Below are 65,787 nucleotides of genomic sequence, written 5' to 3' on the forward strand. Positions count from 1 at the left end.
CCAAGGGACCAGAAGGACAGGGTGGTACCTGCTTACCATTACTGAAAATTTTGTTTGTTTTATAGGGATTTATTTACATTGTTCAGAGGTTTAATCTTATATTCCTTGATCATCCATCCAATTGCCTGTCAAAACAAAGATACCTGGTTTATTCACGTAATCGTTACTGACCATTTTGATCAAAAGTTCCATAGAAGAATCCTAATCAAAAGGATTGGGATGCAAAGCAGAATTTAAAATTCTCATAGAATCTAGACTTTCGGGAGCAATAGAGGGCAGGTGAAGCCCTGAAACCATTGCCTGAGACCATCTTTAAAGCTCAATACAAAAATATGCCCTGAAGTCTTCTTCAAACCAAACAATAGTTTAGCTTCACTAGTAAAAATTGTCTGCCTTGACAATGATACTGTTTCAAGACCTGTCTAAGCCCAAACCAAACTCACTGCCAAGGAGTCAATTCTACCTCACAGTCACCTTATAGGACAGAGAACTGCTCCTGTGGGATTTCGAGACTATCCCTCTACAAAATCCTTGACAACGTCAATCCTTTCTCCATTTACCATGATGTTACCTATTGGCTCAGTTGTGAGGATTTGGGTCTTCTTTATATTGAGTTATAATTTATACTGAAGGCTGCAATCCTTGATCTTCATCAGCAAGTGCTTCCAGTCCTCCTCACTTTCAGCAGGCAAGGATGAGTCATCTGCATATCAAAGGCTGCTAACCAGCCTCCTCCAATCTGGAGGACACATTTTTCTTCCTATGAAACAGCTTTTCTGATGATTTGCTGAGCATATAGATTGAATAAGTATGGTGAGAGGATACAACTCTAACACACATCTTTCCTGATTTTAAAACGAAACTGCCTCTTGATCCATGTACAAGTTTCACATAAGCACAGAAAGTGTTCTGGAATTCCCATTCTTCTCCCATCTACCCGGAGTTTGTTATGATCCACACAATCAAATGATAGTGGTGGTGGGGGGCGGCATTTAGGAACTAGAGGAAAGTTGTATGTTTGTTTCTTCGTTGCTACACTGCACCCTGACTGGCTTGTCTCCTCCCCGCGACCCTTCTGTAAGGGGATGTCCAGTTGCCCACAGATGTGTCTTGGGTCCCCACTCTGCACTCCCCCTCATTCACAATGATATGATTTTTTTTTGTTCTGATGATGTCTAATAGCTGATCCCTTCAACACGTGATCACACAGGCTGGTGGGCTTTTTCCATGTGGGCTTTGTCGCTTCTGAGCTAGATGGCTGCTTGTTTACCTTCAAGTCTTTAAGACCCCAGGCACTGGGAGCCTTGGTGGTCTAGTGAGTTCTGAATTGGGCTGTGAACCACAAGGTCGGCAGTTTGAACCCCACAGTCTCTCTGGGAGACCAAGAAGGCTTTCTGTTTCTGAAAGCTCCTGGGGAACACACAGAGGCACTCCCACATGAATCCACAAGTAAGAGGAATTCTATCTGAGTATGGATTCCCATTCTGATGTTAAATAAAAGTATTCCTGCAGACACTATTAAAAAAAGACCCCAGACATTATATCTTTTGATAGCTGGGCACCATCAGCTTTCTTCACATTTGCTTATGCACCCATTTGTCATCAGTGACCATATGGGGAGGTGAGCACACAATGATATGATTTTTTTTGTTCTTTGATGCCTGATAACTGATCCCTTCAGCACCTCATGATCACACAGGCTGGTGTCCTTCTTCCATGTGGGCTTTGTTGCTTCTCAGCTACATGGCCGCTTCTTTACCTTTAAGCCTTTAAGACTCCAGACACTATATCTTTTGATAGCCAGGCTCCATCAGCTTTCTTCACCACATTTGCTTATGCACCCGCTTTGTCTTCAGCAATCATGTCAGGAAGGTGAGCATCATGGAATGCTAGTTTAATCGAACAAAGTGTTCCTGAATTGAGGGAGTACTTGAGTGGAGGCCCAATGTCCATCTGCTACCTTAATAGTTAACCTATATAGATATGTACATAGATCTATTTCCACATCCTCACATATAAATTTATTTACATATGTACATGCCTTTATTTAGACCTCTATTAATGCCCTTTACTTCCTAGCTCTTTCCTCTATTTCCTTTTATTTTCTTCTTGTGCCACTATCATAATCAGCCTTCATGTGGGTTTCAGTATAATTGTAGGTTTTTCACATTGCATTTTTATATTTTACTTTGTCTTCTTGAATTGCCCTTTGAGATTTCCTGTTCAGTTCTTTGACTTCACCATTTTTTCCAGTTGCCTTAAGTACGCTGAGGTTAAAAGAAAGTTTCAGAGTCTCTTCAGACATTCGCTTTGATCTTTTCTTTCTTCCTTGTCTTTTTAAGGCCCATTTGCTTTCATCATGAATAACGTGTTTGATGTCCTCTCACAGCTCATCAGGTCTTCTGGCATTCGTGTTCAGTGCAGCAAATATGTTATTGAGATGTTCTCAAAATTGAAACAGGATAGGTGTAAGAGGAAATTCTGGCTTTCATGAGCTTGTTTTAATTTTCTTCAGCTTTAACCTGAATTTATATTTGAGCAATTGATGGTCTATTCCACAACCATCCCTTGGCATGGTCCCACAAATGTAGTCCATTTGATTTCTGTGTATTCCATCTGAAGAAGTCCATGTGTAGAGTCATCTTTTGTACTGTCAAAAAAAGGTATTTGACGTGAAGAAGTCCTTGGTCTTACAAAATCCTATCATGCGGTCTCCAGCTTCATTTCTGTCACCAAGACCATATTAACAGGGTGGTGTGATCATTACCCCAATGTAAATTTAGGTCCATTCAACAAAATACTAATAAAAGGGAATGAGGTACTGATGCATGCTGTCCATCAAAGAAAACCAAGCCCTATACCATGACGTCCATTTTGACTCAGAGTAACCCACAGAGTAGAACTTCACTAAGCAGCTTTGAGAAATTCAAGGGGTGATTTTGTCCCCTGAGCTCAAAATATACATTAATCACATTCATTTTTGCCATGACAAGCAGGAATAAACAAAGACAACAACTGAAGAAAAGAATCAAAACTTTAACTTCCCATATTCTTTTCTGAAATCAATCCAGTAAACTGTGTGGACATATCTGACCTCAGGCCAGTCACAGAAGAAAAATTACCATGAGGCAGATGTCAAACAAGCGTTCACTTTCCATGTTTATCATTCGTTTCTCCCAAGGTACCATAATGTGTTAGTCTGAGTTGACTAGAGAAACAAATTCATAGACACCCATATGTGTATAAAAAAGCACTCTATATACAAGAGCAATTGAATATTAAGAAAACAGCCCAGTCCAGATCAAGTCCATAAGTCTGATATTAGCCCATAAGTCTGATACCAATCTGTAAATTCCTCTTCAGACTCATGCAAGACATGCAATGTTGCCGAATGCAGGAAGATCACAGGGCAGTGGATGGATCCAATGGTGGTAGAAGAATCTTAGTGCCGGCAGGGGTCTCCATGTGGCTTCTCCAGCTCCAGGGCTCTGGCTGCCTAAGTGTAGCTCCATCACATTCTTCAGTAATGTCTTTCAGGGAGTGAGTGTGTCCTGCCTCCTGCGAGCTATTTATCTTCTTAGCACCTTAAAATGTGGCCATCAAGCTTCATCCTGATTGACAGTCTAGTCTCCATTCCTTCACTCTTACTAGTCTCAGATTGACAACAGATTATGTAGCTACCACAGTGCTTCATACAATTGAATGATGGATTTTTATAAGATTTGTAAGAGCCCCCTAATTAAATGATTTTTTTAAAGTTACAGTCTCCGAAGCCCACAGGAGCAATTCTACCCTGTCCTATAGGGTCACTATGGCTTACTCAATGACAGTGAGATTTGAGAGCATTCCATTGTGTGGATATACCAAGTTTATTGAATCATTCTCTCATTGAAGGACACTTGAGTTGTTTTCAGTGCTTAGTGACTATGTTTGCCCGGGTTGACTAGAGAAACAAATTCATAGACACTTACATGTACATAAGAAAGAGCTTTATATACAAGAGCAATTGTATATTGCGAAAACAGCCCAGTCCAGATCAAGTCCATAAGTCTGATATTAGCCCATATGTTCAATACCAGTCTATAAATTCCTCTTCAGACTCATGCAATACATGCAATGATGCTGAATGCAGGAAGATCACAGGCCAGTGGGTGGAAAGTCTTGTGATCCAGAGGCTGTGTAACCATCTCAGTGCTGGTGTGGGACTCCAGATGGCTCTTCCAGCTCCAGGGTTCTGGTTCCCTCAACCTAGTTCCATGTGGTTTGTCAATAGGAATGTCTCTTGCAGGTAAAGTGTGTGCCCCACCTCCAGGGAGGAAGACAGGAGTTCCAGAATCCTCAGGAGATGGTCATGCCGACACAGAGCCATCATTGGCTATGACCTGATTGACAGGCTAGATTCCACTCCTTCATTCAAGTTGACAGGAGATTATGTTACTGCCACAATGACTATAAATAAACCTGATGTACACTCAAATAAGTAAAGATATACAGCCTTGGAAAGCTTAAAAAAGTCGTCTTCACAAGATACTGAAAATCACATTTAAAAGACTTGAATGCAGAATACGTGGGTAAGTAAAATATATTACTACAATATAGAGACCTTTATTAAACAAAAATATATCAGAATGCGAAGTCATTGTTTCTTGAGAGTTCTACCACCTAGATGTATACATTTCTGAAAATCATGTTTCCATTTCCCTAACTTGTCCCCCAAGAATTTTGCACTTTTGAATTTGCACCATATCAAAATGGCGATTTAGGCATCCTTGAAGGATTCAAGTCGTGTTTCTTTTCACTGTCTTTTGAGTTTTGAGAACAAAATAATATCCACAGGGGGAAGATCAAGGTTTTAGGGTAGATGAGTAAGGCATTGCCCAATGAATCAAAGAAATTCTTGTAGGACAATCTTTGTAACCCTTGAAGAATAAGCAAGTACATTGTCATGATGAAAACAAAATCCCACTACTTAACTTTCCTGGTTTTTTTCTCACCAATGCAGTTCTCCGTTTTCTTCCAACTTCTTTCTGACAAGTCCCCACAATCTTCCTGTGTCCTTTGAGAAAATAGATCACGGTCACCTACTTTGGGGTTCCAAAAAGCAGTCACCATAATCTTCTGAACAGACCTTTCTGCCTTGATTTTACTGACCTGGGACTGCCGTCCTGCTCTCGCAGGCCCAGCAGCTTCTTCACACAAGGTGTTTGTTATATCTGAGAAGTTTCAGCCACTGCCCCTGTGTGCTCTAACACATTCATGAATATATTTCAGCAGAGATTAAATACACATATACAAATATCCTCTACCAGACCTATAGATGTTCAGGGATATACTCCCCCTCTTCATCCCATACCTGTTCGCTCTATGTGTCTATCCGATCCATAGATCACCACTACTGCCCAAAACTCCAAACTTGCTGCCATTGAGACAATGCTGACTCCCAGTGACCCCTGTGGGTCCCAAGACTGTATCAGTGCACAGGAATAGAAAGCCCAGTCTTTCTCCTGTGGAGCTGCTGATGGTTTGAAACTGCCAACCATACCGAGATTGCAGCCCAACACATAACCACTACACCGACATCAGGATTGTGCATATAACAGTATTTGTCTCTGTTGACTTTCATTCTGTCCAACTTCCCAGTGTCTTCCTCTGCTTCCATAATCTTCTGCCAACTTCCTCTTTTGTTTATCGCCTTCACGCAAGTTAACCCTTTCCACCCTGTAGCCGATGACTTCTTCTCCTTCCCTTGCCTTTGCACTTCTGATAGTCATCAAAGAAGATTTCTTTGCACGTGAAGATCTTTTTTTTAAGAAGAGTGATCTCAGACAACATCTGTCCTAGTGTGTTTGACGAATTTCTCTCAGCATAATGTCCTCCCGGTTCATTCATGTTATGAGGTGTTTTGCAGATTCATCCTTATGCCTTAAAGTTGCATAGTATGCCATTGTGTATATGGACCAAAGTTTATTTACTCGTTCTTCTACTGGTGGGCATTGGGGTTGGTTCCATCTTTTTGCTCTTGCAAATAGTGCTATGATGAACATGGGTATGTAGATATCTATTTGTGTCAAGGCTCTTATTTCTCTGGATATATAACAAATAAAGGGGTTGCTGGGTCATATATTATTGTTATTCCCAACTTTTAAATGGATATAATTTTCCACACTGGTGTACCACTTTACAGTCCAACCAGATATGAATGTAGGTTCCAGTCTCTCTGAACCTTCTCCAGCATTTTCTGTATTCTGTTTGCTTGTTTTTTATTTTGTTATTAATACTGGGGTGAGATGATAACTCATTTTAAAATTTTCACTTCGCAAATGTAAAAAAAAAAGTCCCTTCAGAGTGCTACAAAGAAAATATGTTATCTGGAGGACTAAGGGACATGTGACCCAATCGATGGTATTTTCAATCATCTCATATAGATATAAAAGTTGAATGATGAATAAAATAGATAAGAGAATTAATTCCTTTGAATGTGGTGTTTATGAAGAATATTAAATATATCATGAACTTCCAAAAACGAACAAATCTATCATTGAGTAAGTATAGCCAGAATGCTCCTTAGAAGTGAGGATGGTGAGAATTTGTCTCATTGACTTTGGACTAAGTATCAGGAAGGATCAGTCTCTGGAAAAGGATGTCATGTTGGTGAAGTAGAAGGTCAACGAAAAAGAGAAAGACCATCAATGTGATGGAGTCATACATTGGCTGCAACAATGAATTCAAACATAAGAATGGTTGTGGGGATGGCACAGGACTGGCCATTGTTTAGTTGTGCTGTACCAAAAAGAGACAAAGAAAATAAACTCATTGCCACTGACTCAGTGCTGACTCACAGTTATGCTGCACCTAGCGTCGTAATGAGTCAGAACCAACTCAAGGGCACCTAGCAACGACATGAGCGACCTGGGAGTTCATGGGTAGTGTCAATGGCTAACATATTGGACTGCTAACTGAAAGGTCGAGTCCGCTGAGAGATTCCTGAGAGTAAAGACCTGATGATCTATTTCTGGAAGACCAGTCATTGAAAACCTTGTGGAGTTTGGACTACTAGCCTTCTAAACTGTGAGAAAATAAATTTTGGTTTGTTAACTAAAAAAAATTCTATCCAACATACGCTTATTATCATATCTGACATGCTAGAAAAAGAATAGATATTCAATCAATTTTGGTTAATATGAAAAAAAGAGTCATGTAACTTTCTCACAAAGCTCTTGAAGCCCCTTATATACTATTAAAATAGTTGTTTCCCTGTGGCTTGTAAAGGCTCTCATTACTTTACAAATATGCCTGTTGTATTAAATTATACACTGGTTTGAAATTGCACCCTATGTTATAAAATAATATGGATTTCTTGCTCACTGGTAAAATATTAAATTCCTCAAATGTCAAGGAATACGACTTCTCCTTTTGAGTCATATTTATTTGCTAAACTTGTAACTGCTCACTAATAGCTGGATGAATCATTTTAAAAAAAGACTTTTTTAATCTTATAAAGCACAGTTTGACTCTGACACACATGGGGTCACCAGGACCTAAAAATGTCCACTGCCATAAACTCCATTCTGGCGAATAGTGAGCCTGTATAAGGTTTGTAGATCTTTAGGAGAGCAAAGAGCCTCATCTTTCTCCCCACTAATGGCCGGTGGGTTTGAACTACTTACTTTGAGATTAGCAGTCCAATGTGCCAACAGGGCTCCTTGGGGTCGCCATAATTCCGGATCAATTTTACATATTAAATTTAGAAATAGGGAGAGGCTAAAAGTAGCCATTGGTTTCTATTTATGATACCGACTTGAACTCACTGCCACGGAGTCAATGCTAACTCATAATGACCGCCCTGTGGGTTTCCGAGACTGTACCGGTTTACAAAAGTAGAAAGCCCAGTTTTCTCCCGCAGAGCTGCTGGTGGTTTCAAACAGCTGACCATGCGGGGCAACAGCCTGACACTTAACCACGACACCACCAGCGCTCCTATTATATTCATGATGTAAAAGGCTGAAAGCCTCAAAGGGCAAGTGGTTTAAACCCATCGACCCAGCATGATTAAGAGGAAATTTGAGCCTGTCTAGTAATTGTAATCAATATTAATTAGAGATCAAGGCAGCTGCTTCTACCAAATAGCTTGACTGAGCACAACACAGTGAGCTTGGAAGCGTTAGTCCCAACTCCCTGGGTGATATGACCGCGCACAGGTTTGTTTGTGTATATAATTGCTCCCTATGTTATAAAAATCAAATGGATTTCTTGCTCACTGAGAAAACATTAAAAGCCTCAAATGTCACGGAGCACGACTTCCCCTTGCCTATTTTCCGGAGGGGTAGGACAGAAGCTCCAGAGCACGTCTTTGCTAAGGCTCCACCCTCGCGCCTGCGCGGTCTGACTCCCGAAGCCGTCCGAGGCGCGGCTCCCACTGCGCGGGCGCGGGCGCTAGTGAACTGCAGACTGGTGACGTCAGCTTGCCCAGTCCCCCCCTCCCCCCTTCCTCTGCGACCTACCATTCTCGCTGATCTGGGAACTCCTCCATGCCTTGGCGACCACCCAAACCTGAGCTCCTCCGAGAAATGGTTGCGCATCCCTGGACCTTCAGGTCCGTTCTGTGCCCCAGTTCCAAAGCCTCGCGGCTGCTCCCGGCTGGAAGCCTCCCTTCATCCACCACCTATTCCCACCCGCCTCCTAATGACCCAGTTTACAAAACCTTCCCATCCTTGAACCTCCAGAGCACCAAGCCTCCTCATTCTCGGCCTGTGACTCTCTGCACTTCTTTCTCAGATCCCAAAGCCCTCTCATCTGCAAGCTTCCCTTCCTATTGCCCCATCCTGGAGCCCTGAGCCTCAGAGGGCGAGCCAGCCGCCTCCACCATTTCTCAGTGCTCCAGGATCCACCGCCCTTCTCTGCAGTACCTGTCTCTTCTTGCTCTTCATCCTCCTCAACCCTCCCTCCTCCCCACCGACTTCCAGCCCCTACTCACGGTCTCCAGAGGAGAATGAGACCCTTGCGCGCCTGCCTTTAGGGCAAGCTGGATTCAGCCCCTAAAGCCCTAGATGTGCTTGAGTTCCTGGCAGTCCCATGACTTTCAGTCTGGGCGCAGCTAACCCTACTACCTTTGAGAGTGGGCAGGCGGCCCACACCCGGGACGAGCTTGGAGCCAGCATTTCCACTCCTAACCTTATCCTCAGGTAGATAAACGAGGGAAAGGTGGAACTACTTATTAGAAGTTCAAGGTAAGACTTCACTAAGACAAAAAACTACAACAAAACTCACTGCCATCGAGTCAAGCCTCACTAATGGCGAGTGCACAGGACAGGAAGAACCACCTCTGCAGATTTTCAAGATTCATGTTTTATTTCTCTAGTGACACATGACATGTGTACAACTGAATATAACTAAAGGTCTGTTTGTACACCAAAGGAGGAGCACAGGCCCCGCTGGATCTGGCCCCAAATCTCTACCACTTGCCTCCGCTCACTTAGCCCCTTGCTGGGCCTTCCAGTTACCCCCTGAGTACCTAAATCAGGGACTTTCAGCATACTGCTCTCTCTTCCAGCATATCATGGCCCATTTGCCATTAGCTCAGCCTTCCCTGACTAGTTTGCCGGAAATAGATCACCCACCCTAAGCTCTTCCACATTCAACAAGTACTTGTATTCACTGAGCACCCAACATGCGCCTAGCAGTTGGTAACAGCTTCCTTCTCCATGTTGTTGTTAAGTGCCACCCACCCACAGAGACCCTATGCACAATACAACAAAATACTGACTGGTCCTGCGCCGTCCTCACAATGGTTCCTGTGCTTGAGCCCATTGTTGCAGCCACGGTGTCCATCCATCTCATTGAAGTAATCCATGTGAATGAAGTCCATCTAATCTACCCAATGCCACTAGAATTTCCGTTCCACAGGGTGGAAATTTTCGTCTATCCTGATCACTGCTTATCCTCAGCGCCTAGCACAGTGCCTCGAACACAGGAGTAATACATTTTATTAAGTTGATGATTTTTACTAACGATGACACTCAATCATGCCCACTGAGTGGACGTGGGAGGAGACCAGTCAGGGAGAGGGGGCTTGCTCCATACACTCCTTTTTCAGTTCCACTCCCCACCCCACTTTCAGGTCTCTCCAGGGTTTCCTGGCCTTGCCTTTTGAGATGACCCATTCTTGTCTGTGAGAATGTACTACCAAAAAACTTTACTTTCCCTTATAGAAGCGTTACTTTCATTAAAAAAAAAGAAGATGCAAATCCTGCTTTTAAACAGTCCTTAGCCTGAGCCAGCTTTCTTCCTTTCTGTCGATCTAGGGGAATAAAGAAGTATGTAAGTGCACTCATGCTTGCCTTTTGGGATCCTTCTATAAATGACTTCTCTGGCACAGTGGGTAAAGAAAACTTTGGGCTGCTAAACTCAAGGTCACTGGTTTAAGTTCCACTTTACAAGGCTGTCTGCTCTTGTAAAGACTGACAGTCTTGGAAACCCAAAAGGAACAGTTCAACTCTGTCCTATAGGGTCATTATGACCCCAAATTCACTCAGTAGAAGTGGATTTTGGGGGTGTTTTTAAATGAAATAAAAATTGATTGACCCCCAATAAAATGACTTTTTTTTTAAATAGATAGGTTCGGTTAACAAGTGTGTTGGCTATTCGGTGAACAATGCCCCCTAAGACTATCCTACTAAAACTTAAGCCTTGCTTTCCAAAAATTGTGTCATGTTCATTGATCAAAGGGGCCCTAGTGTAGTGGTCAAACTACTTGGCTATTAATCAAGGAGTGGCAGTTGAACCCACTCCAGGGAGAAAGATGTAACAGTCTGCTTCTGTAAAAATGTACAGTCTTAGAAGCCCCATGGGGCAGTGCTATGCAGTCCTTTATGATTGATATGAACCAAAATCCACTTGAGTTTCTCCTTGGTCCAAGAGATCCTGACAATCCTTCCATTCTTGGTGATCACTTGAGAACCTTCATGGTTTCAAAGGTAAATTTTATAAGCCAATCAGAAACAAGCTTCTTTGGTTCCTTATTTTGTCAATAAAGCTAGTCAGTGACGACATTTTGTAGCGTGCCTATCCACTTTTGGTCTTCTGCCTAAATAAACCCTTGGCTAGTAGATTCATAGGAGCCCTGGTGGTGGGGTAGGCTAAGTATTGGACTGCTAATCACAAGGTCACGTTTCAAACCCACCAGCCACTCCAGGGAAGAAAGATGAAGTCTACTTTTGTGAAGATTTAGTCTTGGAACTCCTAAGGAGTAGTGGACTTGGGCTTTGGGCTTTTGGACTATCTGCGTTTCATTATTGACTGAGCTTCTTTTGACAATTCTAAGTCCAGTTTACACCTTGGGTTCTGGCCTTTATCTTAATGATTTTCAGGATTTGTTTTAACTGCTAGATATTATGCTCTTCTTGGTTTTCATAACCTACCAAATCTCTTCAAGTCTGCCATTGCTATCGACTGTGCCCAGGACATCATCTGGTAAACAGACCCTTTGTAATTTGGATAATGCTTCACCCCATGGGTGATGCTGTCTGGGTACTGTTGGAGAGGTTCTTTCGCCACTGATACTGTCAAAGACATTCTTCTCTGCCTTTGCCTCTGTTAGATAGCTTTTGTTGAGTGGCAGGCTCCTCTCAAAGCTTTCAATGATGGCTGACTAGTTTTCTTGGTTCTGTGATTAGGTTTGGGAATGCCTCTCTTGATCTTCTTTTACGTCACTCATGTGGGTTGGCTGGGCTAGACGGTCCAAAATGCTCTTACTCACATGTCTGACATTGGTGCTGGCTGTCAGCAAGAGTATTTTTATTCTTCATACCTCTCCTCATTCTTGAGCAGGGCAGGGAGGGGGGTTAAGCTTCCTCACATGGAGGTCTTGGCCCAAAGTTTCCATAGGGCCAATGTGAAAGCTCAAGACCTCTTAGGACTCAAGCCCTGGAGGTCACATAATGTCACTGCCATATTGTGTTGGTCAAAGAAAGTCCCAAAACAAGACACAGGGAGTGAGTAAATAGGCTCCATGTCTGGATGGGGGAATTGGCAAAGTCACATTGCTTAAGGGTATGAATACAGGCACTAGGGGATTTTGTGATGGTTACATAATCTGTTGTCAACTTGAAAAGAGTGAAGGGGTGGAGTTTAGCCTGTCAATCAGGTAACTGCTTGATGACCTCATTTGTAGGCGCTAAAGAGATAAATAGCTCGCTGGAGGCAGTACACACACACTGTCTGTTTGGTATTCCTGATCACAAGACATGTGGAGCTATGCTAGAGGCCTGGAGCTGAAGGAGCTATGTGGAAACCCAAGCCAACACTGAGATGCTTACACCACTACTGGGTCCACAAGACTTTCCACCCACTGGCCTGTGATTGTCCTGCACATGCATCTTTGCATGTGTTTTGTGAGTCTGAAGAGGACTTTATGGATTGGTGTCAGCCATATGGGCTAATGGACTTATGCACTTGATGTGGACTGGGCTGGGATGCTTTCTCAATATTCAATTGCTCTTGTATATACAGCTCTTTCTTACACACATAGGAGTGTCAGACTTTGTTTCTCGAGTCAACCTGGACTAACACAGAATTTTTCATCCCATTTTGCCTTCTACCACCAGGTCTTTCTTCTTTACTCCATATTTGCAAATGGGGTGAGGTAGTTTTATGGATTGAATGATGTCTCTCCAAAACGTATGTTGGAATCCTAACCTGTGAGAGTAATCTTGTTTGGGAATAGTGTTTTCTTTTTTACGTTAATGAAGCCATCCTAGTGTAGGTTGTGTCCTAGCCTTATTACTTCTGAATTATCAAAAGAGCAGAGTAGACACAGAAGCAAGCAAGCATAACTCCCAGCCCTTGCCATGCTACACGAAGAGCTGCAAGGAGCCAAGGAACCCCGAGTCTACCAATGCCACAAAAGCAAGGCTCTTTCTCCAGAACTGACAGGAAGAGCATTCTCCTCGAGTCAGTGCAGCGGATTCAAACTTGTAGCTCACCCAGAGGCATCTAGGAAGACGGGTCTGGCAACCTGCTTCTGAAATTTCACAGCGTTTAAAAAAACCTCTTGGGGTGGAGAGAGTAAAAAGGCGATGATGTTAAGGAGGCCAGGAAGAAAAATAATGTTTGGCTGGAAACTGCTTGTGGAAGCAATTGTACAATACTGCTTGATGTGATCGAATTATGGTATAGGTATTAACTACCAATTTTTAAAAATGCTATGTATATAGGAGTTTTATTATTGGCTGGGTTTCTTCAGACAATTCCATGTCCACTTTCCACCTCGGTTTCCGGTGGAAACACATGGGGTCTCCATGAATCAGAATTGACATGATGGCGACTAACAACCGACTCCTTAAATGTGAGAAAACATATTTTTGTTCTTTAAAACCACCCACTTGTGGTATTTCTGTTATGGCCACATTGGAAAGAAATGAAACCTAAATGCTCACACTGATTGTAACCCAAACAGGGCAGCATAGAACTGTGAGTTACGAGAGTAGAAAGCCCCATCTTTCTCCTGCAGAACAGGTGGTGGCTTCGAACTGCTGAGCTCAATGCTTAACCTCCAAGCCACCAGGGCTTTGAAATGAAAAGAAAGCAGATAGGACCTACTTTATATTCTCCCATCATTCACTCACTCACTGCCATTGAGTCTATTCTGACTCAAACCAACCCCACAGGACAGAGTAGAACTGCCTCCTTTAGGTTTCTGAGACATTAAATCTTTTATTTTCCCCAACAGTTTTATTGGCATATAATTCACATGTCAACAGTTTGATGACATCAAGAAGAATTGTACAATCATCATCACAACCAGTTTTAGAACATTTTCTCTAATCTTGTACGAGCTTCCCATTTCCTTCCGACCTCCCCTACCATACCCCCAAGAGACCTAAATAAATTATCTCTATAGCTCTACCTAGCCTGGACTTCATATTCATAAAAACATTACAAAACAAACAAATGACAACAAAAATGAACAAGAATAACAAAGTAAAACAGAGAAATCAGAAAATATTAAAAACTAGACAAAATTTAAATGGATTAAAAGGAAGATCAAATGATAGGATGCTAAAGTTTAACCTAACCACAGCTGCAAGAATCCACTATCTAATGTATTTTGTGTGTTAGCAAGGATGGTCACATTTCTCGGCCATGGTCGGTGGGGATTCCGCAGGGGCTTGATCTACTTCCCCTTCACGTGTTGAAGTTGAAATCACATCAAAATTAGTCTAAAGGGAGAGCAAATGATAAGATAGTACATTTTGACCTAAGTACATCTGCCATAATTGAATCCGCAATGCTCTCTGTCTGAATACAGGCTGTTCACATGCCTCAATTCCACAGGCATTCTGTGACGCCTTCTCCGAGGTCCCATGCTGGCGCAGTTCGGAGTGCAGGGCTGCCTGACTGTCCATAGGAGGCACCCAGTCTGGAGGAAAAGGCACACCCAGACACAGATACAGATACACAGACACGACAGTGTGGCCAGGCCTGGGACATGCCTTCCATGCAGGTTCCTGTGGAAGTGTGTTTGTCACCGTTAGAGGCCTCACCATCCCTTATTTACCAGTTACTTTGACTTTTTCACTTTGAAACATTTAGCCTTTATAATACGTGGACCTCCTTTATTTTTTTAAGCATATTCTTGAGGGCTCTCACAGCTCTTGTAACAATCCATCCATCAATTGTATCAAGCACATCTGTATGCATGTTGCCATCATTATTTTCTAGACATTTACTTTCTATTGAGCCCTTGGTGTCAGTTCTTCTCCCCCCCCGCCCCCCCCCTTTCAAACAATTAAAGGGGTTTGTGAAGGAAGTTAACAGAGGGCATATCACTCTGCTGTAAACCTCCCCCCAAAGGCATTCAAGTCAAGCCCCAGGGGTTTGCAAACCCAACCCAGCTCTTTTAAGTTAAGTGTCCAGAGGCATTCTGCTCCAGTAAACCTCACCCTGAAGGCATTCAACTCCAATTCCATGGATCAACAAGATGTGGCCCTCCATTTGCATTCATACTCTAAAACCCCCCAAAACACTGCTATTTATTAAATGGCAACTCATAGTGACCCTGTAGGACAGATTGGAACTGCCCCCCTGGGTTTCCGAGACTGGAACTCTTTATGGGAGTAGAAAGTTCTGTCTTTCTCTCAAGGAGTGGCTGGCGGTTTGCCTCACAAATGCTAAGTCAACCTCAAGAGTAAAAAAGGGAGGTTCTATTACAAAGACATAGTAATAAAGAGAACGTGGCATTAGAAATGGGGGAAAGGATTTAGTAAATGGTGTTGAGGGGCTTGGTGGTTTTGAATTGCTGACCTTTCAGATCCCAGTCCAACTTGTCACCACTGTGCTACCAGGGCTCCTTCTGACAGTCTCGGAACCCCTATGTAGGACTGCATGGGTTGAAATGGACTCAAAGGTTTGGGTTTGGAACCCCTTGCTCAGGTTGCTACAGATGCTGGCATCCAGACAAACTGCTCACATGCAGCTTGGGAGTGAGGCAGGACAGAGCGGTGCTTTAGGAATTTACCTGCAGCCAAGGCAGCCTGGTGTAAATTCCAGCTCCACGATTTCCTGGCTGTATGACCTCAAGAAAGTTGCTAACCCTCTTTGGCCTCCATCACCTAGCCTGTAAAGCAAAGATAATATATAATGTCTCATGTTGACTTCTCATTCCAAAAGTCATAGGTCCCTGCTCAGCTTGCACAGAACAACCATCTTGGCTTGCACAAATAAACTATCTTGGTTTTCTAAGAGAAAGTAGGTGGGTGCAGCCCCGCTTCATCAAGGAACCCACAGAATCCCTAGGAATGGTCAAAGGAGATAAAGGAGATTCCTGGGGAGTATTTGAGGGGACTGGGGTTCAGGGCATTTAGCTCAGGCAGACAAGTCATTGATTCTAGTGGCCAGCACTATCCTGCACGATTGGGGAAGTTCCCTGGGGTGGTGCCAAAGGACTAGGCTGTGGAGGAGAAGGTGTTGTGGATTGAATTGTGTTCCTCCCAAATATGTAGCTAAAATATAATTTAGAAGTAAGGTTTCTTTGTTATGCGTATTGTAAGGAATTCTGGGGCGCGAAACAGAACCAAAGATCCAATCGGCAAAGTTTAGAAGCAGGCTCTATTGGGAAGCTTGTGGGCAGATTCAGCAACTCAGGGAATTGAGCCTTTGAAACCGCACTTTGGGAAATTTAGGCTGCGGTTTTTATACCCCTGCTGGCAGGCACAGCTGGGAAGGATCCAAACTGGGGAGGATCTGTGCACACAGGTGCTGCAGACGGGAGAAGGTCTTTGACTTTATCTATATGCCAAGGACGGGTAGAGTGGAGTGTGCTTATTTTCAGAAAACATTCTGGCTCCGGGAGGAGCTGGCTCCAGGAATTTGAAGGTTGAGCAGGGGAGGGGGAGATCAGTGACAGGGAGGTCAGTGAAAGGGAGGTCTATGAGAGGTGCATTCTGAGAGCCAAGCTGAAGGCACCGGATTCAAAATGGAGTCCCTGTTGCCAAGACCAGGCACGTATAAGGCAGTACTAGCATAGGATGTGCTTTAAGACCATCTCTTTATGTAAGAGCACATTAAGCAAGCAGCACAATGGGGACAATAGATGTCATGCCACATGAAGATCACCAAGGAGTCAAAGAAAGAAGCCGGGGTGACCCAGAGACAATGCCTTCCCCTAGAGCTGGCACCCCAAATCCAGACTCCTAGCCTCCTAAATAGTGAGACAATGCATTTGTTAAAGCCATCTGCTTGCGGTGGTCCTGTTCTGATGGCACTAGAAGACGAAGATGGGATTTGGTAACAGAGTCGGGTGGTGCTCTAACAAGCACTTAACATAGAAGAGTTTTGGGTGAGGAGCTGATGCCAAGGGCTCAAGTAGAAGGCAAATGTTTTGAGAATGAGGATGGCAACAAATTACAAATGTGCTTGATACAATGGATGTATATATGGATTCTGATAAGAGTTTTACGAGTCTCCAATAAAATGATTTTTAAAAGGGGGGAAAATGGGTTTTGGAATTGGATAATGGATGGATGCTGGAAGACTTTTTAGGTGACTATAGTAAAAGCCTTGAAGAAACTGTTGGCAGAATTATGGACTACAAAGGCGATTCTGATAATGCACACCTTTCCGGATGTTAAATCTAGTATTCCCTTGTCTGTTAGAATGAGTGCCTCTTGGCCTATGTACAGGCTCTGCCTGAGCACAATCAAGCGTTCTGGAATGCTCATTCTTGCCTTTGCATAGTCAATAAAGCACAAGCAAACATCTGCCTGGTGTTCTCTGCTCTCAGCCATGGCCCACCTGAGGTTCAGCAGCGACACCCCTCATGCCATGTACGCTTCTGAATTAGGCTCTTTTGAATTATCTCCAGCAGAATGTTGGTTACGTGCGCTATTAATGATATCGCTCTCTAATTCTTGCATGCTGTTGGGTCGCATTTCTTTGCAATGGCTACAAATATGGATCCCTTCCAGGCAATTGTCTGGATAGCTGTTTTCCAATTTTTGTTGTTGCATGAACAAGTAAGTGAGTGCTTTCAGGGTGCCTCCATTTGTTGTTGAAACAGTTTAACGGATACTGTGTCAATTCCTGGAGCTCTGTTTGTGTTTGTTTGTTTGGGTTTTCGGCCATAAGGACAGCTAAGAATTCCTCTTCCAGTACCATTGGTTCTTTCTACCTCTTGAAAGACTTGAATGTTAATCCATTCTTTTTGGTTCAGTGATTCTTTGTACTCCTTCCACCTTCTTTTCTGCATCATTCAGTATTTCAACTTGAGGCTTGAATGTTTTCTGCCTTCTTCAACTTGAGAAATGCCCAGCATGTTTTTCCGTTTTGCTTTTCTTACTCTGGATCTTTGCACATTTCGATATAATACTTTACGTTATCCCTTTGAGCTGCCCTTTGACGTCCTCTATTCAACTCTTTTACTTCATCATTTCTTCCAGTCCCTTGAGCTTCTTCCAGAGTCTCTTCTAACATCCACGTTGGTCCTTTCTTTCTTTATAAAGGTATTTTGCTTTCTTCATGCATGGTGTTCTTGATATCATCTCATAACGTCTCTGGTCTTCTGTTATTAGCGTTCAATGTGTCAAATCTGTCCTTGAGATGATCTCTAAATGTAGGTGGAATACACAGGAGGTCATGTTTGGCTTTGGTGGACTCGTTTTAATTTTCTTTCATGTCAACATGAACTTGCATATGCGCAATTGGTGCATGTACCACAGTCATCCCATGTGTGGCCTTGTTTTGGCTGCTGTGGGTGAGCTTCTCCGTCATCTCTGTCCACAGAGGCAGTTAATTTGATTGCTGTGTATTCCGGCAGGTTAGGTCCAGGTCTATAGTTGTCGCTTATTTGTTGAACAAAGGAGAAGAGAACATCAGAGGTGAGGTTTGCTCATCGATCCGTTTGGGAAAACACAGTACAGTACAAAGGAAAGTAAGTAAGCCTGACATTCTGACACACAGTAAGAACCACGTTATATTCTGTTATTCTTTTTCTGTTCTATCCAACCATCATAGTTATTCAGTGCTGCTATAACAGAACTACCAAGAATAGACAGTGTGGTCGTTACGTAATCAGTTGCCAATTTGAGACTTAAGAGTGAAGGGGTAGAGTTTAGCTGTCAATCAGATCGCAGCTTGATGACCTCATTTGGAGGCACCGAGGAGATAAATAGCTTCCGAGAGGCGGGGCACATGCTCACTCCCTGGGAGGCATTCCTGCTGACAACACACATGGAGCTAATGCTATAGTTCTGGGGCTGAAGGAGCCACGTGGAGCCCCTGCCAGCGCTGAGATGCTTCTACCGCCACTGGATCCACAAGACTCCCACCCACTGGCCTGTGATCTCCCTGCATTAGGCGTCATTGCATGTGTTGCATGAGTCTGAAGAGGAATTTCTAGTTGGGTATCGGACATATGAGCTAATATGGGGCTTATGGACTTGATATAGACTGACTGGGCTGGGATGTTTTCTCAATATTCAATTGCTCTTGTATATAAAGCTCTTTTTAAAATCATTTTATTGGGGGCTGGTACAACTCTTATCACAATCCATCCATCCATCCATTGTGTCAAGCACATTTGTACATTTGCTGCCAGCATCATTCTCAAAACATTTGTATAAAGCTCTTTTATACACATAGGAGTATCTATGACTTTGTTTCTCTAGTCTACCCAGACTAACACAGATGGCTTTAAGAAACAAATTTGTTTTCTCATAGTTTAGGAAGCTAGGAGCCAGAGTGGTAGCTCTAAGAGGAAGATTTTTCTCTGTGTCAACTCTCAAGCAACTCAAGGTTTTCTTCCATGGTTCCCTGGTGATCTTCATGTGATGTGGCATCTATCTTCCTCAACCTCTGCTGCTCACTTGCTGGGTTCATCTCTTGTGCATCCTCAAAGAGACTGATTTAAGATACACCCTATAACAGTACAGGGAGCCCTGGTCACTTAGAGTCAGAATTCACTTGTTGGAAATTAGTCTTGTTTATTTGTTTCTTTTGTTTTCTACACTAACATTACCTGATTAACATAAGGAAGATAGCCCATTCCCAAATGGGATTATAGCCACAGGGATGGGGGAGAGGATTTGAAATACATATTTGGGGGAACACTATTCAGGCTAAAAAGGAGCCATGATATTGTAGTTGCCCACCAGTCACTCCGGTGAGACTTTCTGCACCCATAAAAAAATTTAAGTTTCAAAAACCCAAAAGAGCAGGTCTGTCCTGTCCTATAGGGTTGCTATGAGTCAGTTTCACTCAATAGCAGTGAGGGATTTTTTTCCTTAATTAAATTCTGTCTACAATGTCAGAATATTAACATCTATTTTCTTGTCTGAAGAGGAGCCCTGGTGGCATAGTGGTTACACATTGTGCTGCTAACCACGAGGTTGGCAGTTCAAAACCACCAGTCTCTCCCTGGGAGACAGGCTTTCTACTCCCATAAAGGGTTAGTCTCAGAAACCCACAGAGGCAGTTCTACTAAGTCCTATAGCAGCAGTTCTCAACTTGTGGATCACGACCCCTTTGGGGGGTGTCGAACAATCCTTTCACAGGGGTCACCCAATTCATAACAGTAGCAAAATTATAGTTATGAAGTAGCAACAATAATTTTATGGTTGGGGGGGTCTGTATTAAACATGAACTGTATTAAAGGATTGTGACATTAGGAAGGCTGAGAACCACTGTCTTATGGCAGTGAATTCTGTTTTTGTTTTTCTTCTCTGAAATGGAATCATGGAGGGTTGGAGTCTTTGAACTGGACTTTGATAAATAGGAAACGTCCTCAGGGAGACAGCAGGTTGGAAAGGGCCTTCCAGACAGGACACAGCAGGGCCAAAGGCAGGGAGGTGAGACAATCAGTATGACTATTTGGGAGTTGTGACAGCCCCACGCAGTGGCTGGAGACACATAGGTGGGTGGGTGGGGTGAGGCAGTGATGCAAGTCCCCTAGCCCGAAACTGAACTCAAGACAGATACCAGATTAAAGGGAGGGGTGTGTGTGACTGATAGGGCCTTGGGGAGCAGTAAAAGCTGGAATTTTCAGCCAGTTTACTTTTGACAATATTGGACTTGTAAGGGGGTTCAGGAGGTTTCCCAACTAGTCGGGATGAAGCCACAGTAGATCCACAGTCCTTAGTGGATCCAGTGAGTGCTGCTTCTGCTGTTGGTTGGCTGAGGGGGGTTGAGGTTTCTGAGTCCTCCAGACTCTTTCTTCCTCTGCAAAGTGGCAAGCGCAGGCTTCCCCACACTGCAATCAATCCCCTTCCTTCTCCCGCTACTGTCACATTCTGCCCAAGGGGCTCCACTTTGGAAACCTAGCTAGTGCCTTATTTCTCCCCTTCAGTTAATGACCCATCCAACCTAGAACCTTCAAAACTTCCTCAGGCTCCCATCCCAGTTCGCCCCCCCCCCTTCCCCATTTTACCCCAAAGGTTCCAAAGGCAAGCTCCTCCCAGCCCCACCACACCCTTCCAGGTCCTTATTGCTTTAAGCAAAGATACCTGGCAAAATCCCCAAGTGCCTATTGTGTGCAAGGCTTTGCTAGAGGCCCCAGAATTCCATAGCCAGCTCAGATTCCAGTTTTCCAATCCCCCATTAAAAAAAAACGGGGCCTTGCACGTGCCCTTCTCAAGAATATGGACAGTCTTCTTGCTAGAAGTAGAAGCCTGGCTCCGGGTCCTCAGGAAACACAGTTCTTGAGGCTGGGCCGAGCGAAGCGCTCAAGCGAGGGCCCCAAACGGCCCGCCAGGTAGGTAGGTCAATGCCAGGTAGCTCGGAGCGCCAACACGGGACCAGTCAGGCTGGGCAGTGTCGGGATCTGGGCGGGTCGCCAGGTGAGCTTGCCCCAGCGCTCAGACTGCGTTGCTGCCAGGAGTTGGCCATGGAGGCACGCTCGCGGGGCGCTGTGGACCCCAGGGGGAGCGGAGGAGGTACGGGGAGGGGACAGGGGAGAGGGAAGGGCGCAGTGCCTGACACTCCTTGCGTCCCTGGTCTGCTCACCTTTTCCTTCTGGCAGGTTGTAAACAGAGCCGTTCAGGCGCCCTAGCGGCCGCAGTGTAAGGGGCCCAGAGCGGGTACAGGAGCCAGGCCCGCGGTCCACCGCCTCCCACACTGAGGGGCCGCACCGCGGAACGGAGGGCTCTCAGGAGCCTCTGCGGGGAGGTGGACCGGGCGGGGGTGACTGCCCGGGGTCACTGGGGACCACTGGACAATCAGGGTTCTCTGTGAATTGTGGTGGGATGGGGAGCGAGGGATCACTGGGATTAAGTGCAAAAGGAACCTAGAGTTAAGTGGTCTACCAGGATCAAGGGCGCCTCGGAGGGAATTTATGGAGGTAGCTGGAGTCCCCTGGGGGCATATAAGGTGGCTTCAAGAAGTTCATTGGGGGGGGGGGGAGTGAATTGAACAAAGTTCATTTTCCTACATGAGCTTTTTTGAGCACCCTCATATGGATTGGGAACCCAGGTCCAGGGTCCGTGGGGGACAGACCTTACTCTCTAAAATGTACGGGGGACTTAAGGCCCCTGCAGATGTTGTGGGAGAGAATTTGGAACTACAGTTTCTTAAGGAATCGAGGTCCTAGACAGTCTGAGATACTGATAAAGGTCGTCAGAGATGTCTGGGAATATTGCAGTCAAATAGCCATCTCCAGGGATATTGTGGGGGAAAGAGGGCGAGGGGTACCCCCAGGAGTCGGGGTTCGCAGCGATGTTGAGGAGTAGTCAGTGACCTCTAAACTGTAGATAGTGGGAAGAGCGTCTCCGCGGATATCGAGGTGGCATTTCTAGGTCTCCGTCATCTGGAAGTGAGGGTGCTGGTCACGACTCCGGGTCTGCAGCTGACCTGTTCCCCTTCTTCCGCGCAGGCCGCAGCCTCCCTCTGAGGGCGGGCCCCAGCGCCCAGCAGTTCCTGACGCGACTGGACGCGCGCCCCCTGGCGGCAAAAGCTGCAGCGGATGTGGCCGCGCTGGTTCGCAGGGCCGGCGCCACATTGCGCCTGCGCCCCAAGGAAGGTGTGTGACGGAGATGGGGTCTTCCCCGGAGGTGGGGTGGGAGAAGAGCGGGTAGAATGGCGGGACCTGGATTGTTAGTGGGGCCCAAACAACCAAGCAAGCAACCATGCAACCCCACTGCTATAGAGTGGATCCTGACTCCTTGTGACCCAAATTCAGGCGTCGGGTCTCGAAGGGTGATCAGGGGCAGGGTGAACCTTGGGAGAATCCCAGAATGTTCGAGAATGGTCATTCCAGCAGCCAAGTGCCAGAAGATGAATTGAGGGTTCGGGGCTGGATGGCTCTCCCTCTGAGCGGGGTTTGGAGGGTTAATTTTGAGGATGCGGACTCGGAACTCTTCCACAGGTGGGCAGTTAGTCCTGGGGCGGGGCCTGAATCAAGGGGGTCTATCAGCATAATGGTGAAGGGCTTGAAATGGCAGAGATAAAATGGCATTTAGGAAGCTATTGGGCAGTGGGGCCTGTAATATTTGGGCGGCAAGTCCACTATTATCACCCCCGGGGATGAATCTAAAGGTGTTAATTGAAGGGGTGTCACTAGAGCGAGGGAGGGTAGACTGGAAGATAATTCAAAAGTCCAAGAGTAGGATGCTAATTAAGAGGGTGGGGTCAAGACTGTTATTCATGTGGGCGGGGCCTAGACAACTACCTGAGGGGCGGGGCTTAGTTAATAGGGTTCACTTGACTGAGATTCAGAGTTCACACAGATGGAGGTAGAATGTTCATTTAAAGGACAAATGCAGGCAGTTCCCATAGGGTGTCCCGGAAGAGGGCTCTCATTCTCTTCCACATCCTAGGTGCCTGTGAGCTGGACCCTGCCGATATAGAGTTCACAGACAGTCACCTACCTCATGCCCCTGTTGTGGGACACCGGCACAAGGTACTGCCCTCGTTCTTATTCCAGGCCACTGTGTTTGGGGCTGGCAACCTAAGTGCTCTCGTGTCCTTTATCTAGCATCGTCAGTCAGAGACCCTGGGTACCAGTAAGATGCTTCCCAGAGTGACCCAGGATAAGGCACGTCGAGCTTCGAAACCATCCCAGACTTCTGGTCAATTTTATGTGGAGTTGATCCGAGGTCCCTCAGGCTTTGGCCTCAACTTTAGTGGGGGTCGAGATGTAGCTGGGAACGTGCCGGTGACCGTGCGAGGGCTACTGGAGGATAGCCCGGCACAGCGTTGTGGCCAGTTGCAGGTGAGCACCAAGACGCTCTCCGCTCTTTTCCAGAAGCTGTCTTGAAGCCTGCCTTTGGGTACCCTTTGTGACCCCTTCCTATAACAGCCCCCGAATCATGCTCTTGCAGGCCGGCGACCTAGTGCTGCACATCAACGGGGAGTCCACGAATGGTCTCACCAAGGCCCAAGTCATGGAGCGGATCCGCTCTGTGGGTCCCCGCCTACATCTCGTGCTCTGCAGGCCTCTTGATCCCCACCGTGGTGGCAAGCCTGAGGGTTTGGAAGAGCCCCAGCAAAGAGGTGGGTAGTATACCAGGGGCAGGGTGGTGGTGGTGTAGGTGGGGCTGGAAATCAGGGATCCGTTTGAGGGAGAACAGTGGCATCACTCTAGTAGCCGTCACCCACTGCAGTACCTCATGGTTTCACACCCCATATGGACCTCCTGCCCATACTGGGCTATATAAAATCTTTCTCATGACTCACTGTCATCGAGGCAATTCTGACTCCTAACAACTCTATAGGGCAGAGTGGAAGTGTCCCTTGTGGTTGCAGGGACTTTAAATCTTTATGGGGAGCAGACAGTTTCTTCTTTCTCCTGGGAGTAACTGGTGGGTTTGAACCCTTGACCTTCAGTTAGTAGCTCAATGCATAAGCCCATTATGCCACCAAAGCTCCTTTACAAGAGCCTTAGTAATGTGCTGGTTTTCCTTCCTATTTTAGTCATAGAATAATATATGCTAAACCTAGTTGTAAGTCAGGAGCCCTAGTGGTATAGTGACTACATGTTGGGCTGCAATCCACAAAGTCAGCAGTTCGAAACCACCAGCTGCTCTTCAGGTGGAAGACAGGGCTTTCTACTCCCTTAAACAGTCACATGGAGTCCACATCGACTCCATGAAAGAGTTTTGTTTGAATTTTCTTTTTCTTTTTTTATAGTTGAAAAGTGCTTAAATGTAATATTTCTTAGATTACATGAACACTAACAACAAAATCATTTTGTAATTCTTACATTTAGCTAAAACACCAGAAAATTTGGGAAAATCAGGGAGAAACATCAAGTACTTATCGGGTACAAAGGAAACCAAACCATGTGAGTGGAAGCTTCATTGTAATTGGGTAATAAATGACAGCTCTGACCCAGGGCATCAAAAGTTTAAAAAGTAAGAAATGCATAGAATTCTAGCCTTGTAAGTATATTGATTTGGAATTAGGCTGCGGAGCCTTGGCAATACGTTGGGCTGCTAGTAGTTTGAAATCACCAGCCACTCCGAGGGAGAAAGATGAGGCTTTCTACTGTCGAGTTACAGTCTCAGAAGCCCACAGAGACAGTTCTACCCTGTCCATATGAGCCAGAAATGACTCGATGGCAGTGAATGAGTGAAGCTGGGCTTAGGAAAAATGTTTTCGTTTATAACTATGGGCGGGGATGTTTTTATTAAACAAAATTCATTTCTGCTGTAACATTCAAAAATCTTAGACAGTCATCTTGGTACCATTCCCTTTGACAGTCTAACCTGGTCCAGGTAGCACCCCCTTCACCCCTGCAACCTCCTCAGTGAACCACTGAGGAGCAATAAGGCTACCGAGTGGAAGGGGCAGGTTCTTGGTGGGAAGTAGCTGATAGATTCAGTGGACATGGGTTGGGAGTTGAAGTTTATTGGGAGCGTTTCCGTGTATTAAGTAAGTAAAAAAGTATTGCTACTAGGGTCCAGTTCACACTTCCATGGGTTTATTCTAATAAAAAAAACCCTATATTTAAATGTGTCTCTGCAGTCAGTAGATGTCTGTATACAATTCCCTCTGGAGTACATTTAGTCCTTAGTTTCCATAGAATGCCTTAAAAACAGTCTAGTCAAAACAGTGGATTCCAAAGGGATCTGTTGCCAGGTTTATCTGTTGCCCAGTTATGGTGACTGGTTTTTAGGACTCCAAAGGGGATATATTGATAGATTTTCTCGAGGACACAGGATGGTCATGGGGGCTTACTAGGAAGAAGTTGGAAGAAAATCGAAAACTCCGTTGATGAGAAAAAGGCCACGGAATTTGAGCCCAGGACTTTGTTTCCATCACCACAAAGAACCTGCTCATTCTTCAAGTGCAGCAAGGGCTGACCTATGAGAATGCATCTACTCTATTACCCCGATCTTGCCTCTTCAGATCTTATTTTGTTCCCCCAAGCAGAGGAACATGAGTTTTGAATGCCTGGAGGACACCCAAACTGTCCTTTCGACCCTGCAACTAGAAGAGTGACTTCTTCAGGGAAGGGTTACAGAAAGGGAAACACTGGCTCCAGGAATATGTAGAGCTGGATGAAGGAATGTTGAGAAGAAGCTCTAGACTCACCTCACATAAAGTCATTGAGGATTTTGTAGCAATACTTTTGGACTGAGCCTGGTATTTTCAGAAGTGGGGTGAGGTGGAAGGGTCCCAGTATGGGAGGAATTGTGCATTTCAGCGGGCCTTTTCGTAAGTGCTGGGAGGAAAAGTTGGAAAGGGGTCTGCAGTAAGTATGAGTCTTTAGAAGGAAAGGAGAGCAAAGCATAGTGGGTCTCCGAGGGGAAAGGGGGTTGGGATCCTAGAGGGTAGGGCAGTCTCATTCCCAAAGACTACAGCTTGCTGAGGGAAAGGAGGAGAGTAGAAGGAGGTGGGATTGCTGGGAGTCTTGGCCAGAAGGGGTTGAGTTCCCAAGATCAAGGTCAGAGGCTTGATTTCCTTTGAGGGTAGTGGGAAATGACTCCTGAGGGCTGTGTCCTGAATCCAGAATGGGAAGGGGTCTCAGTAAAGAAGGTGCCCCCAGGACCTAGACTTCCGTCTCTCACAATCTGTGGTGTATCCTGACTGCCCTCACTCTAGTGACCCCCTCCATCTCCGCCTCCTACCCCCTGTCCGAGTCTAACCAGCAGTCCTGCCTTGCCTAGATCTCAGTCTGGATCCTGGGCGCCCACAGGCAACAAGGTCTTGCAGTGCTGGTTCCCCACCGCAGCACCCTGAATCCGGGACAATGGCTCAGGTCTGCGGCAGCCTGGAGTCCAGTTCAGAGGCGGCGGTCCATCGGGCCGGGGGTTCGCCAACTGAATGCCCCATGGAAGACCCTGGCAACCATTCTCCCAGTTCTCCGGGACCATGGCTGGTACCCTGCGAGGAACGGCTCTCGCAGGCCCTCAGGGTCCCTGCCGGCGGCACGCACCTCGCTCTGGCCATGGCAACGGGAAGGCAGAGGCACTGAGCCAGCGCTGGAAGAAAGGTTGCTGCTCCCTTGCCGCAGCCCCGCCCGCCGCGTAGAGCGGTCCGGAGAGCGTCCCTGTCCCCTGGCACCCCCTCCTGCTGGGCAGTAGCCCAGCCCGCGCCCCCTCGCAGTGTCAGTGGTACAGTCCTCCCAGACCGCCAGCCCTGGGCTTCGAGTCCAGGGCGGGGGAGCTAATAAAATGGTTCTATCCAGTCTGGACTTGCCTAGTGCTTTGGGTTGGGTGGGGCTCCCCAGTCTACCGCGTCGAGGAGGAGAGGGCTAATCCAGCTTCTCCGCGAGCCTCTTGTAACCGAGGACCAGCTTGCTTTTCTGCTGGTGTGTTTCATGTTTGCAGCCGATGCCCCCAGCTGTGCTCTCTCCTCGCACCTCCCCCCCCGCCCCCCCTCCCCCGCCCTGACCTGGCCTTCTCTCCATTCACACGTCTCACTTATTTATTTTTGGAGACGCACAGAGCTCTTAGATTTATGATGCCTGAGTGGAAAACGCAGAGGTGGGTCGGCAGCGGTATACCTGCAGCCCCTGCCCTGGAACCTTCCAGATTCTCAGATAATGTCCGGCTAGCCGGACTAGAAGCTGGGCGTCTCCTTTCTCCAGCAACCTGTGGTCTCCCACTTCCGGCTTGCCTGTCAGCGTTTGCTGGCACATGGGGTGCCACCCTGGAGGCACATGGGGGCGGGGCCTTGGAGCCCCCTTTGGGGTGGAGCCGGGAAGGTGTGAGTCAGCGCCCCTGGGTGCAACGGGCTAAAAAAAGCCTGTGAGAGCCTTTGGGCCGCGCCCATCCCCTCCGTAGATGGTGATGAACAGCGGCCAACTGGACTTGTGTGCACACGCCACATGCTGGGCGGTGCAGTCCCAAGAGAGGCCAGTGTCTCCACCATGGGAACAGAGCCCTGCAGCCGTGGCTTGTATGGCTAGCGGCCCTCCAACGTTGGATCCCCAGGCAGGCTTTGCCCCAGGCCAAAAGTGACCAGTCATCTCTTCTGTCACCACATCCTGAACACTTAGCCCCATCCCCCCTAACGAAGGAAGCTGTAGTCAGTCTGCAACCGTCAACCCTGCTCCTATGAGGAAGAGGGGAAGTGAAAATAAAAGACACTGAAGGTGAGAGCCTACCGAGGAATTGAGAGACTGCTTGCGTGCTTAGTGCTGTAAACATTAGCAGGCAGCATGGTGGGGCTTCCAGCTACCCCTGACACAACCAACGGCAGGAAAGGGTCCCAGAGGCCCAGTCCTATAAACACAGTCACACCCAGGAAACTAATTGTAGTAACCCTAGCCACTTTGATCCCTGCTGCTCTCTCACTTTACCCTGTGTCTTCATCTTCTTACATCTACTGGACAGTTCTGATGTGTTTGTTTCCCAGAGGAGGAGCGGGAGGCCCAAGGAGTAAACTAGCTTGAGGGAGGGATTGAGGCCAGATTTAATTCAGGCCAGATCCCCAAACCCTGGTGCTTTTGACTTGAGCCCTGGCTGTAGGCACTAGAGAGATTGGGAGGGGGGAAATAAAATATTTCTACCTTCCTGTAGCTGATGTGGGGGGTGGGGGGGAGGTGAGGGAAACAGAGAAATGCCCAACAAGAAAAACAGGAAAATGAATAAGGATAATGTCAGAGAGATGTGAAGATAGCAAAAGTTTGTTATATTAGGAGAGATAGGGACTAGTTTCTCTTAAGACATAACATTTAACCCGAAACCCGAATGAAGAGTTAGGGAAGGGCATTGATAGCAATGAGAACAGAAAGTGCAAAGGCCCTGAGGCAGCACTGAGCCTGTGCTGTTCTGGAAACTCAGATTTGCTCCTTAGAGATTTAGAAAACTCACATCCAGCAATGGAAAGTCTAATTCAAACTGTGCACCCCACTCAATCACTTAGCTTGGGCTGCAAGAGGGTAACCCTTTCCTTGGCTTTGAGGTTCCTGGATCGAATGGGAGGCAGAACAGGAAGGCGCTTGGGTTGAACTGTTCTTCCAATAACTATTTTCCAGTCTGATTTCTGGGAAATCAGAATCTATTCTGGAGATCATGTCCCCTAGGCATACCTTAAAGACTCTTGATTCAAGCTGGTCAGGTGAAATCTCAGCTGCAGAAATCGAGGTTGGGCCTGGAGAATTTGTTTGATCAAAGTAACATGCTGCAAATGTTACCAGCATCATCACCTCCTAGGAGTCATTCCCTTCACTTGTTAAGGTCTCAAGGGTAAACCTGTGTTCCTTCCCCTTCCCGAATCTAGGGCACAGGTGACGGCCCTTCCCCTGAGGATCAGGAAACAGACTCAGAAGTTAGGGCCGAGAATTCCCAACTTAAGAACACAGAATCAGCTCTTCAGTCCCCTGAGCTCTGACGAGATCACGTTCGCTGCCATTTATTGAGTTTTTGATGCCCACCAGGCTCTGTTCGCAGCTCTTGCAATCTCACAGCTCTCGTTTTATCGCTCATCACTGAGAAGAGGTTTGTTTCTTCCATGGTCCGAGATCTTTCATCTGCAACTCTAAAAGTCAAAAAGCTCTGGAAACCGTCAGTTTCCCCACTCAGCACCATTTGGTTAGAAATCTGACCTGACCTAACAAGGGACTGTTTTCTGCCTTTTCTTATCCTACTTACCTTTGCGGAGGAAATACATGTTCACTTTCTTTACTTAGAACAGAACAGTTCCTGATCCTGCTTAGAGTATGTAGTAATATACTGTACAAGCGGAAGGGAAACTTGAAATATTCCGACTTCTGGACATGTACTGAGATCTGAGTCTCAGGTTCAATAATGGTCCGTTTTTACCTTGAAGGAAACTGAGTCTCGCTCAAAGTCAGGATTCTCGAGGTTCTGAGTGGAGGCAGCCTCTATGGCATTACAAAAGGCGAAAGGTCATCGCATCGTCTCTCCGGCCATCTCCAGCCTTCAAGGCAGGCGCTCTCGGGAGATGGGGTGCCCCGGGGACTTGCGCAGGGTGAGGAGTATCCTTGGAGGGCGGGGCAAGGGGGCTTCCGGGGCGGCAGCCACCTGGTCCGGCCTCTCCAGCCCCGCCCGCTTGGGTTCCGCGCGGTGATTCACTCCCTCCTTCGCCCTGGGGGCCCCCTTCCCGGCCAGACGTCGGGCACTACAGCTGGGTGTGCAGCGTCCTCGAGCCAGTCTGCACCCCCAAAGGACTCCGGTCCACGCCATGGCCGACTCAGATCGTCTCTCAGCCCCCGGCTGTTGGCTTGCCTGCACCAGCTTCGCGCGCACCCGAAAGGGAATTCTCCTGTTTGCCGAGATTGTGAGCGTCCCGGGGCAGGCTGGTGGGCCCAGGCGGGGTGGGGTGGCCAGAACACGCGGAGCTGTGCGGCCCTGGGCGAGGCGGGCACGCCGCTGAAGGTGCTTGGCCGTGGGACATGGGTGGATGGGTTCCTGACGGAGGCCTGGAATTAGGCGCGGGGCGAGTTGGGGGGAAAGGTGCCCGGGGGTGCCCGGCGCACGGAATGAGGCCAGGCACCAGTGGAGCATGCGGGAGACCAGGTGAGGGGATCTTCGAAAGGGTCCTCTAGCGTTGAGAAGTGGGGCCTCCGGTGGCAGGGTGTGGCGCGGCCTGGGCACTGTCGGGCGGGCTGGCAGCGCGCCCAGGGGCGAGGCATGTTGGGATGCCCCCACCCTCCGCCCCTCCCCCGCCGCGCACTAGTCTCTGTACAAAGGCACCCATGTCTCTCTCTCTCTCTTTTCCCCCCCTTTCTTCCGCGTACTTTTAGGACTTTGCTGGGGGCCCTGGGCCACTTGGAAGCCCGAGTTTCCTTCCCCCCTGAACAGTACCTTTGAGACACTTGTTAAAGGAGTATGGCGTCTTACTCGGAGAGCCCTGCCCTCTGGTGTCATTCCCGGTTCCCGGGGCATTGCGGGGGTGGGGGGGGACGCGTTTGTCCCGCCGAGCTAGTGCTCACAAAACACCTTGCCGCGCGCCACGCCCTACAGCCACCCTGGTCTGCAAAGAGAAAAGGGGAGGAGTTGAAACGCCCAATTTTACCCTTTCCTAGCTGAGCTGGTCATTTGACCTCTTCGTACCTCACTTTTCTCATTTATAAACTAGAGATATGAATAATATTAATATACACAATTAGATTATTGTTATGAACGTGTGAGCGACTATTTGTAAAGTTGTAAGAACAATGCTTGGAATACAGTAAGCATAGATTTTAAATGCTTATCACTTTCCCAGCCCGGGTAGACGTGTACGTTTTTAGACACCCCCTCCCCCTCCTTCAGTCTTTGTAGCTTATCAAGACCTTTCCGGTGTCGCCCCGCTAGATCTTGTGCCTGGTGATCCTGATCTGCTTCAGTGCCTCGGCAGGCGCCCAAGCGTATTCCTCCTTGTCCGTGGTTGAGATGATCCTGGCCGCTGTCTTCTTTGTAATCTACATGTGTGACCTGCACAACAGGATACAGTTCATCAATTGGCCCTGGAGTGTGAGAAAGGGGGTTGATGGTGGGGGGAGGCACCAGGCAACTGGGGTTGTTCAGGGCTTCCTGGGGGGGGGGGTGTTTCACATCCTTCCTCTCGCACTTCACAGGATTTCTTCCGAGCTCTCATTGCGGCGATCCTCTTCCTGATCACTTCCATCGTTGCTCTTGTGGAGAGAGGAAACCACTCCAAAATCATCGCGGGGGTAAAGGCGGGACCCCAAACTAAACATCCAGCGAATTTTGACTAATGGCCACCCTATAGAGCAGGGCAGAACTGCCCCTTATGGGTTTCCCAGACTATAGCTCGTTACTGGAGTAGAAAGTGTCTTATCTTTCTCTAGAGGAGTAGTTGGTGGTATGAACTGTACTTGGGGCTCTGTGGCCTAAAGCTTAACCACTCTGCGCCCAGGGTTCCTGCTGGGAAAGGCACAAAGCGGCTTCAAATCATAGGGAGGAGGGGTTCGCAGATCTAGGGGGGCATTTCTGCTTCTGGAAGAAAACGTGGGGCCCACCGAGTTCGGTGTTTGCTCTCGGGGTCTCAATGTCCTTGCTGCAGACGGGTCTGGCTCAAGCCTGGTTTTCTACTCAGCTCATTCTTAAGATCAGTGTTTGCTGTAAAGGGCTGTCCCTTGACTGACCCAGGGATTTTTGTGCGAAGTACCAACAGGTGGCCCTCCTTTCAAGGCATATATTACCATGTGCTGAAACTGTGTCTCAATACAGTGTGGATGTGGCACCCCTGCATCTGGTGCCCTGGTGGGGCTACCCTGTGTTTCGAGGCACTAGGAGTGGGTGTCTTTTCCTGGTGCTCTCAGGCTTTCTTGCCTGGGGCTTGATTCACTTGCACAGGAAGAGGTGGATACAAGGAAGTTAGAGGTTGAGCAGTCTGACAGGCCTTATCCATCCAGTTATCTTCATTCTTGGCCTCTCCTTTCTCTCCCAGGTGCTGGGCCTAATTGGTATGTGCCTCTTTGGCTATGACGCTTACTTCACCTTCCCTTTTCGGCAGCAAACACATACAGCGGCGCCCACCGGTAAGTGTGTGGTGGCTGCTGAGGAGGCAGAGCAGAGAAAGGGGGTTCCCTAGGGCATGAATGGCAATTCTTTCCCTTACTGGTATTCATGGTTTTGGCCCAAGGCCTGACTTGTCATAGACTTGTCTGTAAAATAGAAATGATCCAGTCAATGCTTTTTCTCTTTTCTCACCCTGCAGACCCCGCAGATGGTCCGGTGTAGGCCAACTGCCCTTAATCCTGGCTGCAAGCTGCAAACCACGGCCTACATTCTTCGCACCCCCACCACACTCCCAACCAACCCCCACCTCCTTCTGAGGTAAAAGTGTCTTTATTGGGAGAATTTGTCTTCCAGGCTGCCAAACAACCCTCTTGGGTGTGGCTACCTTTTTGGGTGTGCCAAGCTCCCTCTTTTCCTTTTACAGTATGGAAAGGCAGACACCTGGGACAATTTTACCTGGAACATGCCCCACTTAAGCCCCCAAATGAGGGCAGCGGGCACCTCAGATTTTATACTTCAAGCCCCAGATTGTGACTCTCTCCAAATAACCTCTTTGGTGTGTGTGTAGGAGGTGTTTCTATGGAGGGATAAATAAATAATAAATTGATAGTTGGACAATATAATGAATCAATTACTCTTTTGATGAAATGTCGATAAATCTCAAGCATGAGGAGAGGGGAAAGCCCCCTCCATCCTGTGTGTGGGGGGAGTGGGGGGAGAAGTGTTCTGAAGCAAGGAGATAAAACCAGGCCTTTTAACAACAAAATATTAAATTATTACTTCAGTAGTATAAACACAACGGAGGGAGGGGACCTACTGAGTCAGGTTGGGGAGTCATATACACCATAGGTTCCAAAATTTCTTTGGCCTACAGCCCCCCCCTTAAAAAAAAGCAAAACAAAACTCAGCACCTCCCTGGGTATTAAAAACGTTTGCCCTGGAGCTCAAGATCCAGGATAAAGTATGGGCATCTGCTTTTGCAGCCCCTTAGATCGTCCAGGGTGGGGCGATATGCACACGCCGAGAAACACTGATCTACTCTGACTCCAAAATGGACACCCAGAACCCACTCCCCACCCCGTGAACTGACTCAACCTCAAGCCACTATGCAGTTCTTGTCTCGGGCCTGGCGAGGAATCCCAGGGCAGCGTGGATCCCCGAGGGGGCGTGGGGGTGATGAATTGGCAGTCTCAGTTGCAGAGTCCTGAGCTGGCACAGGCCTGCACAGGTGCGGGGGTAGAGGGATGCGTTCCCCCAAGAAGAAGCCGTCATCTTCTGAGGACTCAGAACTGGGGCTGGAAGGCGAGCTGGAGCAAGATCCTGAATCTGACCCTGAACCTAAGTCACATTGATGGTGTCTTCTTCTGCTGGGAAGGCGTCGGTGATGGTGATGCTGTCGGCGGTGGCGGTGGCGGCTGGAAGTCCGGGGTGGGGGACTGCGCGGCCTGCGGCGCTGGGCTGGGGGCGCACTCAAGGTCCTCTGTGGGCTTCCCTCAGATACCAGGGGGTCTCGGAAACTGACACGTGGGGCGCTCTGGCGGCCAAAGGCACTGTGTTCTGGGCGCGAGTCTGGCTGGCGAGGAGGCTCAGGGGCACTGCGAAGCCCCAGCTCGGGCATGGAGTGGCGGTGTGGGGTCCCCCGCAGGAAACGAGCAGGCTCCTCAGGACCTGCAGCTGGAAAAAGAGAGGTGTCCCCTGCCTACCCTCCTGCAGGAGGCCTGTGGAAGGATCTTCCCACTTCCTTGTACCCCAGGAACAGGGAGTAAGGGCCAGAGAGGAGCAGGATGGTGGGGGCTTCAGGTAGGAAGTAGGGACATAAATTGGACTGGCACTTGGGGCTGGGTCAGGAGGTCATTTAATGGCCTAGCATAAAGAGGGGTGGGACAGGCACTTTTGTGTTCGAATGAGGATGGGTAGAAGAAAGTGGGGCTCAAGCAGGGACAAGTTGAGGTTGAGGACGAGTTTGGTACAGAGGGGATAGGGATAAGAAACTAGGCTTCACAAAAGGGTGCAGATCGGGCCTGGAAAGCGATGGAGGTGGAACCTTGTCTGAAGTGGAGGAGGCAGGTTAAGGGCCCCAGTGAGTCAAGGGGAAGAGCCAAAGTTGGGGCGGGACTGAGGCTGGGCGCAGCCAGAGGGAGCTCACCAGGCGCTGGCTCTGTACTGGTGCCTTTGGTGGCGGTTTCTGACGTCCCCTCAACAGCAGAGAAAGAGGCTGTGGAGTCCGCGATTGATGAGGAGACCGTGCCTGCGCTCCAGCTGCGGCGGCCAGGCCCCGGAGCAGTGGGCTCAGGCCCCAGGCTGCATGCGCGGGAGCAGAAGATTAGGCCACGGCGGGGCAAGAAGGGGCGGCCCAGCAGGGCCCGTCCACAGCGACTGCAGCAGAAGCAGCGGTCAGAGGCATGCCAGTGCTGGCCCTCGTAAGCCATCTGGCCCTGCTCCAGGCCTGTAGGGCGAGAGGGGAAACACTGAGGCTGAGCCCTCCCTGCCCTGGCACATCAACACCCTCTCCAGAACAGGTCTTTCCCTGGAGGAAGTGAAGAATCGGGGGCAGGATTCCTCATTTTCCTTCTTGTTTCCCTTCTCGTTCCTAGAAAACCCCTCCCAGAAGGCTAGCCCTGTGTGGGGGTTGGCATTAGACATTAACGGTGGCTTCAGGTAGAAGGAAGGACGTGAAGGGGGGCAGGACTTAGAAGGTAGGGGTGGCACTAATGATACCAGGTAGCCTTAGAGGGCAGGGTGTGGCTTATAAGAGCAAAACTTAGCGTAGGCTGATGGCAAGACCTAGCCTTACTGGGTAGGACATGACCCCAAGGCTGTGAATTAGAAGCTACTTTTGTGGTAGACGGAGGAGCCCTTGTAGCATAGCGGGTTCTGTTTGGGGGTGCTAGCTGCAATGTCAGCAGTTCAAACCCCCCAACGCCTTCGAGGGAGAAAGGAGGCTTTCTACTCCTGTGAAGAGTTGAGTCTTGGAAACCTGCAGCGACAGTTCTACTCTGGCCGCTGGGGTTCCCCTGGGTTGGAATCAAAGGGATGACAGTGAACTTGGTTTGGGAGGGGTAGGTGGACTCAGTGTACAGTTCTTGGCCTAATGGAGTACAGAGTGAAGGGTCAAGGCCTATAGAGCTAGACGTAAGAGTACAGGGTACACTGAAAGTGGGGGCTGGAGGACAGGGAACATCCTGATGAGGTAGGGAAATGACCCAGCTATCCACCCATCCCTTTATCCACTTCCATATTTACCCACCGATATGTTCCCCACAGCCATCACAGTACTCCGCGTGGCGGGCCTCGTAGCAGGCGCAGCAGTGGGGTCGACTCTGACGCATGACATAGCGCTGCCCTCCTAAGGATGCTTCACACTCAAAGCAGCAGAAATGACCCATGTGCCAGTGCCGGCCCTCAGCTTCTGTGCACTCAGGGGAGAAGATGATCTGGGGGTGCAGGCCATCTTTGGCTGTCAGAAGGGCTTGACTATGGCTTTGCCCCCTCCACCCCACCCCCGAGCAGGAGGCACGCACCTCATCACAGGCCTGGCAGCGTGGGCGCAGGCGCTCGGCATGGTGACGACCACAGTAGACCTTGCCAGCATGGTAGAAGTAGATGAGGTCCACGAGCAGCTCCCGACACGTGGTACACACGAAGCACTGTGGGTGCCAGCAGGCACCTAGGCCCGCCCGGCTGGCAAATACTGCGATGTCCCCACCTCCAATTTGCTTCCCACACTGTCAAAGGAGAGACACCACTGCGCTCACCAAGGGGGGTTCAATGAGATGGATGGATTCATTGTGATGAGATTTTTTATGTGGCCTCTTTGCTTTGGTTCTTTAGGAAAAAGAGCTTGAGAGATTTCCTCCCTCACCTACCCCAGCCCCCAACTCCCCTGAAAGACCTTTGCCCTGATTTTCTAACCTAGGGGATTTGTTAAAGAGGCCTGGTGGCCTGGCGGTTACATGTTGGCTTGCTAACTGCAAGGACAGCAGTTTGAAACCACCCGACACTCCACGGGAGAAAGACGGGGCTTTGTACGCCTGTGTAGAATTGCAGTCTTGGAAACTCACAGGGGCAGTCCTACCCTGTCCTATAGGGTCACTATGAGTCGGCATTGAGTCGATGGCAGTTTTTGGAGGGCTTGTTAATTTTGTCCAGGCGGATTTACATTTCCTGCTAAGGTGTAAACAACTTGTGGTTTGATGGTTTATTTCGTCTGGTCCTGGGCTGCAGTCTGCCCTGTGATTAGTATGCACCTTGCAGGGATTGGTCAATAAACTATGCAAAAGAACTATCTATGGCCTACCAAGAGGAGATTGGTCAGTTTATGATCCTGGTAGGAGGGCCTTTCCTTGAAACTGACAAAGGGCTTGTGTGTATATGCAGCCACTTGCAGAGGGGTTTATTTCCTAACCTGGAAGTAGGCAGAGCAAGAGGAAAGAAAAACAGAAAGGAGGCAGGGAACCTAAAACAGCGTTAACATGGGGGTCTAGGGCTATAATACTGAAGATAGGAATAGATCTGGGAGGGGACCAGCGGCAGAATAAGTAGTGACAGATGGCAGGAGCCTGTTCTGGAAGGGCTGAGAGCAGTATCCCCTCAGGGCGCTGAGTGGGAGGTCTGTCTGTCTCAGGAGGCTGCAAGGAAGCCTGCACTGCCTCCAGGAGCTGAGAGAGCTGAAGAAATGAGGCTTCGCCCATGTATTTCCTGATCCCGTTGCCGAGTTGCAGCCTGGCACTTCCTTAATCAACCACTTGACTGTAAGGATAACTTGTGAGTTGTGTGTGGTGATGGCAACACATTGAACCACAAGAGACGCAGTGAGTGTTGTGCGAGGGACGGCTGGTGTCAGAAGTGGTAAAAGGTTGGAAGGTGGAGGTATGTCTGACCTCCACCTCATGGGAATCTATTCCGCTTTGGGAGGATCCTGGTCATTATTTCCCTTTGAGTTAGACAGATTCTGACACTACTACTATTAATCACATTTCCCCTCCATCTGCACGTTTTTGTGACTGGCTATGCCATGGGGTCATTTTGAGACATTGTGGGTGATCTTAAAGGTAAGTCCTGTCTAGAGGGCATGTGGGAAACCATAAAGAAAGGCCACACCCAGTGTGCATTTGAGGTGTGGGGGGGCGGGGCATCGAGATTTCTCCAGCCACCAAGACCTTAGTGACAGATCTCATCTAAATGGCAAGGTCAGAGGAAAGATCCCACTCATCAAACGGACCTTGGGGACAAATTCCACCTGAGACTTGTTCTGCCACTGTGTTGGTTCTTAAGGGCGAGTCCCAACTATAGGAGGGCCATAGAGGGAGAGTCCATCCTACATCAATGCCTGAGTTGGGTGAAGAAGCCAGAGAGAAGGTACCACCCAGGAGGACTTCCTTGAAGTTGGACTTGAGCTAACAGTGACAACTGAGGATTACGGCTTCCACCAGAGGGTCCCCGAGAGACCTAACTAGTGTCTAAGGCAGGTCTCCTGTCCTGAGGGCCTGGAGGTGGCCCTCACACCCTGGGGCTTGAAGCAAAGCCACTGCTCACTTGCAGAGGCCCTCCATGGCTCACCTCCTCACAGATGGCTCCAGTGATGGTCACTGGGAAGATTCGCACGGTGCCCCGTCCCAGGTTCTCTCGCTTCCGCTGCTGGCTGAAGGCCCTGAGCGCTTTCTTTTCATCTTCTTCCAGTGCCGTGCAGTACTGTGCCTAGGGGGAGTGAAGAGCGCGCGCGCGCGCCTGTGTCTTCCAGGTTCCTCCTTCTGCTGAATTTCATCCACCCTTAGAAAGTCGACTTCTAGGCTTTTGTTTATTTAGATGGTGCCTCCTGCCTTAAGTGCCCATCCCTTCTTTCTTCTAAGACCCACCTGTGCTTTTGCCAAGGTGTGTCCCTTGCTTGCCCCTGCCTGCCCTGACCGCTCACATCAACTCTCTTCAGATCAGTTCACCAATTCCTCCCGAGACCTCGCCCATCTCTTTCTAGCTGCCCTGCCGTGCTCCTTACAAGGAGCCTTGGTGTGGTAGTGGGTCACGTGTTGGGCTGCTAAGCACAAGGCCAGCTGCTCCACAGGAGAAAGACCAGGCTTTCTACTCCCAGAAAGAGTTCCTTTCAGAAACCTATGGGGGCAGTTCCACCCTGTGGGGAAAATGATAGGGTCTCTTTGAGTCAGAAGCGACTCAATGGTAGTGAGTTTGGTTTCTTTCTTGGCCTTGGTGGCGTAGTTGGTTACATGCTGCGTTCCTAACCCCAAGGTTAGTTTGACACGACCAGCTGCTCTAAGGAGAAAGATGAAGCTTTCAGCTCTGGCAAACTTTTGTAGCCTTGGAAACCCAAGGGGGCAACTCTACTCTGCCCTCTAGGGCTGCTATGAGCCAGAATGGACTCAACCGCAGTGAGTTGGACTGTTTGTCTTCTCACCTCACTGTCGTGTGGTGGAAGCTGGTGCAGCAATTGCTTGATCCTGTATTTCTCTCCAGAGCTGTTCACGTAGGGGACCTTATCTTCTGGGAGGCAGCTGAAAAACTGGTAGACCTGGGCAGGCATTGGGAAAAGGGGACGCAATTGAAACCAGGAGTGAGCCGACATGCAATGGATGGGGGCTTCCTAGGACTCTGAGAGAAAGTCAGCAGAAAGGAATTTCTACTCCCTCCCTCCCCTTCCAACACGCTGGATCATTTCTGTCAGATGGCAAATATATCCAGCGCTCTCGTGCCTTGTCTCTACTTCTCCCTCCAGCTGCCGCACCAGCTTCCTCCTCTTTACAGCAAAACTCTTCAAAGGAGTTGCCTGCGCTTGCTGTCTCTATTTTCTCGCCTCACCTCTCTCCCTCTCTCAGCATCAATGAAGGAAGTTCTGTTTGTAAGAATTTTAAAAATACATAGTTTTGGAAGTCCATTTGACACAATCTCTTCAGTCTTTCTCTTTTGACGGGAGGGATTTTCACCGCGCAACTCAATTTGAGCACACGCTGGATGGGAAGTTGGCAGCTGGACCTACACTTAATCAACAAAGCACACTAGTTAGAGTTCAGGTTTGAACTGCCTGCTCCCAAATCCTCTCCAAAAAGCACTCTTTAGGGAAGACTGTTTGAAAAGCAACGTGGTTCCATGTATTCTTCCATCCAAATCTATGCTTAATGACTGTGTTCAATGGGATCCCCAGGATCATGCCGACCTGCCCCTTGAGAGCACTATTTTCAGCGAAGTGCAATTTTGTTTTTTTCCCCCCAGCTAATTAAGCTATGTTATATGAAAACTCCATTGAATCTACTGTAGGATTTTTTGAGGACATTACTACCCACCTACATCTCTTAGTCAATGAAGCCCACACAAGGAAATTTGTTCTAAGTTCCAAGAGTCCTATTCTCTCTTGACCACTCCCTTCAGACTGCTACCCCTTCTGCATCCGTCGAAGGCACCGATGACGCCCACACTTAAAATCATTGTTCAATTGGGGCAGGGAATGTATGGATGTGCTTTATACAATTGATGTATGTATATGTATGGATTGTGGTAAGAGTTGTTGGAGTCCCTAATAAAATGTAAAAGAAGAAAAGAGAAAAAAATGATTAGGGCAAAGACTGTACAGATGTGCTTTATACAATTGATGTATGTATATGTATGAACTGTGAAAAGAATTGTATCAGCCCCAATAAATTGTTAAAAAAAAAATCATTGTTCAAGTCTTGGTCCTCATCCCACTTGCCCTGGACACACTGGCCACTCCCTCTTTCTGGAAACACGGTCTCCCCTTGGCTCTCAGGACATGCTTCTGGTTCTTCTTTTACCATGTTGGTGGCCCTTTCATGGTCTCTCTTGCCTTCCTCTTCAACTAGCTGACCTCTCAATGTGAGAGGGTCTTTGGGCTCAGGTTTTGGTCATCTCTTTGCCTCTATCTACATTTATTCCCTTGGGAATCACATTTAATCTCACGGGTGTAAGTAATAGTATTGGGCTTTCACTGCCTCCTAGTCAATTCTGACCCATGGCGACCCGGTTGCGAATGGCTCCCGAGTACATATCTCCAGCCCTGCACTCTCCCTGAGTACCAGTCAAAGCACCACTTAGATGTGTAGCAGGCATCTTAAACTCAAGATGCCTGGAATGAAACTTAGGATATCATCCCTCTAACGTGCCCCTGCTTTGGCTTTCTCCATATCAGTTACTGGCAACTCCATCCTGGGGGTCATCGTTGACCTCTCTCCTTCCCATAATCAAATCCTCTATCTCTACTTTGAAACTATTTCCAGAATCGAACTACTTCTCATTATTTCCATTGCCAGAACCATCATCAATTACCTGGATCATCCGAATAGCCTCCTCACCAGTCCCCCTACTTCCACTGTTGCCCCTATAGTCTGTCCTACACCCAGCTTCCAGAGATCCGGTTATATCATAAGACAGATTACATGGCTCCTCAGCTCAGAAGCCTCTTGTAGCTCTCCTCTCATTCAGAGTAAAAGCCAAAGGCCTCTCTGCAGCCCCTGTCACCTCTCGGACCTTACATGCAACCACTCTTCCCCTCTCCCTCTCCCTGTTCCAGTCTTCTAGGTCTCTTCATGGTTCCTCTACATGCTAAGCACACTCCCATCTTGCACTGGCGATTCCATTTACTCAGCTAGCTCTTACCCCAGATACCTCCATGGTTCGCTTCTTTACCACCTTCGGGGAAGCTCAGATGTCAACTTCTCAGAAAGGGCCACCTTGGCATCCTCTTTAAAATACAAGTCTCTTCCATGCCACCACCCCACCTTTGCATCACCTGACATACATTTACAGATTTTCTTATTGGACTGCTGTTCCTTTCTGGCATCTAACCTCTCAGCAGGCAGATATGTTTGGGGGTGGGGTGCTGCTCACGGCTGTGTCCTCAGCGTCTAGAACAGTGTGTGACACACAGCCAACATGCAATAAATACTTGCTGAATGAAGGCACCAATGGAGATGAGGTGAACAAAGTGCTGGGGTAACGTTGGAGGTAAGCAGAACAGGAATGTGGTGAACAGGTCCTGAGGAACTGGTCTGGGGCTCTCTTAGGGTCCCCAGCAAAATATGGGAGTTGGACACCTCTAGATCACCGAAAAATCAGAAGAACACCTACAGTCTAGCTGTATTCCCTGGGACACCCCCCACCCCAACAGCATAGCACATTTCCATCTGAGTAGGCGTGGGCATGTGAGTGCACCAACCCACTAGAGAAACTAGAGGGAGTAGCCCAGCCTCTGGTCACCTGCTCAGGCTTGAGTCCTGGGGGCACCCATGCATACTCCTCAGAGGCACAGCCCGAGTCGTCGTCGGAGATGGAGTGGCGCTGGAAGTCTGAGATTAGCCGACACATGATGCGCTCCAGGTCCACAGGCACCGCGTGCACTGCATGCTCCTCCCGGGGGCATTTGCAGTGCTGGCAGATCTTTCTAAGGGGTTTTGGATGGGGGGTCAATTACTAACTGGGTTGTCCCCTGGATCCTTCGGCAGCCCAAGGAAGTCCAGCAACTGAAGGCCAGGGATGGGTAGAGGGTTATCATTCACGGGATTGGAGAGGGGAGCGGTCTCGGGGAAAGGCCTGTGAGCTGGGATCTTGGCTGGCTGTGAGTCTGGTGGAGAACTTTCCCTAGGGTTGGGCTCTATTCTGTGATGAGGCTCTGAATTTATAGGCAGAGCTCAGGGTTTGTTGACAGCCCTCAGATAGGGGGTGTTGAGCCCTCTGAGTGTGGGATTCTGATAGGACCTTAAGACACTGGGTCTGGGAAAAGAGTTCTGATCTTACAGGGGAGAGGGTTGGAGGTGGGAGGATCTCCTTAGTGGTGGGATGCTACCCGGTTTGGGTGTGAGTAGTGGGTGTGACTCACCTAGAAGCTGGACTCCTGGGAAATGAGTCAGGGGCGGGGCTCTGAATTTGAGCCTGAGGCTCTTTCCCAGACAGTAGGCGTGGCCTAAGCCTTGGAGGGTTGGGGAGGGGGCGGAGCTCTGAATAAGATGGATGGAGCCTTCGGTGGGGGTGGGTCGCCTACCTCCAACCATGCAGCAGGAAGCCAGGGCACTGCTCCCGGCAGGCATTGCAGGGCTGGCCACGGTCTGGGTCCTCTGCTTCTGGAGGCTGTAGTGGGCGGGCAGGAGATACGTGGGATCCAAAGGACAGAGAGGGGGAAGTCAAGGCCCGCCTCTCTCTACTTCAGAACCATAACCACACGCTAGGGCCTGTTCCATCAGGGCAGAGCTGGGCAGGCTGGGACAGCTCTGGGAGAGTGGAGGAGGGGGACATGCAGCTGAGTCCATCTCCCTATATGCCCATTGCTCAGTGAACTCCCCTTCTCAGATGGACCGGGGACCCTCTTCCCTCAATCCCTGCAGACCTTAAATACCTCCCCAAGAACCCCAAGTATTCTCCCCAACAAAGGACAGAGTCCTTAACTAAACGCCCCCAGCCAAGGTTCATTTGTAGCCCCCTCCCCATCCATGAGGCCAGCATCATCCAATTTCCACAATTTACAGGAGTTTGGCACCCCACTCTTTCTGGGGGTTCACCCCACATAAGTCATCTCCCCCCCTCAGGAGCTCAGGGACCCCAATGACTTAGACCAATGTATCCTCTTTGACTTTCACAATGTATCCTCTTATACCCAAGAATTACTTCCATTCAGAAGCCCCCACCCCTGCTCGCCTTCCTCAGGTCCTAGACTATTCACTGCTTCACCGGACCACCAAAACGAGAGGTCACTGGCCCCAGCACAGGATCGCCTCCAAAGGAAGAGACCTTCTCCTATGTAGGAAGTCAAAAGCTCCCTGTTTATCTGGAGGGTGGGGGTCGGGGATAAGTTAAAGACATTTCTCCCCTCCAAATTCCAGTTTCTAAACCTTCATTGGGTAACTCAAAAGGTAGGACCCCACTTCTTTATGTACCTCCAAGGGAACAGGGTCCCCCTTCCTTCAGAAGTTCGGGAGGTCTCTGTACAATGGAGGACCCCAAGACCCAGTCTTTTGACCTCCAGAATCCCCTCCCATAATCCACCATGTTTCAAGGGTTCTGGTAAAGGTAGGTGGAGAGGGGATTACAGAGCTGGAGCCACCCGATCTAGAAATTCCTCTATCCACACACCTCCAGCAGCCCAGAGCCACCGCCCACCCTCTCCATGCCCCCACCCCCACCCCCGTCTGGGAACCTTGGGACTGGGGGGATTCTACTGACTCACCGGTGGAGTACCTCCCTATCCCTATCCCCTGCCCCGGGCCTCAGTTTACCCCTAGCCCCCATCACTGCCCTGAGTCCCGCTCACCGCGCGCCCAGAGCGCCGCCTCCGGGACCCACGCGCGAACATGGCGCGCCCGGGCAGGGTCAAGCCGGACCAGGTCAGACTAATGGAATCCTTGCGTCCTACAGGCCACCGTGCGTCCGGTCGGGCAGCTTGGTTCCGTAAACTTGACACCGGTTGGGGAGGAGCGCGGCTTGCAGAGCCCGCCCCCAGGCCGGTAGTCTCTCCCTGCGCGCCTCCCCGGACAAGGCGCCCCCTGCCTCAAGGTGAGAAGCACACAGCCCTGGAGTGCCCTACCTGAAAGCCCACTGCCCTCCCGCCCCCTGCTGGGCCCGGCATCAGAAGACAAAGCCCCCCAGATCGCCATGTGCCAGGGGGCTTCTCACCGGGCATTCTAGGGATTGAGAGCTCGGTGGAGCGCGTGTGGACGGCGGGGTGGGGTGGGAGGCGGTGTCCTGACAGGAAGGGGTGGGGCGCTAGGGGGACGTGGATGGACACTTCGCGAGGACTTATTTAGAATGTTTATTTGGGGGATTTGGGCAATAGGTTAAAGGCACCTCCTGGCCTTCTCTCCCCTGGTGATGTCCCGGGGGTTTTCCGGACTCTCCGTCTCATGAATGTGAATGTTGCAAGAATGAGCCCCAAGCCCCACTGGTGCTTCCTCGACCCTATCAGTAAACTAGGTTTAACGTAGCCACTCCCATTCACCTATTGGGAGGCTGATTTGAGATTGCCGGGAAGGATCGAAAGTCATTGACTGAGCTCCCAGCCTCCGCCCCTTCACCACCCACCCTTTCCCTATCAATCTCGCCCCCCCCCCCTAAATCCTGAGGTCTTAGTCTTCTCTTCACCGCCCACACTTCTCTCTCTCCAATATCTTGTTCCTTAAATCCTGGAGCTGGTAGTCTTTCTTCCCTGCTTTGCAATGCCTCAGGGCTGGGAGGAGGGATGCCGCGCTAAGAACCCGGGCGCCGGCAGGGGTCTCTAATTAGGCCTGGCGGCGGCAGGGCAAAGGCACCAGTCAGCTGCACCTTTCATCCCAGGCGCCGGCGGATCACCTCCCTTCCTCATTACACCGACCGCGTCACTTCCCGCCTCTTCTGGCCCCAGGGAGCAGCTAGGAGTGTGTCAGGAATGAATTACTTAACAATTGACTCGCTCTTGGTCCCACTTCCAGGACTGGTCTGACTACCTGCTTGTCTACCCAGTTGGAGTTGCTGCAATAACATTGGGAGGTAGTCAGGTCTAAAGAATACGGAGGAGGAAGGTGAGGTGTCTTTGTGAAGTGTGGGGGTCCCTTTCGAACCTCCTGGGGATTTGTGGGGAAGAGGGTTGGAAAAAGAACCAAGCCCTTGAAAGACCGGATTCACAGGCTAGGTGTGGGGGCTGTGGAGGCCACTCTACCTTTGATTTGAGATGGGTAGTCAGGCTTGGCAGATCCTTGACTGAATACTCTAGGAGGAGCTTAAAACAGTGAGGAAATTGAAAAGGTGTCCCACATGTCAGAGGCAGAACCGCCCCTCACCTCCTCTTCCCCATCACTTCTCTTGTTCCCCTCAAAAAGGACACATTGAGACGTCAGAGCGGGGCTGACTGGGTGGTTGAGTTTATTCAGGGGAGGAGAATTAATCATATTTGTTCTTTCTTGGGGAGGGGGGTCTTCAAACAATACCTAAGGGGGTTAGGGGGGAGTGGGGGCTGTCTGGAGAAGAGGGGGAGGGCCACAGCCAGACAAAATGGCAACGCACGATCACAGGCACTACCGACATCACAGAACAGCAGAGGGTGCAGGATGGGGCTCCAGACCGGGCTTCCAACCACCCCAGGGGTGGGATGGGAGGGAAGAGATTGGGGAGGGAGGAAGGGACAGGGGTTGGTGGGCCCCACAGACCTGTTGGCTCTGTCCTCTGATATCCTAGTTGTCCTGGCACGAAGATGGTTAAGGATGTAGGGGTGCTTCTTTCTAGACTCTACCCCTCATCCTCCAACCCATACCCGACAGCCCTTCTTAGGCTACTCCTGTTTGCAGACTTGCCCAGGGGATTACCCTCTAGTCTTGACTAGGGGCATCCCTTCTGCCCACACCCCACAAAACACAACCTGCACCCCGAACAAGCACTCTTTCTCCTACTGCGCAAGCCCACTGGCTTTTCGTTGCCCTATTGGGAGGTAGTGGGGTGTCTGCCCCTTCTGAAATGAACATCGTTGCCCCGCTCTAAGCCTCTGTTCATCTAGGCCATGGTCATGGCCTCACCCCAAGTGTGTGGCCCCATCCTGAAATCAACTTGTCTTTTTCAAGATCTGCATTCTTTAGAACCAAGCTCAGTCTGCTGTAGGTTTCAAGGCACACTCCTTCCATAGACTCTGGTCTGAATCTAAGCCCTCTCTATTCTGGAGCTTCACTTCCTGCTGGTTCAAGCTCCACTTCCTGTAGAATAATTCTGACTTCTTCCAAACCAGGCTCCCATCTTCCATGTCTCACCCTTTCCATAGAACCAGGTCCTACTCCAAGGCCCCATCCCTACTCAAACTATGCTTTCAGCTTCTTTCCAAGCTCTGGAACCCAAATGTCCTGCTCATTAGTCCACTCCCTTCCAGAGCTTCCTTTAAGACTACCCTTGGGTCCCAAGCTGTCCTTGACACCCCAAGCCCCCTCCCAGTCTCTGCCTTTCTCCCACAATGAGGATTGAAATTTCCCCTAATGGCCCCTGTTCAGGCATTGCTGGAAAACCAAGGCCAGATATGGGAGAAGGGGAGGGAGAAAGAGGAGAGAGTCTGAAGTCACACCCACCCTCTCCACACAGCTAAGGTCTGTCCCCTTCCAGAGCCCTCCAACCTCAGGGGACAGGGCTGGGGAGCAGAGAGGGGTTGAGGGATGCAGGGGAAGGGTCAGTATTGAGAGGGGCCTACTCAAGGCCAGGCCCCTAATGCATGGGGAGAAGAGGAGTGAGGGCAGGCCTCAGACAGAGATATATGTATACACACACACACACACATATATATATATGTATGTATACATATATATATATAAACAGCAAAGACAAGGTCTCCTAATTTGAGGGGTGGAGACCTGGGGGTGGGATAGGGAGGGGAGCAGGCCTTCTCCTGGGCTCTTGCCCACCCATAGGGTCCTCCTGGGCTGTACCGACCTGTGGAGACAAAAGAAACAGAAAGGAGAGGGGGCCCAGACACTGGTGGCGCCGTTAGGGAGGGGTAAGGCCGCTCAGCCTTCATCCAGGCATTACTTTCTCCGGGACATGCCTGATCTTCCTTCCTTCTCCCTTTACTCCTATCCCTGGATTTGGCTTCATCCCAGCTCCCCCTACTGGGAAGACATCCCTGATTGTGTCCTCAATGGTCACGGAAGGTCTCACTAAGGAAGTGAGACTTGAACCAAGCCTTAAGCCCCCCAGGTGGATGGGGGGTGGGGGTGGGATGGAGAGAGCATTCCAGGCGGGGGGAATGCACAAGTCCAAGGGCAAGCCTGTGTTGTGTCGAATGTATTTGAAGAACGGCAAGGAGGCCAGTGGGCCTGAAGTAGAATGAGAGAGGGGGAGAGTAATATGAAGTGAGGTCAGGGAGGTAGGTAATGGGATCATATGGGACCTTTGGACCAGGTTATGAAGATTTTGCTTTTGTCTCTGAACGACATGTGAATAATAATGGGAGGGTTGGGGGCATGTTATCTTGCGTCTGTAATTTACTCAAGAAATGTGCTCTAGGTGAGTGCTCAGCATGAATAAGGCATGGCCCCCCTCCTAGTCAAGAGGGGGAGACCCACAGTTGAGCTGTCGAGTCTATTTGGACTTCCTGCCACTGAGTCAATTCTGACTCACAGCCACCTATAGGGCAGCCTAGAACTGTCCCTGTGTGTTTCCGAGACTGTAAATCTTTATAGGAGTAGAAAGTCTCATCTTTCTCCCATGAAGGTGGTTTTGAACTGCTGACCTTACAGTTAGCAGCTCAACTCATAACTCACTACACCATAAGGGCTTCATTTAGGGGTTCTGAGGTTGTAAATCTTTACAGAAGAAAGCCTTGTTCCTCCACCCCCACCCAGCAGCTACTAGTGGGTTTGAACTGCTAGCCTGGCGGTTATGGCCCAGTGCTTATCAGGGAGACAGCCAATATATCAAACTAGTAATTGAAATGGCGATAAAGAAAAGCACAGCATACTATGAGAGAGATAACGAGGAGGCAAAACCTCTAAGTGACCAAAAGGATGAGAATGTGCTAGTCAGATAAGATTATCTGTTGTATGGGTGTCAAACTCCAGGCAAAGAAGGAGGCAAGTACAAGCCACTGAAAGCTAACATGTGTATTGTGCTTGGGGAACCAAGAGGTGGCCAGTGTGGTTGGAGCAGAGTGAGAGAGGGTCGAGGGTGGCAGGATGTGGGGTCAGAAAAGTAACCACAATGAGGTCTTTGGCTTTTAAGGTGAGAGAGATGGAAGCTATGGCAGGTTTCTGAGCAAAGGAGGTTCTGATTGAGGACTTCACAGAATCTCGTTGGCACTGTGTATAGAGCAGAATGTCCGTGGATGAGGTGTGTGTGTGTGTAGATCTCTGGGAGACAGGGGAGGAATATGCATACATTTTGAAGGCAGAGCCAATAGGATTTATTTTGCTGAGTTCGAGGCTAAATGCCTAATAAACTCTTCCCTGCCCTTTCCACCCTGGCCAACCTGGTGCCAGAAACGACCCCTGCCACAAGGTGCCCCCTTCACCCTCTCTCTGTCAAAAACAACATCTCTTCTTCCCACCTTCTCCCCTCACTTGGAAACCTCACTTCTCTTTAATTGTTACCCCATAGGGCTTTTCAAGGCTGTGACCTTTCGGGGGAAGACTGCCAGGCCTTACTTTTTCACCTTTGGGTGGATTTGAACCGCCTTTCATTTGGTAGGTCAGTGCTTAAACATCTGTGCCACTCAAGAGGCGCCTCGCTTCTTTTTGATGGCCCCGTAAGAAGCCGCGACAGTGTTTCTAGTGTCCCTGCCCCACCTTTTCCTTTTTGGAAAATTCCATACCACTTTACTCACCTAGAGCGCTGGGAAGAGGCAGCAGATCTATTACTTACCATTTCAGGATTGGTGAGCTGGGGTGACCTTCAAGAGCCAAGCCTATTTATTATCATTGGTCTTAGTTTCTATTGGTCATCAATCACGTCTAAGGCCCACCTTTTCTCCCCTTCCGTGGCTCTTGAGCTCCGCTAATTGGCCACTGCACAGCTAGGTTCCCTTTTGTCATTGGTTGCTCCGCCCGTTTCTCCCTCCCACTTTCTGCAGAGCTGCACCCTCCCCTACCCCACCCCACAGACATGTTTTTTCCTATTGGTCCTTCATTCCGTTTGTCTTCAAGGACCACTCTCTGCTTCCCATTCATTGGGTAGTTTTCCGAAATTAGCTGTAGCCCCACCCACATCCTTTGGCGCCTTCAAACTTGCGCCCTTGCACGTCTTCTGCCTCTTTTTCGCTGCCTGGCCTGTCTCTTTTCCTTTTCCCTCTTTGGCCACGCCGCCCGCCAGTCACTCACCAGGTTACATCTGATTGGAGAAGGAGGTGGGCGCACCCTGTGGGCCGTAGCCTTGCTGCCCGTAGGAATCCTGGGGCCCGTAGCCGCCGCCGCCGCTAGCGGGCTGCCCGTAATCGGGCTGGTAACCACCTTGGGGCCCGTAGGAATCCTGGGGCCCGTAGCCGCCGGGGCCCTGCCCGTAGCCGGCCTCACCGTAGGCGTCTCCGGGCGCCGGCTGCTTCTCGGGGGCGCCGGGGGGCGCGCGCAGGAACGGGGCGGCCCACCCTGTCTCCTTGAACACGAACCACAGGTTGCCGACCCAGAGCACCAGGTTCAAGAAGCCGAACACCTGTAGGGAGGCGAGATGAGGCCCCGCTGTCGGCCCACACGCACTGCCTTTGCAGCCCTGGGGCAGGTCCGGTGGTGATTTCTGAAACCTGCGCCCCTCAAGTCCCCGCTTGTAAACATCAAAGTGCAGAAAAATCACCGCGCGCGCTTGTAAACATCAAAGTGCAGAAAAATCACCGCGCGCGCGCGTGTGTTAGATCTTAGCATTCCTGGTAATGGTGAGATCAATCAGTAATCCATATGTAAGTATTTACATGTTTGTGCATACATTTATACACGAGTATTATATATACAAGGAGCTCTGGTGGTGCTGTGGGGTAGGCATTGGGCTGCTAACCTTAAGGTCCTTGGTTCAAACACACCAGTGGGAGAAAGATGAAGCTCTCTGTTCTTTAAAGAAATCCTATGTGTCAGCTACACAGTCTTGGAAACCCACACGGGCAGATCTACCCTGTCCTATAGGGTCACTATGAGTCAGCATCCACTTGATGGCGTCGAGATGAATCAGGGTTGACTCAATGGCACTGGATTATTATATAGGCACATAATATATACTATAGTAAGCTTAAATTTGTAGTATGTAGTAAATTGTAAAATTTTAGAAAATATATAGATATACCATTAATAGATGTGTATAAATGCACATGTCTATACAAATGTGTATAAACCCAGGTGTGAATAATTTAATTCAAATGAAAATGTAAGCATATGGATTTTATATAAATATATAAATAAAGATATGTTATATGACCTTGATATAACCTTGACTATATAAGCCCTCTTCTAAGCACTGTAACAAAACCCAGTGCCCTCGAGTTGACTCATAGCCACCCTGCAGGACAATAGAATCGCCCCCATGGTGTTGGCAGTGCTATAATCTTGCCCACCACCTCTTTCTCCTTAGCATGATTTGTAGGTTCCAACTGCGCACCCCTGACCTTTTGGTTAGCAACTGCAGCACCAGGGTCCTCATGGTTAGCAGCTCATTTAAAATTCCATTTGAGACACAGAAGTAGCATCTTCATTCCAAGGTTAAGGCACCGGGCCCAGAGAAGTTGCCCAAGGCTATCTAACCAACAAGTGCCAGAAAAGAATGTTGGAATCTTATCATTTTGGAATCATACATGCAGATAGATCTGTTATATAACCCAACCCAAACCAGTTGCCATTGAGTTAATCCGGAGTCATGGCAACCCCATGTGCATGAAAGCAGACTGTACTCCATAGAGCTTTCAGTGACTGGTTTCTTGGAAGTCCGTTGCCAGGTCATTCTTGGTAGGTGCCTCTGGGTAAACTTGAACCTCCAACCTTTTGGTTAGCAGCCGAACATTTGTACTACCCAGGGGTTCTGCATGCATATAGATATATACACATACTATTCCTATAATATGTGCAAAATCTACATGATCTATTTACACACATAATAAAGTCTATAAAAGATGTACATTTATAGCATTTATAGAACACATTATAACTTACCTCATGTCAGGCTCTTTCCTAAGCATTTTCAATGTTATCAGTTCACCAAATACTCAAATGTGGAGCAGAACTTAGTATTAAATTTACGTGCTCAAATTGAGGCCCGAGTGGGTAAATCACTCACTGCCACTGAGTGGATGCTGACTCATATCGAGCCTGTAGGACAGCGTCGAACTGCCCCCGTGGGTTTCCGAGACTGTCACTCTTGAAGGAAGTAGAGAGCCTCGTCTTTCTCCCGTGGAGCGGCTGGAGGTTCAGACTGCTGACTTAGCGATGGCAGCCCAACTCAGGCCACCAGGAGGCTCCCATTTTCGACCACAGAGCTTGAAAATGTAGAGCTGGGATCTGAACCCACACAATCTGACTATGGCCCCATTGTTGTTAATTGCCCTCAGATTCCTACAGAACAAAACACACTTCCAGGTCTTTGGAATCTTTCCTATGTTTGAGCCCTTGAGGGTGCTCCTCTTTTTTTGTGTGGATGCTCTGCTGGAGCAGTCAGTGGATCCAACGCCAAGTTATTTCTTCCTTTTGCACTTGAGGAAACTGGGGTCCAAGGGAAGATGCTGAAGATTCTACAGGACTAGGCTGGGCTGGGCTCACATTTTCCCAGCCCTAATGTGGACAGTATGACACAGTATGGTTCTAATCGCAAGCTCATCCCACAAGGCTCTCTCTGCTTTGATCATCCGTCTTCCAGAGAGTCCTGATGGCTTTCTCTGGAATTCTCTCATTCTGTCTCCCGACCACTCCCCACACCAGATTATAAACTTTTCAGCCACCCCCTGCCCTCCTCCCAGCCACTCCAGCCTGCTTCCCAAGGCTCACCACCGAGGTGTTGAGGCCAGAGGTCACAGGGTCTCTCAGCTCCTTGCATGTGTTCCCCGCCTGGCGGCAGACAGTCATCTCTTTGATGATGTTCTCTGGGTCTGTGGCCATCTTCACATCTGACAGTCCCTTGGCCCACGCCGATGAGCTAACCAGCCACATGAAGGCGAACACTGCCGTGGCCAGAAAGTCCTGAGGCAGGCGGGGATGGAGAGGGATAGGTGGATGAGATGACACAGTGAATGGACTGATTCTCATCCAGCCATGAGGCCTCCTCAGATCATAGGGTTTTTGGAGTGAGGGTCCCCCACCCCAAGGAGGCCTCTCTGTGGCCTCTCTCTCTCCTGCTCCGTTAAACTCTAAAGGTCGCAACACTCTCCCCGAAGATAGTTCTCCCAGCTCAGGTTTGTGTGTAAGTATGTGACACCAGGGGGTGTGAGTGTGAGGTGATAGGTGTGTGGGAGTGACAGAACGAAGCTTATGGAATGGCTTCCCACTGTGGAAAGGCACATTATTCCAATTTCATCTGCGTGTGTAAATGTGAGTCCTTTTGTGTCTGGGGTGAGGGTGTGTGAGTACAGCTGGGTTGGTATCAGTGTGATTGTATGGCATGATGACATGCCTGGCTGTCACAGGGAGCCTATGTGTGCTCCTTTCTTTGATTTAGAATGTGTGATTGTATGAGTACTGGCAAGTTCACAAGTGTGGGCCCATCCGCGATTTTGTGGGGGCTGTGAGTATGTATGTCTTTGTGACCCCAGGTCCTGACAACTGGTGTGAATTCACAGTAGCAACATGTGAGGCTCTGAACGTGGCGGCTGCTGGTGTGGGCAGTCTGGGATTTGATGAGGTCTTTGCTATATCCCTGAGGCTCTCTGGGTCCCCCAGAACCCTAGGGCAAGTGGCTGTGGAGACTCACCAGCATGGGCCCTTTGTTGTTCTCCCGGTACTTGTTCTGCAGGAAGATGTAGGTGGCCAGAGCCCCCATGGAGTAGAGGAAGGCAAACACAGCCACTGTGACAAAGAATTCAGCTGAGGAGGAGTAGTCCCCCACCAAAAAGATCTTAGTGTTGCTTCCTTGGCAGGTGGGGGCGTCAAAGTACACTTGGTGCAGCCTGCAAAGAGAGGTGGGCAGGTGTGGCCCAGCCCTTGAGAGCCCTTTGATCTGCCCCATCCCTGCCCAGTCATGGACCGCCCCCCCCTCCAAGATTGGGACTTAGCCCCAGGAAGAGGAGGAAATAACCATTCACAGAGCACCTACTAAGTACCAGTCACATGTCCTTGGCTGTATGATCCATCCCTCACTCGAACTCAGCTGCTCCAGTCCCTTGGTTCCTCTCAGAACACTCTCCCTCCTCAGGATCTTTGTACTGGCTGTTCTCTTTGCCGGGGATGCCCTTCCCCCATAGATGTTTGTCTCATTCTCTCGTCTCCTTTAAGCTTGGTTCACCTTCTCAGCCAGGCCTTCCCTATTAAACTAGTAGCATCTCAAGCAAACTCCCAGTTCCATTTGTCTTGGGAGCAGTGATCACCATCTGACATAAGACCTGATTTGCTTTTTTAGCTTAATTTCTGTGCTGCAACCTCAAGAGGTCAGGAGTTCCTCTGTGTTGTTTATTGTCATGTTCCCAGGGCCTGGAACAGTGCTGGGACATTGTCGGTGTTTGGTCAGTGTCTATGGAATGCAATGTACAGAGGTGGAAACAGAGGCTCAGAGAAGTGGATTACGTTTCATAAAGTCACACAGCTGGCAGGGAAATGGCAAATTTGGGTTTTGAACCCCATGTTTCCCGCCTACATCATATTAATTTTTCTTCCCACCCTTCTTCAGCTCTCTGAGGAAAACAAAACAACCCCTCCCCCCCAAAAAAAACCCATGACACAACTCTTTTTGATGGAATTGAATTATCGAATTATACGATATGTGAAGAAAACTTAAAAAAATAAAACAAAAACGATACCCCAAAACCTATGTTTTTTGAGAACCCAGAGTCTACAAAAAAAATACAAGGGTAGAAGGGATCCTGGGGCAGGATGTGTGCATGTGAGGGTGCTGGGGAGGCGGGATTGGGAGGGAGCCCAAGGTCTTCCCTGCAGGATGATGGCGTTGGGGAGATGTGAGGGTGGAGGGAAGGATAGGAGAGGGTACCTTAAGGCTTAGCATCCTAAGACTGAGCAAATGGTCCAGATGCCCTTGGTGGCAAAGATTCTGAGGGAAGGAACTAGCACTTCCCGCTCACCTACAAGGAACCAAAGGGTTTGAGGAATCCTTGGGGGGGGGGAGAATTGGGAGGAACTTGAGGGATGGGCAGGGCAGAGAGTTTTCTCCAAGAAACATGTAGGTAAAAAAGAAAAGAAAAGAAAGAAACATGTAGGCAATGGGCAGATCCTCGGAATTTAAGGTCCTAGGTGTGAAAGGTGTGGAAGTCCTGAGAGGACTCCTATGGTCCTGTCCACTCCCACTTCCCCCAATTCTCTCCTCTCTGCCTCTGTAAAAAGCAGGCTCCTAGGTTGCCCTCCCATCTTTCAGCCCAGGCATTCCTGGCAGCTCCGCTTTTTTTGATCCTTGCTTAGGGCTTTCATTTCTTTTCATTCATGTCTTTTCTGCCCACTGGGTGATCTCTTGGGCCTCAATGACCCTCAAGTGCTAAAAAAAAAAAAAACCTAACAAAGAAAACTGACCCCTAAAACAAAAGTCCTATTTCCTACTCAATCGGTGAATTCTTTCCCGATTACTTTCAATTTATTTATTTTGCTTAATAACACGTACAGGGTGCTTACTGTGTGCCAGGCATTCCAAGATCCCTTTGACAAAGTATTAACTCACTGCTTACATACCACAACCCTGTGAGGTGGCTACTATTGTGACTCCTTTTGCAGGCGAGGAAGCTGACACCTGGAGCAGGTAGGTGATCTTCTGACTAGTGGATGAGTCTAGATGTGAACCCAGGCCCTCAGAAGCCTCTCCAGAAATTGTGCCTGTAGCTCTCCATTTTCCCAACTCACTGGAAGGACACATCTGTTCGAAGGCATAGACCATGCCTGCTTGGGCTCACTCTTGTAGACCTGGCACCCAGCAGTGCTTGGCCTCAAGTATGAACTTGAACCTTCCACAATTGTTGAACTGAGTTTAATCATTCCTCATATCTAAGCAGTCATAATACCCTCCCCATTATTCTCTATTGTAACACCCTTCATTGGCACCCCTTTTTAAAATTTCTTCTGCAATCGTCCTCTTTATTTGTTAATGTTGGTACCACAGGGGTAGGGACTCTGATCTGTTCATTCACTGCTATGCCCTCGGCTCTTTGAGCAGGACCTGTCAGACACCAAATTCTCAAAAACTGTGTATGGAATTTGTGAGGGTTAAATAACAACAATGGTTAAAATTAATTACTGTGTGCTTATTATCTGTTTAAGGCAAATCCGTAGCTTTTGTTTATTGCCTGTCGCCTGCCCCTCTCCTCCCTCGGGAACCTAGCTTGAGAGCACAGCCTATGTCCGTCTTGCTTTCCACTATGTCCGTCTTGCTTTCCACTATGTCCTAGATGTCCAGAGCAGTGCCAGGCACAATGTCGGTGCTCAGTGCATAGGTGGTGGCCTGAATGGGTGTGATGCGGGGGTGGTCTGTATTGATCCTCCCCCACCACAGACCCTCCCAAGTCTGTGGGGATCCCAGGAGTATGGCGGGATGCAAACACACCTGAAGGGGTACTCGAACTTGACCTCGATGCTGAGGTCGCTTTCAGTCTTGTTGACACACTCCACACTCAGCCGAAGCTCCCCACTGTAACTGCCGCATGTGGCAAAGGCGAAGATGGCAAAGACCTTGTGCAGCAGGGATGAGGATGGCCAGTGAGGCTATACGCATGCCAGGTGGTGGTGAGAGGGGGTGCCCTCCTCTGGACTGAGCGGGAGACCAGCACAGGCAGCAGCAGATGGACCAATCCCCCCACCCCCACTCCCTAATCAGGGCTCATGGAGTCCAAGGGCAAGCTGATTACAGGGGTATGGCTGTTTCTGTCTCTCTCTCCCTGGGTCTTCTCTGTGTCTACTTCTGGCTGCTTTGAGCCCCCCCCTGCCGCCCCCCCACTTCACCCCCTTTCTCTATCTCTCTCCATTTCTGTCTCCCCGATTTTCTGTTTCTCTTTCTCTGCGTGTCTTCCTCAAATGTCTCTTTGCCTGTGTCTCTGTATCTTTCTCTGATTCTGGCCAATACGGATGCCTCTGGCTCTTGGTGTCTACATGGATCTCTCTCCTCGGTCTCCTCCATGCCTCCCGTTCTCTGTATGTCACTGGTTTCTTTTCTCCTTCCTCGGCCCATTTTCTGCTCCTTTCCCCCTATTTCTCTTCCAATCTCTAGTTCCCGTGGGGCTTTCTCTTTCTCCATCTGTCTATCTTCCGCTCTATCTCTGTCTCTCTTCTCATTTTGCATATCTCTTTCCTCAGTATGTCTACCTCTCTGTATATCTTTTCTCTGTCTCTCATTCTCTGTCTCTCTACTGTCTTTGGATTTCTCTGGCTTTACACTCCCCTCCCAAAGGGCTACAGGCTCCCCTTCCTCCCCCTCCCCTGCCTGGACAACAAGATCTTCCACTTTACAGTGTGGGTACCCTTGGCCCCATGTGATGTCACAGCTCATCTGTTCTCTGGCTCAAAGCCCCCTGGACTTCATTCTAGAACCCACCCAGTTCCCCCATTTTTCCCTCCCCCATGAGGATCAATTTCTTGCTCCCCACCCCCATTTTACCTCTGCCCTTTAAGATTCCATTACCTCCCCTCCCCCCCCCCCAGCTCGGCACACACTCACCCATTGCAGCACCTTCACGAAACCAAGGGGCTCCTTGACTACCCGGAACTGACCCCCGGCCACCAGCTGAGGAGAAAAATATGACAGGGAAGGAGCAGGGGAGTTGGGGTTGGAGAGGGAGGTGAGGGGCGAAACTGCCAGGTGAAAATCCCTGGATATGGGGCAAGTGACTGTCGGGAGGGGGTGACATTCAGAGAGGAGGTGAGAGGGAGAAAGTGACACTTTGGGAAGGGTGTGAGCACCCCAGGGGCTACAAGAGAAGACCCTAGGGCAGTGGTTCTCAACCTTCCTAATGCTGTGACCCTTTAATACAATTCTTCATGTTGTGCTGACCCCCAACCATAAAATTATTTTCGTTGCTACTTCATAACTGTCATTTTGCTACTGTTATAAATCGGGCGACTCCTGTGAAAGGGTCGTTTGACAGCCCCAAAGGGGTCGCGACCCACAGGTTGAGAACCATTGCCCTAGGGGGTTAGGGCTGGTGAGGAGGTGGTGCTGGGGGTTATGCAGAGTGATGATGAGTCAGTTGGCAATGGAGGTTAGGGGTGAAGAAGATGGGGATGGGGTCAGGAAGGGGAGAAAATCTGAGGTGTTAATGGTGCGTCAGGTGATGAAGGGGCTCGGTGGGGAGGGGCAGAGCTCATTAGGGTGGAAGAAGGGGTCTTGCATGGTGAAGGTGAGTCATAGCTTGGCGGGAGTTGGGTGAGGGGAGGCAGCTGCAGTGATAAAGGTGAGTCAGATGGTGGGGGGTGGTTGGAGGTGACGAGATGGGGAAGGGTTGTTTCTGGTAGGGAGGGGTGAGTTGCTGAGGTGGTGAGATGGCGGAGAGGGTCTGGGCTGATTAAGGGGGGAGGGGGGTTCGGACATGGCTTCACTGCATATGTGCTGCGGGGGAAGGGAGGCAGAGACTGAGGGTTTGGGAGAGGCAAAGCCAGATCATCTCCCTAGGTTTTCTCTGGGGGGCGCGGGGTATCATCTCTGTTTGGGAGGGGCGGCCGCCAGCCCTACCCCCCATTCCTCTGGCCCCGCGCCTTCTGTTGCTCTATTTCATAGCTTATCATCGGCCCCCTCCCGCCCTTCCTTCCTCTCTCCCTTCTTCGCTGGCCTTCCACCTCGCCCTAGGACCCCTTTTCCTCCAGGGCTCCCGCTGCGGCAGTGAGGGCAGTCCTCGGTGCGGCAAAGAGCGCACTCCTTTTTCTATCTCCCCCGTCCTGTCCTTGCTTGCCGCAGACCCCGACCCCAGAGCGGGGGGACCCGAACTCTGCTGTCAAGACCCTGGCCACCACCTAAGAGACAGCGCACCGTGCGCCCCGGGCCCGGGGCCTGGAGCGGCGAGCTCTGTCCGCGGTGCTGGAGCGCATACCTGATTCACCACGTCCATGTCGGCCAGCAGCAGCAGCAGCAATGCAGGGGGCGGGAGGCGCCTGCTCGCAAGGGCGGGCGCCGGGCGCGGCGGGCGGGGCGTGCGATCCCCAGAACAGCCCAGGGGGTTGCAACCCCGCCCCTCGGCGCTCCTCACACAGCCCCCCCCTTTCCACCCCGCAACCCAGCTCTTGAGGCTGCGCAGAGCGAGGAGTCGTGATGAAGTCTCACCAGCCGCCATTCCACCTGAGCAATGAGACCATACCAGAAAGCCCACTCACTCGGAAACGTAGCGATAAGTCTGGGGAGAGGAGGACCGTTAGGCCATACTCTAAATTTTGCCAGGCCTTTCTGATTTAGTTAAATGTGGCACTCATTAAAACCTTGAAACAGTTTTATGTGGTAGGGACAATTATCACTCCTATTTTCACAAATGGCTAAAATGAGTCCCAAAGAGTTTAAGGGACTCGAACAAGGTCATCCAGCTAGTCACTGGAAAAGGCCAGAATCCTTGCACTTTAAATAAAGTTCATGGTCTTGAAGATTCCTTCCCTTTTTTCATATATAAATATATATAATCTCAAACATTTGACAATTCAACACATTTCAAGCATACACTTTAGTGCTATCAATTTCATTGGCATGTTCTGCAATCATGGAGCAATCTCTTTTAAATTTTAAACCCATCTCCCCAAATCCCACCCTCCTTCTCCAACCATCTCCCTTCCTTCTCTATCTCTCTTTTAAAAAAATTATTATATTGGGGGCTTGTACAACTCTTATCACAATCCAAACATATATCTATTGCATCAAGTGCATTTGTACACTTGTTGCCATCACCATTCTCAAAACATTTGCTTCCTACTTGAGCCCTTGGTATCAGCTCCTCATTTTTCCCTTCCCTCTCTGCCCCACCCCTTGAACCCTTGATAATTTAGAAATTATTATTTTGTCATGTCTTACACTGTCCAATGTCTCTTGTCACCCACTTTTTTGTTGTCCGTCCCCCATGGAGGGGGTTATATGTAGATCTTTGTAATCAGTTCCCCCTTTCTACCCCGCCTCCCCTCCACATTCCCGGTATCATCACTCTCACCACTGGTCCTGAAGGAATCATCTGTCCTGGATTCCCTGTGTTTCCACTTCCTATCTGTACCAGTGCACATCCTCTGGTCTAGCCGGATTTGTAAGGTAGAATTGGGATCATGATAGTGGGGGGGAGGAAGCATTTAGGAACTACAGGAAAGTTATATGTCTCATTGTTGCTACGCTGCACCCTGACTGGCTCATCTCCTCCCCAAGACCCTTCCATAAGGGAATGTTCAATTGCCTACAGATGGGCTTTAGGTCCCCACTCCACACACACACCCCCATTCACAATGATGTAATTTTTTGATTTTTGATGCATGATGCCTGATTCATTGACACCTCGTGTTCACACAGGCTGGTGTGCTTCTTTCATGCGGGCTTTGTTGCTTCTGAGCTAGATGACCGCTTGTTTATCTTCACCTACTTCTCTCTGTTTAGTCAAATCTTTGCCTATTCCACCTGTCTGCTGACAGTACCTATTTATTCCTCAGCCTCCCCTCCTTCGAGGTATTAAAACTAGTCCCACCAAAATCGATGGTGACTGTCACCTTGCAAAATTAATGAATGAAATGCAGTTGTCTTAAGATACTCAGCCTCACTCATACTAGGGGAAGTGCATATTGAAACTACTAAGATACTGATGGACATTGAATAAGGAAGACCAAAGAGTAATCGATGCATTTGAATTATGGTGCTAGAGCAGAATATTGAAAGGACCATGGACTGCCAAAAGAACAAACAAATCTGTCTTGGAGGAAGCACAGTCAGAATGTTCCTTAGAGGCAAGGATGGCAAGATTTTGTCTCAAGTGCTTTGGACATAATGTCAGGAGAAATCAGTTGCTGGAGAAGGACATCATGTTTTGTAAAATAGAGGGGCAGTGAAAACGAGGAAGGCCCTCAACACGATGGATTGACAGGGACTGCAACAGTTAGCTCAAACCTAAGAACAATTGTGAGGCTGGGCCCGACGGCCCAGTGTTTTGTCCTGGTGTGCATAGGGTCACTATGAGTTGGAACTGACTTGTTGACACTGTTTTTCATCTTTGATGTTTACTCACTACAATAGAGTCAATTCCAATGCGTAGTGACCCACTCGGACATGGTAGAACTGCCCTGTGGGTTTCTCAGTCTCTTATCATGCTCCCATGGAGCAGCTGGTGGTTTTGAATTGCTGACCTTCAGGTTGGCAGCCCAACTCCTAGCCACCATGTCAAAACGTTAGATCATGCTCTAGATTGGCAGGTTGGTTATACATTCTCATAAACTGGCAGGCATTCTTATAAATTTCCAGTAGAAATGAAATTAACATAACCTTTATAGGGAGGAATCTGGCAAGTCGAGCAAAATAAATTGTATACTGTTTGGCTCAGTATTTACACTTTTTAGGAATTTCTCTCTCTTTTTTTAAAACATTTTATTAGGGGCTCATACAACTCTTATCACAATCCATACATATACATACATCAATTGTATAAAGCACATCTGTACATTCTTTGCCCTAAAGGAATTTCTCTTACAGGTAGACCCATGCATGCGCTAAAAGATGTAGGTATAAGATGATACACAGCAGTGCTGTTTAGAATAGGAAAAAGTGGACATTCCCTAAGTGCTTATTACTGGTGGCTTCTTTCTTTCTTTCTTTCATCATTTTATTTGGGGTTCATACAACTCTTATCCCAGTCCATACTTACATCCATTGTGTCAAACACATTTGTACATTTGTTGCCATCATCATTCTCAAAACATTTGCCTTCTACTTGAGCCCTTGGTATCAGCTCTTCATTTTCTCCCCTCCCTCCCCACTTCCCCTCCTTCTCGAACCCTTGATAATTTATAAATTATTATTATTTTGTCATATCTTATACTGCCTGATGTCTCCCTCTACCCACTTTTTCTGTTGTCCATCCCCCAGGGAGGAGGTTATATGTGGATCCTTGTAATTGGTTCCCCCTTTCCAACCCACTCTCCCTCCATCCTCCCGGTATCACCACTCTCACCACTGGTCCTGAAGGGATCATCCGTCCTGGATTCCCTGTGTTCCCAGTTCCTATCTGTACCAGTGTACATCCTCTGGTCTAGTCAGATCTGTAAGGTAGAATTGGGATCATGATAGTGAAGGGGCGGCGAAGAATCATTTAAGAACTAGAGGAAAGTTGTATGTTTCATCATTGCTACACTGTACCCTGACTGGCTCATCTCCTCCCCGTAACCCTTCTGTAAGGGGATATTCAGTTGCCTACAGATGGGTCTTGAGTCCCCAATCTGTGCTCCCCCTCATTCACAATATGATATTTTTGTTCTTTGATGCCTGATAACTGATTCCTTTGACACCTCGTGATCACACAGGTTGGTGTGCTTCTTGCATGTGGGCTTTGTTACTTCTTAGCTAAACGGCCACTTGTTTACCTTCAAGCCTTTAAGACACCAGATGCTATATCTTTTGATAGCTGGGCACCATCACCTTTCTTCACCACATTTGCTTATGCACTCATTTGTCTTTAGTGATCATATCAGTAAGGTGAGCATCATGGAATGCAAGTTTAATAGAACAAAGTATTCTTGCATTGAGGGAGTACTTGAGTGGAGGCCCAATGTCCATGTGCTACCTTCACACTAAAGCTATAAATATATGCACATAGATCTATTTTCCCATCATCATATATAAATATATTTACATATGTACATGCCTGTATTTAGACCTCTATAAATGCCCTTAGCCTCCAAGTTCTTTCCTCTATTTCCTTTTATTATCCTCTTGTGTCACTATCAGCTCAGCCTTCAATTGGGTTTCAGAAATCCTCTCAGTTACATTACCCTTGATCACACCCTACCAGACCTCCTACACCCTCCTCACCACCTATTTTGAATCACTTGTTGTTCCCTTGTCCATGGGTTTGTTAACACCACTTCCTTTCCCTCACCAAATCCTCTCCCATGTCCCTCCCGGGACCGTCGGTCCTGTCGAACCTGTCAGTCCTCCAGATTGTTTATGCCACCTATCTTATCTAGATAGACCTGCAGAAATAATAACATGCACAAAAACAAGACTGAGCAAAACAAAGCAACAAAAGAAAACGACAACAAAAAACCAATACCCCAAAAAGAAAAGAAAAAAAGTCTGCAAATAGTTCAAGGACTATTTGTTGGCCTTTAGGAGTGTTTTCTGGTCAAGTCTGATGGGGTGCCATGCCCTGGCCCCAAAGTCTATTTTTGGTATTCCCTTAGGACTTAGCTCTGTTCCCCTTGCTGGTCTGATGCACACCTATAGTGTTTTGCCTCAGTGTGGTGGGGTCAGATTGGGTGCAGTTCCCACACTGTGTCTCCAGTGTTGTTCACCGTAGGGCTATGGGTCAGTGAGGATGTCATGTTTCATAGTGAGGATGGCCCTATGGTCCTCTCTGTGCATTGGCTGCTCTAAATGGGGATTTTGTCCTCAAGGCTTGGTGGGCCAGGATGTGCTTCACTCTATCCTCCTCCCCCCTTTTTAAACTTGCATCCCAAACCAACCAAATTAACTGCCATTGACTGTATTCAGACATATATAACAGCCCTTTAGAACAGAGTAGAACGTCCTCTGTGGGTTTCCCAAGCTGTAAATCTTTTACTTGAGCAGAGAGTCTTCTCTTTCTCTTGCAGAGTGGCTGGCGGTCTGGCACAGCTGACTGTAGGGTTAGTAGCTCTATATGTTCCAACGATACTACCAGGGCCCCTTAGATGATATATGTATCAGATGCTATAGTACAGTGCTGCTTAGGACAGGAGAGAGTGGACACTCCCTAAGTGCTCATTCTTGGTGGCCTGTTTTTTGTTTTGTTTTTAAACAACTCTGATACACCCACAAAATGGAGTACTATGCAGGTGTAATTCATTAATAAAAATATGGAGAGAGGGTGGTTACTGAGACATTTAGGTAAAAATTACAAAATGCCAGACCATGTGGGTCATGGGTACAAAGAAGAGGAAGGAATGATGTCACAGAGACAGTTGCTAACATTTACATTGTGGCTGTTTTGTCTCAAGTACTGCTCTGGGAACTTCACATCTGTGACTCACATAACCCTTACTCCAACCCTTTGAAGAAGCTGCTGTTACTAACTTCCTCTTACCACTGAGGAAACTGAAGTGCAGAGAGTGGAAGGAACTCACCTGAGGTCCCACATCTGGTAAATCCTGGAACCAGGATTTGAACATAGAAGTCTAGTCCCAGCATGTGCCATTCTTAACTACTTTGCTAATTTATCAGTGCAGAGTCTTATACACATATAAAAGAGAGCCGATAACCCTGGTTGTGCTTAGAGAAAAGGAAACTTTTCACTCTAAACCCCCTTGTACTTTCTCAAATATGAATTTCTAAAGGTGCAGGCAGTCCCGGATTACAAATGTGTTCCATTCATAAATCTGTTTACGTCAGAACAGGTTTATATCAAGTGTTTGTCTTAGTATGATGTGTACAGTGTATCTTTCTATGCATAAAAAATCTAAGTAACACTTCCAGATACATGAAAACATCTTTAACATAATAATACAGTAATAAGAATGTTCTGATGTATGTGGCAAAGTACCACCTGTTTGTTATTACAGCCCATGCTATGTACCCTAAATGAGCCCTAGTGGCACTGTAAGTTAGCCATTGGGCTAGTAACCATAAGGCTGGCGGTCAAACCCATCAGTGGCTCCTCAAAAGAAAGATGAGGCTGACTGCTCCTGTACAGATGTACAGTCTTGGGAAGCCTATATTGGATCATTATGAGTCAAAAAGCAACCTGTAAAAATCAACTTGATGGCAGTGGATTTGGTTTGGGGGTTGTGGTATGTACTTCAAAATTTAACAGAACTAGGCTTTATGGGGGGTTGGTTATATGTTAAATCTGCCCATAACGCAGAACTGCCTGTATGTTTAATTTTGAAACCACACATACAAGTTCACACAACATCTCCTGGGCATCTGCAGACATTGCCTTCTTAGGGGAAGCAGTATCCAGAAGGATTAAAAAGAACAGGTTTTGACATTCAACAGCTTGAATTTGAATCCCCTCTCTGTTTAGTCCTGCATACCTTTGGGCATGAAGGCAGTTTAATAACGGTGCCTATAAGGTGGTTGTTCTGACGAAACAAGGTAACTGCTGTTCTGCACATAGCAACGAGTCCACTGAATAGTCTATTTTAACTCCTACACATTTCTGAAATCCACTGACTTCTCACCATCTCCTTTGTTACTTCCCCTGACTAAGGCCACCATCATTCCTGCCAATTTTAGCATCTCCAAGCTCTCCCCCCTCCTTTCTGTTTCCAACACAGCAGCTGGAGCATTTATTTAAAGTACAAAGTTAACTATGTCACTACCCTACCCACATTCCTCCCATGGCTCCTTATGGCTTTCCGGAAAAATTCCAGTGCTTGGGACGTAGCACTGGTGGCCTTTCCCACCTCATCCCTCCACAATGTCACTTCACTCTCGCTGCCCTGTCTGGGACTTGCTATTCCCATAATACACCAGCCCGGCCACTTCAAGGCTCTTTTCTTGTTCTAGAAAACAGGGCCAAATTTCCAACTTATGTTTCAAGGCTTAGTGTACTTCTATGTTCTGAGTTCTAGTCTCCACTTTTGGCTTTTCCCAAGACCCTAAGCTGACTGGACACACCAAATGAAGCACCGGAGAGGTCTGGCTCTGCGAGCTGGGAGGAAGCCTTGCGTCAGACCCTCTCCCGTGGGGATGCCAACATGACCTCCATAGTGCCTTTGAAGCAGGGAAGACTCTCGCTCTGGACAAGCCCTGCCACCTCTCTAAGTCCTCTCCGTTTGCTCACAGTGAAACTCAGAACAGTGCCTGGCACACAACCAAGCAACCAACCCCACTGCCAGGGAGTCGATTCCAAGGCATCCTGACTCCACACAGGGTGTCCGAAGCGTTGCAAATCTTGACCTGAGCAACAACAGCCTCGTCTTTCTCTCGAGGGGCAGCTGGTGAGCTTGAGCTGCTGCTGGCCTTGCAGTTTGCAGTCCGATGCTTACATGATAGTGTCACCAGGCTTCTTGGCACACAGTAAAAACAAAACAGACAAAACAAACAACAAGAATCTATTGCCATCCAGTCAATTCGGACTCATAGTGACTTTAAACGACAGGGTAGGACTGCCCTGTGGGTTTCCAAGGCTGTAAATCTTTACAGGAGTAGAAAACCTGCATCTTTCTCCTGAGGAGCAGCTGGTGGGTTTGGACTGCAGACCTTGTGCTTAGCAGCCCAGCTAGTAACCCACTACACCACCAGAGCTCCCCGGGAAGCGCTGAATGAATGAGACACCCCCTCCTCCAAGATTGGGCTATAGGTAAGGACAGGGCAGGAAACAGAGTCCTCTAGGAGCCGTGTGACAGGAGAGCACGTTATTCTCAGGTGGTCTCCAAAAAGCCAGTTGGGCCCTCAGGGGGCTCCTCTGAGTTGGAAGCCCAGATCTTTGCTATCACCCCGTCTTTTACCAGTGACTTTAGTTGTCCCCCGAGCCTCCCCCCTCCCTGATGGGAGGCTGGAGAAAGGATGCTCTGAATTTAGCCTCCCTGATGTCTGCCCAAGACATGCCTCATGCCGGTCCAGTTCCAATCCGTGGGCCTTTCCATGAGCAGGGCACTCCTCTGGGTTTGCTCATGCCTTCCTTTCACCCATCTGTCCTTCCTCAGTCTGGCCCATCCCTTGGAATCTCGGAACACTGCCCCCTGTGCTCAGTCAAGCCTTAACATAGCCTCTCTCCCTTCCTTTCTGTCCA

General features: G+C 48.7%; 4 protein-coding genes across 4 annotated transcripts; 2 read left to right on the forward strand and 2 right to left on the reverse strand.

Moving 5' to 3' along the window:
• The first annotated feature begins 21,373 nt into the window (after nt 1–21,373).
• Nucleotides 21,374–27,109, forward strand: MAGIX (MAGI family member, X-linked). The gene is made up of 6 exons (XM_075538370.1): nt 21,374–21,422; nt 22,358–22,504; nt 23,301–23,383; nt 23,459–23,695; nt 23,805–23,976; nt 26,595–27,109. Exons 1-6 carry the CDS (start codon nt 21,374–21,376, stop codon nt 26,900–26,902), a joined length of 996 nt encoding a protein of 331 aa, XP_075394485.1. The 3' UTR covers nt 26,903–27,109.
• A 2,849-nt stretch (nt 27,110–29,958) lies between these two features.
• Nucleotides 29,959–32,986, forward strand: PLP2 (proteolipid protein 2). Its single transcript, XM_075538261.1, has 5 exons — nt 29,959–30,174; nt 31,194–31,352; nt 31,457–31,552; nt 32,293–32,383; nt 32,563–32,986. Exons 1-5 carry the CDS (start codon nt 30,079–30,081, stop codon nt 32,583–32,585), a joined length of 465 nt encoding a protein of 154 aa, XP_075394376.1. The 5' UTR covers nt 29,959–30,078; the 3' UTR covers nt 32,586–32,986.
• Nucleotides 32,774–43,774, reverse strand: PRICKLE3 (prickle planar cell polarity protein 3). Its single transcript, XM_075538260.1, has 9 exons — nt 43,624–43,774; nt 42,361–42,446; nt 41,580–41,763; nt 38,770–38,883; nt 37,923–38,060; nt 35,885–36,088; nt 35,611–35,797; nt 34,510–34,809; nt 32,774–34,037 (listed from the first exon to the last, which is right to left on the reverse strand). The coding sequence occupies exons 1-9, from the start codon at nt 43,663–43,665 to the stop codon at nt 33,460–33,462; spliced, it is 1,833 nt and encodes a 610-aa protein (XP_075394375.1). The 5' UTR covers nt 43,666–43,774; the 3' UTR covers nt 32,774–33,459.
• A 5,359-nt stretch (nt 43,775–49,133) lies between these two features.
• SYP (synaptophysin) lies at nt 49,134–57,969 on the reverse strand. Its single transcript, XM_075539134.1, has 6 exons — nt 57,940–57,969; nt 56,574–56,639; nt 55,467–55,591; nt 52,683–52,878; nt 51,764–51,955; nt 49,134–49,457 (listed from the first exon to the last, which is right to left on the reverse strand). The coding sequence occupies exons 1-6, from the start codon at nt 57,955–57,957 to the stop codon at nt 49,134–49,136; spliced, it is 921 nt and encodes a 306-aa protein (XP_075395249.1). The 5' UTR covers nt 57,958–57,969.
• Between the last annotated feature and the right edge of the window lie 7,818 nt (nt 57,970–65,787).

Source organism: Tenrec ecaudatus, chromosome X, assembly GCF_050624435.1.
Source record: "Tenrec ecaudatus isolate mTenEca1 chromosome X, mTenEca1.hap1, whole genome shotgun sequence".
NCBI lineage: Eukaryota > Metazoa > Chordata > Mammalia > Afrosoricida > Tenrecidae > Tenrec > Tenrec ecaudatus.

Excerpts from the sequence above, each read along its gene's own strand:
- PRICKLE3 (XM_075538260.1), bottom strand. The coding sequence starts at position 43,665 with ATGTTCGCGCGTGGGTCCCGGAGGCGGCGCTCTGGGCGCGCG. Across the intron at positions 42,447-43,623 it reads GGCGGCGCTCTGGGCGCGCG|CCTCCAGAAGCAGAGGACCC; the intron begins GTGAGCGGGACT and ends CGCCCACTACAG. Across the intron at positions 38,061-38,769 it reads TTCCACCACACGACAGTGAG|GCACAGTACTGCACGGCACT; the intron begins GTGAGAAGACAA and ends CACTCCCCCTAG.
- MAGIX (XM_075538370.1), top strand. The coding sequence starts at position 21,374 with ATGGAGGCACGCTCGCGGGGCGCTGTGGACCCCAGGGGGAGCGGAGGA. Across the intron at positions 21,423-22,357 it reads CCCCAGGGGGAGCGGAGGAG|GCCGCAGCCTCCCTCTGAGG; the intron begins GTACGGGGAGGG and ends TCTTCCGCGCAG. Across the intron at positions 23,384-23,458 it reads TTGTGGGACACCGGCACAAG|CATCGTCAGTCAGAGACCCT; the intron begins GTACTGCCCTCG and ends TCCTTTATCTAG.
- PLP2 (XM_075538261.1), top strand. The coding sequence starts at position 30,079 with ATGGCCGACTCAGATCGTCTCTCAGCCCCCGGCTGTTGGCTTGCCTGC. Across the intron at positions 30,175-31,193 it reads TTCTCCTGTTTGCCGAGATT|ATCTTGTGCCTGGTGATCCT; the intron begins GTGAGCGTCCCG and ends TCGCCCCGCTAG. Across the intron at positions 31,353-31,456 it reads TCATCAATTGGCCCTGGAGT|GATTTCTTCCGAGCTCTCAT; the intron begins GTGAGAAAGGGG and ends CGCACTTCACAG.
- SYP (XM_075539134.1), bottom strand. Across the intron at positions 55,592-56,573 it reads TCGTGAAGGTGCTGCAATGG|GTCTTTGCCATCTTCGCCTT; the intron begins GTGAGTGTGTGC and ends CTGCTGCACAAG. Across the intron at positions 51,956-52,682 it reads ACAACAAAGGGCCCATGCTG|GACTTTCTGGCCACGGCAGT; the intron begins GTGAGTCTCCAC and ends CGCCTGCCTCAG.